This window comes from Ictalurus punctatus, chromosome 9 (genome assembly GCF_001660625.3).
Source record: "Ictalurus punctatus breed USDA103 chromosome 9, Coco_2.0, whole genome shotgun sequence".
Taxonomy (NCBI): Eukaryota; Metazoa; Chordata; class Actinopteri; order Siluriformes; family Ictaluridae; genus Ictalurus; species Ictalurus punctatus.
In genome coordinates, this window is record NC_030424.2 from 9,658,360 (window position 1) to 9,719,307 (window position 60,948).

Sequence of the window (60,948 nt, forward strand, 5' to 3'; positions counted from 1 at the left end):
GCCCCAACCCTGGAGGTGCGAGGCAAACGTGCTAACCACTAAGGCACTGTGCCCCCTTATTCAATTTCAGTAATACTCAAATAAAGTATAAATATGGCACAGTAATACTTGAGTACAGAAACAAAGTACAATTATGTAAGCATTTTCCACCCCTGGCCTAAATCATACATTTTTTTGTCATCTAAGTGACGCTAGCAATTTCCTGCACTCAATAACTTATCACTTATGACCACCTACTCACACAATTGCTTTTAAAAATGCCAAATGCCATAAATGTTAAAAACAGGACAACTTCCACAAAACAGGCAGGCTTCAACCATTTCATCTAAAATATTCAGTATAACTTGCATACTCCAGCCAAGTTGTGAGGATCAGCACAGGATTTAAAAAAAAAAAAAAAAAAGTTCCAGGACACTGTGTACACTTTGTCAAGACTTATATTAACTGCTTGTACTCTGCTGCATGTTCTATCCTCTTGTGGTACTTATTGAATAGATTTTTTTTTTATTCTTTTGTAGCATTTTAATAACACAAATGAAATGAAAATTGAAGCGTGCCAAGGCAACAGTGGGGGGGGGGACGCTCTAGGATGGAGACAGGAGGAAGAGGAGGAGGAGGAAGAAACCTTTGAGATGAATCAAGACTCAGCAGGGGGACCCTATACTCCTGTACTGTGAATCATGAATCATTCTTTTATCAGTCAGACTAAGAATTTCAGACTACTTCTGAGAGCATTTTCAACAGCAGTTAATCGAGGAAGTGGTAACAGGGGCTTGTGCTCCCCCAGGAGAAGAAAGGAGGTGGTCTACAGATGGCAAAAAGTATAACTGGGAAGAATAGGATCTATTTAGACAAACAGCAATGTATTTAATGGACACCAGAGTTTCTCCATCTACTTCAGCAGGCCAGCAGTCGGTTCACATTTTCTGTTCATTCCAGTTCCTAATATACTTGAAATGGATAATTAACTCTTGATTACCTGCCTCAGGTATGCTCAAAAGTGACAACTGTTGGAGTGACCGGACAGAGAATCTCTGGTATTTGTTAAAATCGAACATATTCAAAGACAATATGATGGAATACAGAAGGGCATAACAGACACTTATGGTTAAAGTGGTTTCAAATATATTTAGTAGATACCAACAAAGCGGCAAGGAATTTTTCCTACTGGAAGGTGTAAGGAAACAAGGCCAGCGCCCCGAAAAAAATCAGCCTTTCATCACGGATTTGGCCTTGAGACTCCATGCGTTCCCTTAGTGATTTGGGCCACAGTCTCCAATACACAATATCTGAAGCGTAATCATCATAACCACCACAGTTATTTCAGAGAGGAAAGAACTTCCCGTCACCTTTCATCAACTCCATCAGTACTGTTCCCATTAAAATAATAAAAAAAAAAAAAACCCATGTTTACTTCCTCCCATAGTTCCACTGTGTTCAGCACTGGACAAGAACAAGTTCTGAATCCAGAAATTCACCCCGGGAGACATGGTCCGCAGTTTCAGGCTGTGCGCCGGCTGATTGAAGCCATTCGCGGACTGCGTGCTTCCTTAGTGAAAATCTTTTCCTGCTAAGGCACACCCTCGGCCGAAAGCCGAGGAACACATTGAGTTACACAACCCTGACTGTCAGCATTTACCAAAAGAAAAAACTTTATTGATTTGTGAGGATTCAAATTGCGAGGGCAATAAACAAGCACAAAATAGTAATGAAGGGTTATATGTTTAAGTAAAGCTGATGAGTGTGTCCCCTCAGGTCTTTACTGTTTCTTCCTCTTCATCTTCCTGCTGCATTTGCTCGATGAGCTTCTGTCGCTCTGCCGCCTGCCTCATGCGCATTAACACCAGGCTCTCGTAATCTCGTTCAGTGCTCAGGGAGTTCTGAAAAATAAAAAAATGTAAAAACACCACCACCAAACACAAATATATCATGTAAATGTGCCTGTAAGGACTAGTAAAAGTTGTTATACACCGTATGTGAAATCTGAAGCTTTCAGAATACAACTTTCTGGCCACTTTATATTTGAACCGCTAAACACTCAAAATGCAATGCTCAGCTTCTGTTACTGAGTCAAAAAATGAATAAGCATACACTTCAACTGCTGTTATAATTATTACACAAGCAACTAATCACAATTACAGGTACATCTCAAAAAAATTTAATATAATGGAAAAGTACATTTTTTCCATAATTTAATTCAAAAAGTGTCATTTTCATACAACCCCAATGACAAAAAAGTTGGGATGATGTGTAAAATGTAAATAAAACAGAATGCGATGATTTGCAAATCTCATAAACCCATATGTTATTCACAGTAGAACATGTACCATTTTTTTAATTTGATGGCCGCAACGCATCTCAAAAAAGTTGGGTTGGAAAAGTAAGTGTTACTAAAAAGAAACAGCTGAAGGAACATTGGCAACAGGTCAATAACATGATTGGGTATAAAAAATAAATAAATAAATAAAAAGTTTCTTAGAGAGGCAGAGTCTTTCAGAAGTAAAGATGGGCAGAGGTTCACCAATCTGCGAAAAACTGTGTCTACAATTTGTGGAACAATTTTTATTCAAAAGCCTGCATCTCTGATGCATCTCTGCATCTTCTCTGATGGTATGGGGGTGCATTAGTGCCTATGGAATGGACAGCTTGCACATCTGGAAAGGCACCATCAATGCTGAAAGCTATATCCAGGTTTTAGAGCAACATATGTTTTCATCCAGATTCCATCCCATCTTTACTTCTGAGAGACTGTCTCTCTAAGACACTCTTTTTATACCCGGCCATGTTACTGACCCGTTGCCAATTAATCTAATTAGTTGCAAAATGTTCCTCCATTTGGGGTTTTATATTCTAGCTTCATTACACACAAAGTGAAATATTTCAAGCCTTTTTTTTTATTTGTTTGTTTTAATCTTGATGATTACGTCTTACAGCTCATGGAAATCAAAAATCCAGTATTTCAAAATATTAGAATAAAGAATAAAGTATGAAAAGTATGTTCATTTATGCACTCAATACTTGGTCAGGACTTTGGTAGCGGCCTTCGATAGCGGCCTTCAGCTCGTCTGTATCGTTGGGTCTGGTGTCTCTCAGAGATTCTCTATGGGTTCAGGTCAGGCGAGTTGGCTGGCCAATCAAGCAAGTCCTGCTAGAGAAGGAAATCCGCATCTCCATAAAGCTCATCAGCAGATGGAAGCATGAAGTGCTCTACAATCTCCTGGTAGATGCTGCATTGACTCAACTTGAGAAAACACAGTGGACCAACACCAGCAGATGACATGTCACCCCAAATCATCACTGACTGTGGAAACTGCATCTCCACTCTTCCTCCAGACTCTGGGACCTTGATTTCCAAATGAAATGCAAAATTTACTTTCATCTTCCCCATGATTGTGGTTGTGTGTACTGAACCAGACTGAGAGATTAAAAGCTCAGGAAACCTTTGCAGGTGTTTTCAGTTAATTAGCTGATTAGAGTTCTTCTCAGGTCGACATTTCTGTATTATAAATTCTTTATTCTAATATTCTGAGATACTGGATTTTTGATTTCCATGAGCGGTAACCCGTAGTCAAGATTAAAACAAAAAAAGGCTTGAAATATTTCACTTTATATGTAGTGAATCTAGAATATATGAAAGTTCCACTTTTGAATTAAATTACAGAAAAAAAAAAAAAAAAAAAACTTTTCCATGATATTACAATTTTTTGAGATGCACCTGTATTTGAGGTGATGGGGATATTAATTGGTTTTGACATGAAAGCAGTATTTTGTACATCATCATATGATATAATATGACTACTACCAACTAGTAAGAGTAAAAACTAATGTGTGCTTCCTCTGAGACATGAAGAATCCAACTGCCTCGTTACAATATACTGCACACGCTGCGCCACAGAGCAGCGTAACACACTCAGAGGAATCTGATGCTATCTTCCGAATACATGAACTCACTGGTGTCCATAATTTCTTAGTGTCCCTGTGATTGGCAGGTGAGAGACTTGGCTTGTAGCCATGGTAAGCAACAACATTCATTGAATCAGTTAGTTTGAAATCCCATCCATCCATTTTCCATACCACTCTCACACACACACACAATACGGACAATTTGGAAAATGCCAATCAGCCTACAACGCATGTCTTTGGACTGGGGAGGAAACTGAAGTATACGGAGAAAACCCCAGAAGCACAGAGAGAACATGCAAATTCCGCGCACACAGGACAGAGGAGAAATTCGAACCCCCAACCCTAGAGGTTTGAGGCAATCGTGCTAACCACTAAGCCACCATGCCCCCAATATAACCAAATCACTAACCAAATTTAAATATTATTCTCTGAGAGAGGCTATCTACAAGCCTCAAAATTGACAATTCTATTCATATTATTACAAAGAAGAAAATGTGAATTCTCATGTTTCCACTTTCAGTCTAAACTTATTACAAGCCAAAATCTCCTCATGCAGTGCCCTCTAAAATAATTGGCAATCTTCATGAAAACAACCTATAAAAAAAAGAATGTGCATAATAATAGTAATAATGTGTGCTTTTATATAAACACAACAGTTTTTCCACACACAAAATGCTTTCCTAAGTAGTATAATTGTTCAGCAAACTCAAAATTATTGGCACCCCTAGTCTTTGGTGACACCTCCCTTGGAGAGAACAACAATAGCCTCCTGTAATATTAATATTAAGTTTGTAATTTATTTTAAGGGCTCTTGGACTCTCCTTAATGCAGAACACTTCAAGTTCCTTTATGTTCATAGATTTGTGCATACAGATTGCCCTTTTTCAGTTCAGACCATTATTAATGTTTAAATTTGGAGACTAGTAAATGTTGTGTTGCAGCAGCCATTGTTGATTTGAATTAATGTTTAGGGTCATTATCTTCATTATCATCTATATCCCAGTTTCACCTCCTGGCAGACTGAACCAGGTTTTGGGCTGAAATATTGCAGTACTTACAAATTCATGAGGCAGTCAGTCTTCACAAAAGCCCCTGGATTACCAGCTACAAAACTCATAGCACCAGTGATCTACTGCTTGGAAGTGCTGGGATTTGAACTCACAACCTTCCAATCAGTAGTCTAAAGTCTTAACCACTAAGCTACACTGCTATTTTGAATAATTTTTTTTGTATCACTTGTGAAAATCAACAACAATCTCCTTTATGTTAAAAGCTCCCTGACCAGGATAAAGTGGTTACTAAAATACTTTGATTTTTTTTTTTTTTTTTTGAATGGAAATGATTGTGTGTAACGTTGTTTTTTTTTAATACAAAAAATACAAAAATTTTCCCCTTTTTAAAGAAAGTTACCAGTAATTCAGAAGGGCACTGCATCGTATCATGAAAGGGAGAGATAAAAAGAGAGAAAGCACAGAAGAGTTTCAAAATGTGTTTTAAAGTTATTGATGGAGAAAGACCAAAAATGTGTCCAGTATAAAATAAAATAAAAAAACAATTAAAAAAAAAAAGATAGTGAGGTTGTAGTGCATGGGTTTATCTTTGTGTGTGTGTGTGTGTGTGTGTGTGTGTGTGTGTTTAGAAAAGGGGAAAAGAGCATGACAGTAAGTGATATGTGTTGTAAGGTAAACCATCTGTAGGATGTGGTTGTGGTCACCAGTATTTACCCAAGTGATCTGCAAATGGAGGGAAGAAATAGAGGAAACAATAATGCTGTGAGTGCAGGCAGGAGAGACGTGCCATTAGCATTCCTCTTGTGTGAGCTCAAGCCTCATGTCCACCTCCTAACCACCAAACATCACGCAAGCTCAATTAAGTACATAAACAAAAGCTGCATCTTCAATTAAACCAAACAAAAACAACCCTGCCAGATTGGATTTTTCATCTCCAGTTCTTCAAACAAAAGCTCCACTGCGCCCTCTTATGTACAGAGACACGGCTGGACACAGCTGCAGCTTCCTAAGTAGTACAGTTTACTGTACGTACTGAAGGATTGTGTGTGGGGTGTGGATCGATTGGGGTGTTAGGCTTCAGGCTTCAGATATCTTCCTGTGTGCTGGCCAAACTTGAACAGACCACAATGAAGAACACGATAACACAAACTCCAGCAGTTACAGCAGAAAGATGCGAGAGCAGCAGAAACTGGAAAAAGACCAGGTGATGTTTTTCCAAATCTTCAACTGTCCAGTTTCAGTCAGCCTGTGCCCACTGTAGACTCACTGTAGATTCCAGTTCTTGTCTGACCAGAGTCGAACACGATGTGGTCTTCGGCTGTTGCAAACCACCATCTCCGGGTTTCATGTGCTGTGTGTTCTAAGATACTTTTCTGCTCACCATGGTTGTAAAAAGTAGTAATTTGAGTTCCCATAGCCTTCCTGTCAACTCGAACCAGTCTGGTCATTCTCCTCTGACTTCTCTCATCAACAAGGCGCTGCGGCTACTGGATGTTTCCCCCCCGCACCATTCTGTATAAATTCTACACTGTTGTGTGTTAAAATCCCAGGAGATCAGCGATTTCTAAAATACTCAACCCAGTCGGGGAACCGGGGAATCAGAACACAGAAGAAAAACACTCAGCAATAACAGACAGGTAAACGCTGAACAATACCTCGGCCAGGACAAAGACACACAGGTGTTTACATATAATAACGAATCAAAGGGGCAACTAAGAACAGGTGCAGGACAAAAGGACACGTGAGGGAAACAACCAATGATATTACAAGGGTGGAGACAGGACATAAATAAAAAAAAAATCACATATGGCAACATAAACAAAACATATGACAACACAGAAGTGAGCTTACTGAACACTTCATGCAGCGCTCGGCATGAGGGGGAAATTCCTGAAAGGGCGCCTACAAACTAAACTAGTTTGCACCATGCCACGGTCACTGAGATCACATTTTTGCCTTGTTCTGATGATTTATCTGAACATTGATGGAAGCTCTTCACCTGTATCTACATGATTTTATGCATTGTGCTGCTGCCACATGATTGATTGATTGGATAATTGCATTAATGAGCAGGTGTACAGGTGTTCCTAATAAAGTGGCCAGCATATATCAAGGTGCCATAAGAACTCTTCAGGAACAATTTGAGTTAACACTTGCGAATGGCATGGCTGACCTCATCGGCTCATGTGATCATGGGAGTTCTGAACAGCGGTGATGTCAGTAAACAACCCCTGGGCTTTCGCCGGTGATACACCAGATGGCTGGCTGATACAGGATGAGCTGGGAGACTGCTCTTACTCATAATAAGACACTGAGCGCTGTCACAGGTGTGAGGAGTGTGTTTGGCTCCGTGGTGTCTGTGCGTGTGTATGTCCTCACAGTTCAACGTGTGCATAAACTGAACAGTCTTGAGTTGCTCCATATGGGGAAGGTTGCGTCATAGGTTTTACGTCAGGGAAAACACCCACTAAGTGTGAAAACACTCTGCATTCAGACTCCCGTCTCTGGCTGGGTCACAGGTTGTTTAGATTAATGACAAAGCAGGGCATGACACCTTCTCACACAAAAACGCACACAAGCATAAGCTATTACCTCTGATTCTTATTTCCAGACAGCGGCACGAGTCATACTTGGATTAGGTGTTGCTCTCTATTAGAGAATGGACTGGAACTGATCAGTCCAGCCTTCTGCTGCCTTAAAAATGTTTGTAGTGTAGGCATGTTTTTATATCTTAATGTGGACAAAATGTCCCAAGAAGAATGGGAATATCTGACGGTTTGGACCTTGTGGGGACATTTGGCTGGTCTCAAAGAGGAAAACTGCCAATTTTATATAAACATTTTGATGTTTAAAGATGTAAAAGAACCAAAAGGTTCCTGAGGTTACTGAGGTTAAGGTTAGATTTAGGTGTAGGCATAGTATTAATGCTAATGGAATGCCCTTACAAGGCCGGTAAGACAAGTGTGTGTGTGTGAGCGAGAGAGAGATAGAGAGAAAAAGAGAGAGAGAGAGAGAGAGAGAGAGAGAGAGAGAGAGAGAGATTATATGCTAAAGGCCCCAGAAACCATGATTTCTGGTGACCGGGCAATGACACTTGCAACCGTTTAAACATAGTTCATCATGTTTGCATCAACTTCGTGAGAAAAAGTGGAATGCTCCACAGCGAAGTGGCTTATTTTGCTTCTTTCAAGTAACCACATAGTAACAGACAGTTTTCTAAACACTGTGCTCTCGATATAATGTCACTTAACATCATGGCTCTTTTGAAAGGTGAAATTATAGACATAACTTATTTCACTTACAAAACAAATATATTTTACTAAAACAACACAGAAATGAGGTGTATGCAAAGATTGTGTTGTGTGAGGAACCCATTTGATCAAACACAGCAGTAAAAACAGTCAGTCCTTTTTTTTTTCAGTTGTTTTTTTTTTTAAAAATTTAACTTCTCATTCTTATTGTGCCGGTGGGATGTCTGACTTGATTAATGACAGCAAAAGAACTTGATCATTAAGGGAGATTGATATGCATACACAAAATGTGTGCCTGTGCCTCTTCAATAAGTCAAACAAACACCAGATCCAGGCTGCCGCATGCCTGTGAATAGCACGTTCCCAGCAGAAATGAAGACTTTATAAAAGGAAAAATGGCTATAGTAAAGGGCCTAACAGCTTATATATAGTGGTGCTCATCACTAGTGTAAAAAAAAAAAAAAAAAAAAAAAATTAAAAATCAACTTCCTAATTTTGTTTGTTTTCTGTGTGTTTGCAGAAGGACAGCTTCCTCCACTTTGTTGAAGAACAAAGCCAGAAACCAAAGCAGAGAGGCAGGGCTTAACCATCAGCATGTCAACCATCTGGTGATTCGAATAAAAAGCCCAGGCTGAGAAAGCACCTCGAATGCTGTATGTATACAACAGACACTGAGATCAGTCAATGCTGAAGCTAAAATGTGTAATGGTAGAGCAGGTGTGTCTTATATTATCTGTAAAGGGTTGAATGTGGCTGCAGATTTTCATTCCAAACGAGCCAACTGATTAAACATGTTGATTTAGATGTTTTGGTAAATGTTAGCCATTTACCATTAAGATTGGACACCGATGTAGTGGAGACCCTCAAAAGATTTAAACACACATTTTCCACATCTTAAATGTTATAATGTGAATAAATCCTTTATTTTGCCATTAGAGGTACACAGATAACAGCCCCTCATTCCTAACACCCCTCCTTACTTTCAACAATAATCATATGTATTAAAGTAAATATATTAAAGCATCTTGCATAGTGCATAGACAAATCACATCACACTTACTGAATCCTCTGCTCTGTGTTTTACCTAGAAAGCTAATGAAACCAATTCACGACCCATGTATACAAATTCAAATTATTATACGTTTTTTCTTTCTCCTCCTTTATAAAATGCTGCATGCACAATGCCTTCTCATATGGCTAACTACACTGCAGCTATTGAATTACTATTCTCTAAAATGTGCCTAAATTATTCACATAGGTCTAGATAACTGAGGTTCATGTCCATGTGCACAGTCAATTTGTACAACACTTTTGTAATACTGAGAAGACTGCTGTCGAATAGAAAAATGCTAAACTAATATATTTCCAGCACTGTGTGCGCAACAATTCTACTGTGAGGCAATCCCAGACCAAACCGCAGTCGTGGGGACATTAAGGGTAACCAGTGAACAATACAAAAGGATGTAGCAGAAAGTTTCTAGTCAATCAATGAATGTGGTATTTGCCAGCAAAGTTGGAGGCATTATATTGCTGGCATATAGAGGAAATACGCTGTCCAAATCTGTCACAAAAAGTGCAAGCAGACTCTTAGCTCATCAATGTGATTAACAAATCCTGCTTGGAATGCAGATTCCGAAGCAATGTTTACTTCTGTCTCCCAAATCTCCAAGCAAGCTCAAGATGAGAAACGTCATCTAATAACGAGAACCGATTCTTTGCCAAGTGCCACAAGTTGGTAAATGCTTTCATTCAGTCAGATTTTGTGGCATGAACTTGCATTCAAGAGTTATAAGCATTCACAGGCTTTAGACTATCAAGTAAAAATCCAGTTTGAGCTGTCTGCTCTCAGGACTATATGGAAGTTTATAAAGGCTGTAAATTCTGCTTTATATCACACTGACATGCCTGGCAATGACATGTATATAGGAACTGTGTTAAATACAGTACAGTTCAATCTTTGTTGGGCCAGGTGTTATTTCTCAGTTTTATTTCCCAATTATAGGATGTGCAATGGCTCATATATTTGACATTCAACTGGACAAATATGCCAATAGACTAGACAATAATCCATATTACAGACGGCAAAAGAAATCCAAGATCCCTTCAAGCAAAATCATGAACAAATCCAAGGGAATGCAGAGAAGGCAGACTCACATAGACAAAGCAATAATTGTTTTACTTGTGTTTATGGACTAAACCATTAGAACCAAATCCACAAGAGGCACACAAATTAACATACACACAAAAAAGCCAGTCTTAACTCAAAGCCTGCCCAAAGATGGATCTGGAAATACTTTTCCCAAGCAACTAGGATTTCGCATCCCAGGGTTTGAGAAAAAGCTGTACCAAGCGCTAGAGAAACCAACAATGGCCTAAACTTGGCTAAAATCTCAATCAACAATCCATCCTACTCATAAGTAAAGGCCAGAATAATCAAGCCTGACTCCAAGAGACATACCAAGCAGAACATGAAAGCAGTTCTAACTTTACTTCTCATGAAACACCAAGCTTGGTATGTAACCAAGACTTTAGATAGCACAAAGCTTCATTAATGTCTTGATTATGCTGTTGCGTGAAACCTAAAGGGAAGGTAATGAAAGTGTGGACTCGTGCAGAAAGTGGAATGAGAGCTATTAAAATGTGCAGTTGCACTTGTGGTCGAAATGTTGTAGCGAGGGCCGATGTTGTTTGGGCTGCATGAGTGACTGCATCTGTGGAGAAAGACTTGATTCTTTTGATGGAGACAAGGGAAGAGTAAATGTTTATTGCATAAGTACGAAAGCACTTGTAAAATGAAAGACAACCCCTAAGACATTTCAGCTTTCACACTCCAGAAGGCGCCGGTCAAGAAAACTTGGAGCATGTCCTGGAACAGCATGTGTCCAACAGAAGGACTACTTCCTGTCAAGTTGAAGTCTTGACATGAACCACTTTGGTTTTCTCAACAATGCCGTATCTGTCCCAGGCACAGGTCATCCCAGAGTCATCCCAGAGTCTGGCTCAGTATTAATGATGGAACATGCTTCCCTAATAATAAGAACCATTGCTTATTTTCACTGGTTTTTATTCAATGTTTACAGGCATTTCATATTTCATAGTCAGTAATATCAACCAGAAGGTCCTCTAATGAATCAGGTTAAAATACCTGCAACCATTTCCTTAATTACATTGAATGAAATCAGGTTACATCTACAAGTAATGCACGAATCTTATTGGGTATGGTAGATTTCCAAGGCTGTGGTGCAGTGCAAAGTTATTAGTAAATTTATTTAGTGTTGACCTTTCAATTTGTGTCTGAATAAACTGTGCAAGGAAGATTAATGGAAAAAAACAAACTAGAATGAAGTACTCTGTCTAGAGTGGAGAAATTAACGCAGATGGTTCCAGACCAATGTACCACATAATTAAGCAACTAACATTGTATTATGCGCTACAGCATGTACAATGCTGAGCAGTGGTCCAAGTTAGTTTGAAAGTGGGTTCATTATTGGGGCACAGATGGCAGGAGTTTCCATGAAAGTCTGCTCAACTGGCAATGATGCTTGTGAATTTGTGCAATATGAAGAACAAGAAGAAGAAGAAGAAGATGATGATACGGTACTCCTGGAGCAGACAGGTTTAAGTGCCTTACTCAAGGGCTCAAAAGTGACAGCTTGCTGTCCTGGGGCCTGAACCCCCGACCTTTGTTGAGCCACCACTGTGCAAGGAATAATACAATGTCACCAATATTTAACAAAAAACAGAAGTGCAGCTGTTCTTCAGATAACTGTGAATGATGGGTTAGACCGAGCTCTTCACCACTATCATCAAAACATCAACTGAGGAGATATCTTCTGAAAGAATGGTTTTCATCCCTCCAGTACAATTCCAGAAGCTGTGTCATGAGCCGTTGAGCTGTTCTGGCAGCTTAGCCCAACACCTCACTAAGACGCTTTATGGTGGTTTGTCCTTGAATTTGTTGCCTGAACCATTTGCGACGCTGAGTATCTGTCTGTCTGTCGTTCTATCGATCTATAGTGTACTAATATGTTACTCTAAATTCTGCTTGGCCCACATCAGCATGTTTGTAAGCCCTTGAAGGGCCATAATCGAAGGACATTTATGTCTTTATCATTAACTATTCTATTGCTTATTATCAATAACCTAAGCCCTGAAACTTCCTGAATCATAATACGAGTTTCTGAATCATTTTTAGGTGCATTTCTGACTTTCATCAAGCATAGCAGATAGGCATCAACTTTAATCAGCACTGTAAGATGAAAAACCACATGTGCTGTACAGTGGCGGTCACTAAAATGTTTTGTAGTGGGTATTACGGGCTGTTTAGTTGTTAATTTTGAAACGAGGCCATGCGAAATGTTTGGCCTCCAAGCCTGGAGTTTGACACATGTACTCTATCTGATAAACGCTAAATAATGTCCTAGAAAACTGCACATTCCTAAAACAATAAATTAAAACCAAGGACCAAAGTGTTAGTTTTCATTCCACTATTGCTGTAATATGAGTCCACTGCAAGGAAAAGTACAGACAGTGATGTGAATGAATGTACAGTACGTGGGTGTGAGAGCTGAAACAGGTTCTTCTTTGGAAAAGCTGCTTGTGCAACTGTGGCCAGCCTATACATGTCCCAGACTATGAATTACTTTATTCCAAACATGTGTGCATACCTTCTAAATCATCCAGAAACCACTGAAACCTGGGACGAAGGGAGCTTTAGGAAAACAAACACAATACACGAAATCAACAAAGATGCACAATGACGGAGATATTACTAATCATTTAACTCATCTTTCCAGCTCAGCCAAATCGAGTGACTATAATACCCCAGGTTTTACAAGTATATGAACAGGAGCAGTGTAAATTACCAAAAAGCGAAGGGAGGAACGGAGCACAAAGTTAACAGCGAGAAGGGTACAATTTTTTAGGATTTACACTGTTTTACTTCAAGGTGATCTCAACAGAGAAGAAAACGATTCTGACATGGTGTTTCTGAAAAAAATCACTCCACCTGTTCAGACAGACACGCCTTCAGGCCTAACCTGTGTAACTGTAACACAATACTATCAACCGTCACACCTGACGTTGGACCTTAGTACTCGCAAACTAGAAAGGACTATGAACTGTGGAGTATCTCTTATCGGGTCTGAATTTCCGGCCAATGATATAAACACGTGTTATTGAAAAGATTTGGATCTAGGTAAGGAAATATGTTTTTTCTCTTCAAACACTCAGCGGCTGCTCTTTTACTTGCATTGGTGAGCTTGAACTAAGTGGTGTACATAAAAAGCAGAGTTATGTTAATGTTTTTTGATGGGTTGATGTGCATTTATGTCTTATAATGCTGTCAAAAAAGGAAAGAATTACACTTGATACAATAGGTAGAACAGGCATGTCAAAGTCAGTCCATAGACAATAGAATATATTTCTACCACAGAGAATTCATAATTCAATGCTACACGCCAGCTATAATAATAACAACAGGACTTGTTCTCCGTTTCCCAGAACTTTAGAGTTGAACAAGCCATCATTTAATCCAAAATGCCTCAAGTATGTGCCACATCCTGGTAAACTGACAGACAATCACGTGTGAGTAGGTGTTGGGGAAGGGAACCAGCTCAAGAAAACCTTTCAAAAGGGTCAGCACGAGTTATCGGCTGTAAACAGTGAGCTGGGCTGACTGAGATTCATGTGGCTAATTTAAAAAAAAAACATTTTAATAAAAATTTAAGCGTTTTTTTCTGAACTTGTATAATATAAAACAGTATTTCTCAAAACTGAATAATGAGAGGCTACAGGAAAGAAGTGGAAGAGCGGGAACAGGAGGTGTATTTTCATAGGGGTTGTGAGGTGTCTTGGCAAAGTTTTGTTGGTTCAGGCCCACATTAATTTTGTCTTGGCAGATAAACACTCTAAAGCTTCCTTAAAATGGGCCACTCCTCTCCCTCCCTCATTCTTACATGGTTAAAAAGGAATGCTGTTATGTCCACGTTCCCTCATCTCCAGCTGCTACTAAAGTGACGATAAAACCTTTATTGGACAAGAAAACATGTTTTCTCTAGTACTCCACACATTTATGAAGTGAGTGTTTTGAGTCACGAGAACGGATCTAAAGTGTGTGGATCTGCAGGAGGTCGTTAGTGTGTAAAATCTCAAGTCCACAGGACTGTCGTGCCAGTATTTGCCTGTGACTTAATTGAAGAGTCTTAATTTTGAGAGCTTCCTGAATAAAAAAACAAACAAAAACAAATTGCTTTTAAAACATGTTAGCAGCCATTTCTGTATGAGAATCGATTCATATTGTGAAGGATTTGATCTGAAGGCCAGAGTAGTAGCATCTGTCACAGATGAAGATGCGTAATTGGTCTAAACATATATACTCACATCACATTAAAATGCTTAGAAAGAGTGATGTTTAAGCATAAAGGGTGCAGGTTATCACAAATAATGGATAATACATGCATGTGCTCATCACTGACTGCTTTATATTTCCTTATTATAGTACTGGATAAATGTGTTTAGAACTATGCTATTATCCTATCAAATATTATGGCCTTGTTAAAGGCAAAGCTCATGTTTGTTGGTAGCAAATATACATTTAGGAGAATAATTGGCCACCATCAGGTAAATGTGCCAAAATTCACTGACATGACTATGCTGAATTTGTCTTTGCTGTACACAGCTTTTCTTTTAGAAAAGTGTTCCATGATGTGCCATCCGTAAAGAGCCCTTACACTGACCTTCAAGAAGGAACCCATATTTTTTGCGCTAGACCAAATTCAGTGGGATGTCATTAAGGACAACATTACAAGGTAAGCCTCCTTCAGGGAGGTGGCCAAGGATATCGTCAAAGCGCAAAGTTCTGTCCGTCAATATGATCAGTCTTCCACTGGCAGATTTCCGACATCTCACCCACGTTGACTCGGATGCAAACGGGGACAGCTTTGGAGACCTTTCTTTCCTGAAGCAGGGCCACAGGTTGTTGCTGCAAAGCTCTCAGAGTGAGCAGAACCTGCTCCAGGCCTGTATGCCTCCTCCAAAGCCTCCTCGCCTCAACCTAAATGAACCAGAGCTGTGCCAGGACAGTGCCGACTGGGAGTTCCAAAACCAGCCTTTAGCTGAAAGACGCAAAAAATGTAACTCGCTTCCACTTCTGGACACTGACGACGGGGAGGAAGAAGCTTATGAACTGCATCGAAAAGAGGAATCGATCAGTAAAAGCCCTGGCAGGGGGAGCCTCAGCTCAGGTAGGGATTCAACACAGACTACTCCTGAGGAATTCCAGCCAGAAGAAAGTGACACAACTTTCACTTTTACTGTAGACTTGGGGCCCTCTATATTGGATGATGTACTGCAGGTTATGGACAAACTCAACCAGTAAAGGAAAAATTGTGCCATGTGATGTTATATATTAATGGAAAACCAATGTATGGACTTCCTGACGTTACTGGAAGAATACCAGATACTGAGTGGTGAGGACATCTCCAATTTGGACAATAATAAACAACGCTTGTTAATGGCTTTGTGGTTCAAATAGACTTTGAGCACTGACAGGATAATCGAGATTATTAACAAACAAAGTATGTTAAATATATTAAACACATGACTGATAAATTGGCACTGAAATGTAAAAATCTTGTGAAAATACACTGATATATATTGGTTTTAAAACCTTTTAAAACAACTTTTTTTTCAGAAGACTGACATGATATCTCAAATACACATGTTCTATCAAGCAACTTAGCACTTATATATTTTAATTATCATCATATATAATTATTATATTATAAATCAATTGCATAAGACATAAAACATGACATCCTCATTCTGAAGTTCCATAAGAAGACTGAATCTCTTTTAGGCATATTATTCATGGTTAATGTTTGATTTCCTGATTTCATTATTTACATTCAAAGGATGCTGAATCTATTTGTTTTCAATAATTAGATGTTTATTGATGTGTTATAAAAAAATGTGTTTAATGTGTTTCAGTGTTTTAGAGAAGCAGTCCCAGTAATCCCACCAAAGTCAATAGCGCAGACTGCAAGTAAAATCTCTTGTCAATGGGAAATTGCATCCATGTGATCCAGAATTAAAGTTATATCACCTAAACACAGCAGGCATCTAAGTGATGTTATTTTCCCCAAAACTAGTTGTGTAGTTTGCTCCTTTTGTAGCTAACACATTTACCAAGTAGGTCTGGCTAAAGTACAACAGCACAGCTATTAAGCAATTACACCACACATTACTTATCCCAAAAAAAAAAAAAAAAAAAAAAAAAAGGCAAGCAAACTCATTTTTCAAACCCTTTAAAAATCTCAGGTCTCTCAATCACTGAAAGGTCACAGTTGCTTCCCTCTTTCTCAATCGTATTTCTTCCCTTACATTCCTAATTTTCTTACTCTAATTAATCATGGGGACAACAGTAGAACCATTGCATCCATAAATTAGGTCCAATAAATCTAAACTAAAGTCTACCATATTGTTAGACTTAGTGCTTCGTTGTTGGATGTTCACTTTACCTGTCCGTATTGAGATACTTGACGATTTTTAACTGCTGTAAGGGCTTTTCCCCCCATCAAGAACACTCTGATCTTTACATTCTGATTCCACTATCACTATCACTATGTTTTATATTTATTAATATGAATCTCTGTATTAATACATGTCTCTGTGATTCTCCTGGGGTCTATAATCAGCAACTAAATTTCAACACATTAAGTACACTTGGGGGTTTAGAGGTTAGCACGTTTGCCTCGCACCTCCAGGGATGAGGGATTGATTCCCGCCTCCGCCCTGTGTGCACAAAGCTTGCATGTTCTTCCCGTGCTTCTGGGGTTTCCTCCGGCTACGCCAGTATCCTCCCCCAATCCAAAGACACGCGTTGAGGGTTGACTGGCATCTCTAAATTGTCCATAGTACGTGAATGGGTGTGTGATTTTGCCCTCTGATGGGTTGGCACCCCGTCCAGGGTGTCCCCACAGTGTGCCCCAAGTCCCCTGGGATAGGCTCGAGGATCGCCGCAACCATGTGTAGGATAAGTGGTACAGAAAATGGATGGATGGATTCTGTAAGCTAGCAGTATATGCAAGAGGTAGACTACAAATGAGCAGGAGTCACAGGGACATTTATTAATACACAGTTTTAATAAATACAAAACTTTGCTTAGCAATACCAGTATGTAAAGCTCAGAGTGTTCTTAAGAAAAAAAAATAACCCTTATTAACACTTAAAAGTAATTTTAAGTGGTTCATCTCAATCCTATATCTCATCATGATTTCACTATTTGAGAGGTACTATTTGTTCAACAAAACACTCAAAAATTGATCCAATGATTCTCCAGCTGCCTCATTCAATGGCACTCCTTCACTTACAATAGCTGATAAACCTTAGTATTAAGGTGCTAATACGTGTGTACGGCAATGCGCAGACAGACCGGCCCGTCCTCCATTAATACAGCGCCATTTCTTTTGTCATAATTGAATGTCTTAATTTTGTACTGTGTTTGGGTTTGTATTGGCTTCACATTCTTTAATGAATGTCAATGATATAAAATGACTGGTTTTCACACAATGTTCTCGACGATATTTTTAGTCCCTGTCCTTTTGAACGAGCATGAGTGTGTGTTTTTGATAGAGACTCATTTTTATATGTTGCTCTGGATAAGGGCATCTGCTAAATGCTGTAAATGTAATCAAAAATAAGCAATTTAAACTGGTCAGTATATTCCATATATAAATGTAAAGCAATCCATGCTAATTATATGATATGAAGTCGATCAAGTCAAGGTTTACATTAGTCAAGTCTTCTTATGTGTAAATTTACACACAGTCAGGAGCACGAGTAGGATACGAACATTTTTCAAACACCCCGCTTTGAGTATTACATATATGACGTGAAGTGATGCTGTTTCAGCAAAACCATTGTACAACTGAGAACAAACATTTTTTCTAAAGCCTTTAAGGTACAGGCGCTATGCTTAGAATGATGTCTTGGCTCATAATAAAGTAAAATCCATAAATGTGCATAAAGTGTAAGAAAACAGCTGAAAAACAGGGACCTCAATATACATATATGTTTTGAATATAAAAAAAAAAACTGAACCATAATATGAGAATTACCTTTAGAGAAAGCAGATATAATCACACCCATAATATGTAACAGGACCATATAATAATGAAAAAGAAAAAAAAAAAACCTCATCTGATTGTGAACTTGCATGAAGCCCAAGTGCCCAAATCTCACACGGCTGGTGTAAAAAGAAAGGGACAATAATTAGAAGACAAATTACCTTGGGGCTGCAGAACAAGCCAAATGTCTGCAACGTACCCTGACAACATCTGGTACCACTTTCCTTTCCAAATTCCACTCCACTATCACCCGGAATACCAGAAACCGGCCATCACACAGCATAATGAAAAAATATACACTTCTTCCCTTGCACAAAACAATTTGCACAAAACAATGCCCATAATATTGTTTTGATAACCGAGGCATTCCGTTCTTTGTTGTTACTGCGCCTGGCAGCCTCAAACAATGCTCCTGAAAGCATGCAACTGTTTCACTGGGGGGGTTTTTCTACGTAAATAATCCTTTCTGAACCTGCTACCATTTAGGCAGAGGTAAACTATGACCTTCACCGTAATCTATTTGATCCTGATAATGAAGATAACACCAATTTCAATATTACGACCGAATTGATCACTACATCAGAGGAAAACCACAGCCATAAATTACATGATTAACTCGTGCTAATATCAATGTCAAAGCTACTACACTAGACGTTTCTCAGAAACCTGATTCCTTTCAGATGTCTGTCTAGGCAAAGTCGGCCTAACTAGTGCTGCCAACACAAGTCCCAAACCGGACAAATTTATCAACAGGATAATGTACTTCTTTCAGTCAAGGCTTATAGACACAGCTGGGCGAGTGAAGGAAAAGTCAGAGTAGTAGACACATCTGGTTAATGTTGTGTCTGGATGGGAACTAGAATACCTCTGACAGGAAAGAGTGAAAAAAAAAAAACAGTTCCAAAATGTTCCAAGCTAGAACTTATAGCAGTGACAGACACAGCAGTGAGATGATTTAGCTGAATGAATCATTTCAGTGGGATTTTATTTCCTTTTTAATCAGCAGAAACCTTGTAAAGATTTCATAAAAAAAGCTTAGTTCCTACATACAGTATTGCTCATATGACACTGTAGTTACTCATTCCAAAAGCATCACTACAGATGTCTGGAGTTTGACATTAGGAGGCTACTAGAAATTAATGGCGCTCTTTTGAAGGGAGGAAAACAATGTATGCCAGACCAACTAGGAACCGAGCCCTTCATTAATACAAGCAATTTTCCTCTTAGAGTAAAGACACGCAATCATATTTACAACCACAATGATTGAAAGCATAACTCTTAAAAAATAAAAATAGGCACAAACTTCATGGGCTGTCTAATATCAACACTTTCACTTCTAATGAAGTGGCTGTGGCATATTCCAAAAAGCTGAAAATGAAAGAAACATTCTATATAAGGAGTACTTGACCAGCTCTGGAGAGCAGGCCTCGTATTGAATCACTGCTCTTGCAACACTACAAACTCAAGAAAATGAGTCTTGTGAAATTTTTGTGGAACTAAAAAAATTTGTAAGAGGCTACCTCATGTAGCACATTGGAGACATAGTAAAATAGTATTAAGTAGAGGTTGATGCCGATTATTGGATTGCTGGAGCTATCAGTCTGGGGCAAAAATCCATTTTTTCCGGGTTGCGTCTGTTGCGTGAGCGGCTGACCTGCCCGAGGGCCTGCTCGAGAACAGCCCTATCAGAGGTGAAATAGAAACCATCACTGACAAATTTTGACAAATTTTTATTTGTTGTTTGGAGTGTTACTGTTTAGATATCTTTTATTTACTTTAATGTATATTAATAGTTAATATAAATTAATACTTATTTAATTTTTTTTTTAAGTACAGTACAGTTTCAAGGTACAGTCAGTACTGTTTATTTTTGCATCAAAGTTCAGCAATATTTTACTTTGAGTGTTATGTTCTCATTCAGTATCTATTTTAAAAACTATCGGTTGATTAATATTTTAAAATATTAAAATAATAATAATAATGTTTTTAATAATTAAAAACATTAATCAGCATGTACTGCTCAGGATAGTTATAGGTAAAATCCACTGTCGGTCGACGTCTAGTATTAAGTGTACAGATTAGTACATATCCATATTATAGGTCAGTGTTGCCCTGCTGCCAAACTAGACTGTACCAGCCTACAATAGAGCTAAAACTTATTTTTAATAATAAAACATAAAAAACAGCACCTTATAGTCCATAAAAGAGTACAAACTTGGGTACCAACACCAGAAAAGGGCTTAAAAAATTAAATAAATAAAACACTCCAAGGTCTCCGTGCACTAATGGGAAATTCATGAGGTTAAAAAAAACATACATCTCAAAACCTCTCCTCTGCAATTACAGCTGGCGTGAGGAGGCGAGGGAACACAGGCATTGTGGGATACGCAGCAGCTCCGGCAAATCTCCAAGACTGTCAAGGGTAACCTTGACCCAGATGCTTGACAGCATTAGTAATGTTCACCTCCTCAACTGCAGATTAGCATGAAAATTGCTGCATTATAATGATGGTGGGTTTTTTTTTATACTAGCGTCCGGGAACCCAGCATTGGTGAAGTAATTGGCTTTCAATGTTGTTATCGTAATAACAATATTGAATATTTTTCCTGCAAAAAAACCCATGAAGAAAATTCCACAAATACATTTGAGGTTCACGAGAAGTAATACGAAGCTGTGGCACATTCCAAAAAGTGACAAAGGTGAGAATTGTTTGTGTAATGTTTTACAGGAAGTAAGTTCATCACTTCTTTATAACATAACGTACATAGACAAGTCACGAGGGGACTATAGTAGGAAGAATAGATAGTAGAAAATGTAAATGATGGATAGAGGAACTTTAAAAGCAGGAAACTTAGAGGAATGTTTAGGGTTAACCCTCCCCTTGAGGGGGGTAGGAGTAAAGCAGCCTCTCGTGCCAGTCGTCTATTACATATACAGCTAGCTGGTCCTGTGCTTCTCACGTTCCACCTGCTGGGTCAGGCCTTAACGAGGGACAGCCCAGGGGGCCGCCAAAGCTGCTAGACGTGCACAGAGTGCGGCTTCCAAAGGAAACAAACCCAAACCCCCTTTCTCTAAACACATTGTCCGGGAGCCTCACGATGAGCACGCGAGTGCGGCAAATATGTTTCCCGCTGATGCAAATATAGAATGTCAAGCGTTTACATATTTCTCTTCAAGAAGTGGAAACAGCGCTTAGAACACGTTATTTGGATTGGAGGCCGAACCAGCAGCATGTGCATTTTGAGTTTTTAGGAATGGTAATTTCTATGGAGCATATGGAAGCAGAAGCATTGAATCAGGAAAAAGCAGAGAAGCATGCAATACACTGCTTATAGCTAGTATACCTGTGAAGAGTTATTGGGTGCCGTTGGATCAGTGTTCGCAGGTTGTCCCTCCAGCCATGTAATTTTTAAAGGGGTTCCTGTCAAACCACTCTCATTTTTGCAGGCAAGTTCCTGAATGGGAGTACAAAATGAGTACATTAACAGCTTCATCATAAAGGAGTTTTAAAAGATCATTTGTGGTTGGAAGAGGGGGAAAAAAATAAGCCGAGAGTGAGTTTCCAGGACTGGACATGAGCACCCGAACATTTTATAATGAACACACATTCATGTTTAAAATTACTGCAGAATGTTGTGTGTATATATGCTCTTTCTTTTTTTCCTTCCTAGCACCAATTGTAAAAATCTCAGATAATAATGGTGTCCAATATTTATTTGTAATGAAATTCTGAGGGTTTTTTTTTTTTTTTTTTTTTTGCTTTTCTTTGGCATGGTGGTCTGTTTCCTATATTACTCACAGTATTCTTTGGTATGTTCGGTTCTCTCGCCACCTCGTCTGTACACTCCGCTCAATAAGGTCTAAAGCCTCACCACCCACTCTAATACCGCTGTCAAGGACATTGTGCTCCTCATCTTGTAAATCATAAGTAGCCGAGGCGAGTCTCTGCCGTAACTCATTGTAACAGTGTCATAAAGCACCAAAATTACCAAGAAATATTTCAATATAAATCATACTTCATGTGTTGCCTTAAAACCTTAAACATACGTTAAAGAAAACACAATAGAGTTACTTTCATCACTGTCGAAGTAAACATAAGCGAAAGAAGAAAAAAAAAAAACCTACTGCATTTTGTATTGTCATCACAATCACAGCACAGTGATTTAATCTATATGTGCACGTTACAGAAACTGTGTGTGTGTGTGTGTGTGTGTGTGTGTTGAACTTGAGCTAGCCCCAGGCCTCCAGTCTGCCCTGGGACCATTAAACGCCACACACAAAGAGTCAGTTCTTAAAGCATGGCGGCCATGTTCTCTGGGGAAGCAACCACACAAGCAGGCAGAGCCCACAACAGTCCAAGTCCCAGCATGCAGCCAGACAGATCCTGACAATAAGTAAAGCTCTGGTCTCCATTAAACATGCTAGACTAACTCCTTTACAGCATCAGTCACATAATCTATACACATGAACTATAAATCCATAAAGCCATAAATGTCACCTTCAGGCACACAAATGTGCATTGGAGACTTTGGTATACGTTTCAAATAAACCCTGCGATTACGCAATTAATATTAATGATGAAATGGGTAACTAACAATAAATCTTTCTAACAATGTTTTGCTGTTAAGCAACAATTTACTTGCCTTGCGTTGTGAGGGACCACATACTGGAACATGTTTAAAAAGATTTGAATTTTCTCTCTTGCTTATTTCACTTAGATGATGCCCAAGAGTGTCAGAGGTCCAAGTATGTGACGCACAGGTTTTCACTATTTAGCCAATTGACAATTAATATGTACGCACACAGTGTAAAAGTAAACCAAACTGACCTAATAGGATCGACATTAACATTATAAGGTTATAAACAGTAAGCAAAGTGAATTTAATGTCATTAATACATCACTCCTATTCAATTTCTATTCAGTTTTATTTATATAACACTTTTAACAGTTGACTCTGTCACAAAGCAGCTTTACAGAAATCCAGATTCAGATTTGTCCCTAATGAGCAAGCAAGAGGCGACGGTGGCAGGGGAAAACACCCTGAGACGACATGAGGAAGAAACCTTGAGAGGAACCAGACTCAAAAGGTAACCCATTTTCTTCTGGGTGAGACCAGATAGTGCGATTATAAATAATTTCTCTTCTATAACTGTATACTTCACTGGTCAACCTGGTCTTGGCCATACCAAAATACTTCTGGAACTACGAGTCAGTGTGAAAGTACTCACCGCTGCTCTTACGGTCGCAAACTCAACCACAGCGCTGCCTTTCTTCTTACTCGATACTATAATGTTCAAGATGTCACCATACTGCAAACAGAAAATGAGAATTCAAATTAAAAATATGCCACATCAATCTAACTATGTGTAAACTGTTAAAGGTTATAAGTGACAGGTTGGCTTTATGCTAACAGTAAAAAAAAATAATGAATACATAGCAAGTTTAGACAGGATATGTTTCTTAATTTCACACCCTGGCTCAGTAGTCCTTATTAGAGCTTACATATTTCAGCTGGACACCATTAATCACTATAGCATTATCTATTTGTGTTCTGTCCATGAGAAATGGTAAAGATCCATCTTCTGAGAAACAATTTATCTTTACCCCATTTGGAACCTTTCTGCTTTGCTAATGGTACTACGTTTTTTTGGGACGCGGGGGCTGAAATGAACATGGCTCAGCTCCCAAGGCCTGCCAGTAAGATTTAGACTGGGGAGCAATGGGAGGTTTGGCTTGATTCACTCCATAACCTCTGACCCTTACAGAGGAGTGAAGGATTGGTTTGGATGGAGTATTAGCTTTGTCTGAGGTCCATGTTCACTTACAGTCATTAAAGAGGCTCCACTACTCATTACTGAAGGAAAGAACAAGCACTCAAATAGCGCTGCGTCAGCAGGTCACCTGTCATGGACAAGAGCTTATTGAGTTATTAACAGAGACTTTATGTTGAGCAAGGAGAAATGGTTTCTGAGAATCTAAGACTGCTGGGAATCGATGTTCATTCGCTGGGAAAAGGGAAGTCAGGATCGCAATTGGACACTACGGACCAGAACCTTGCCAACAGTGACAAAGGAGAAGGCTCCCAAAGGATTCATATTTCATATATGTAACTTTTCCAAAGCTTTTTTTGGGAGGGAGGTAGAGCTGGTGTGATTGCAGCTAGAATGTCCAGTTCCAAAATATACACAGACGCTTGCCAAATGAAGACTAGAGTCCGTCACTTTTTTTGCCAGTAATACCTGGCTGTAATCCTATCAAAACTCATTACTTAATTCCTTTTGCTTTCAGAATACTAATAATCCTTCAAGACAGCCTTGGATTGTGACTTCTGTAAAAGATGTCAAAGGAAAGCAATCATCTGTAATCTGGGATCTCTCCAACTTTTTTAGTTAACACTGCTCCATTGAAACGGGAGGACACTTTTGGAGGGTACAGAATTGAGGGGGTTGAAATTAACGTGAAGTAATCAGTATGAGCTCTAATCCTGACTCTAATCCGGAATGCTAACAAACCTGCATCTCTCCCAGAAGGTCTCAAACAATCAGTTATGTGCTTCACCGGGGTGGTACGCATGCTGCTGTGAGCTTGCATGAGAAGAGCACATTTGCCAGCAACTCCCCTGATAGCACTAAACATACCAGCAGAGACGGCTAGCGAGAGTGGCGTGCAGCTCTTTAAGAGGGCACTTGAAGTGCCCTCGGCACTTTTCGCTGCTACAAAAATTTAATGGCGCTCGCGTAAGGGGAAGAAGTAAAAGTATTTAAACAGTTGATGTCATGCAGGACTGAAAACCTGGGGCGCAGGACACCAGACCTGGCTCATTAGGAAGAGAAACAGCTTGTTCGTGTGTGAGGACACTTTCTCACACTTGTTAAAATATGGTGAGCAGTCGAACCAGACTGTAGTGTTTGTTTTAGTCGCTTGGGTCGATACCGAATAGTGAAATGTATATAGATTTAAAGGCAAGGTCATTTTCTGACGCAAGTGTGTTGGATTTGGAGATAAATCAGTGTGTCACCTTCTGAAGGAGGCCTTGAAGAACTTCCTGGGAATATCCACCATTGGTGTCGTCATCTTTTTTACACTTCCACTTCAGCTGAGACAGAGAGATGCAAAAAAAATGTTTTAAGTGCTTCAAATCTAATTTAACATTTAATTACAGTGTGATATTCATTTCAAATTTTCAAAAGAAGAACAGCTATTTATTTATAATGGCTCTGGGTAATGAGGTTAAATGTGACTATGCATAAAAATCTGCTGGAAAGGGGATTAATGGTCTCACTCTGATGCTCCATAGACAGTACGTTTACATGGACAACAATAATCCAATATTAACCCAATTAAGACAATACTCTGATTAAGAAATTATCATGTAAACAGCTATTTTTAATGACCTTAATCCGATTAAAGTCATACTCGAAGTAAACAGAAATGGAATTAAGACGTGTGGAGTACTCCTCTTTTAGTCACATTATCGACGTGAATTACAGAGATGTACATACCTTAATCACACTATTAACATCGTGTGATGGTTTTCACCGCATTTTGCGACAGGACATGTACACACACAGCAGTGCTCAACCGTTTTCCAGCAAACAAGAGAGCACGGCTGCGTCCGAAACCACGTACTTACTTACTTAAGTACTTACGTACTTACTATATAGTAGGCGAAATACACGTATACAGTAGGCGAAATATCTCGAAGTATCTCGGCTACTATACAGTATGTAAGTACGTGGTTTCGGACGCAGCCGTGCTCTCGTTTGCCGGAAAACGGTTGAGCACTGCTGTGTGTTTATTTGCACGTACAAAAATTTATTTGCACGTACAGCATGACAAGTAGTTAACTGCACTTGAAGCGTTCGTAAAAATGTAAAATAAAAACAACCAAAACTGTATACGGTACTATAACGAAGACGAACTGTATGTCGATACGTGAAATTCTGGAGGGACGTCGGACGGTGTGGCGTGGGGACGTAATGACATGTGCCGTTAATCGATCTATGTTCTATAACATGTAAAACGGGAACATGAAAGGAGTATTACAAAAGCAACTCATGTAAACACCTTAATCACAATATTGTCTTATTCAGAATAAGGTCAATAATTAGATTACTGCTGTCCATGTAAACGTAGTCAGAGATGAGAACATGAAGGTCAAGGAGCAGGGTTTTTTGTTTTTTTTAAAGAAATCAGACTTTTTTTTTTTTTTTTTTATTAGACCTGAAGCTCAACAGGCCCTAGCATTCACAATAAACAGTTACTCTCATTTTGTAATGAAGAGAAAGGAAGGAATTGATTAAACTAACATGGAAGCCTGGGGTACTCACAACAGTGACTCACCTGCTAACCACTGGATATTTTAACGAAGCGCTAACAGTCACCAGACTCATTTACAGATGTTAGTGGTGCCAGTGAGAATTTTTTCGAAAGGCAGTGTGGATAGCAGCTAGAGAAATCCTTCATAGAGAGTCATGCTAGTAACTGTGTTGAAGTGTAGGAATGTAGATGGGTCATTCAGAGTCTTTGTGGCAACTCTGTATTTTATGTGCCAACATTCATTTCAAGCTCCACATTTTCATGGTTCTAATTAGTCAGCCATTAGAGATAGTCTAAAATATGTCTTACTATTTACATGTATACACTTGTAGAACAGATCTTCAATGCTTCCACAAGGTGTAATTTCTCCTAATGACGAGTCAGAGCATTCGCAATTGCCTTCATTTCATTTCATTAAGAAACTGCTTCTGCGAATCACATGGTTATGCTGTCATGATCAGAGTTTTCTTCTAAGAGCTTTATAACCTATTCCTATTCAAAAAGAGGCAGCAGATTTTACATGATGCTTCAATTTTGAAAAGAGGACATTTTCCAGGTTAAACAACACTCCAAGCATTTTTCGTAGTCACATGCTAGGATTCTCTGGCAACTTCTTCGGTACATTTCAGACAATCCAACCATATAGCTACAAATAAGAGCAATATTTTTTTTTCCTTCCAGAACAAAAGCAAACGCCCTCACATGAAAAATAACACTACCTCACGCGAGATGGTTGGGCTCTGGGGTTTTTTTAGCTCATTTTTCTGAGTCTTGGGTGAACGATGGTTTTCATCAGAATTGCCCACAACACACCAGAAAGGGTCTAACTCGTGAAGCTCCCATGCAAACTGTGTAAAGCATATAAGGATTCCTGGCTCCATATAAAAGACATATACAGTGGATACTTAAAAAATCTACACGAGAAAAATTATGTAAAATCCTTTTATGATCCTTTAATGTGATACAGCAACCAACAAAATTCAACTGAAAAACAAACACGCTTTAGGGGGAAAAAATAAAAGGTCATACAGCACTCAGTCCTTTTGAGTCCCCCCATCTACTGCTGTCTAAAAGCAGTGTGCAGATTTTATGCTAAAATACATTGGTATTTGGAGCTATCCACAATTCTCTCGATATCGACTAGAGATCCAGTCCCAGCAGGATGATAGCATGATGCTGCCACCACCAGGCATCACCATGGGTATGGTGTTCTTTGGGTGATAACCGGTCTTGTTTTTGCACAAAACATATCTTTCAGAATTATCCCCAAAAGGTTCTACCTTGGTCTTCTCAGGCCATCACATTTTACCAAATTGTTTGGGGTGAATTACCTGGGCTTTCATGTATTTTTGGTGAGAAATGGCTTTTGTTTAACCACCCTACCCAAGATGCGAAGAATACCAGATTGTTGTCACATGCAAAGAGTGACCAGCACTTTAATGTTGCCATAGATCTCTTAGCAGCCTCCCTGATAAGTTTTCTTCTTGTCCTATTTCATTTATTTTGGAGGGACGTCCTGTTCTTGGCAAGGTTACTATGATGCCCCATTTTCTCCACTTGTTGGTGATGGCCTTCACAGTGTTCCATGGAAAATCTGATGTTTTGGAAATTCTTTTGTATGCCTCTTCCAATCGATTCCTTTCGACAGTGAGATCTCATACATGTGTTGTCTTTGAGGCTCATGGCTGCTGCAGTTGGATGAAACCAAGATGAAAATGCTCTAGATTCATCCTTCGATGAATCCTCTAGCTGATCTTTATTTGGGGTTAATCAGAACCACTTCACTGATGACAACTGTATGATAATTACTTTTAAACATGGTCTATTCTGAGTCACAGTCACATTATGAAAGGGTATGCACACTTGTCCAACCAGGTAATTGCAATTTTTCCTTTTTCTTATTTTTCCACCCCCAATAAAACGTTATTTTGTTGGATGCTATATCACATCAAAGATATTAAAAGATCTGGCATGATTTATCTTGGTTTCTGTAACTTTAACAGGGGTGTGTAGATGTTTTATATCCACTTTAATATTATGTGTATATTATTATATTATTAATAATGTTATCATAGCATGAATATGCTGATATTCATGTCACGTCTTTAAATAAACTCTGAACTTCTGAGTGATTCCTTACAAGAAATTCTTCATAACAACAACTTCATACATAAATACGTCAATGGCAATAACAAGTAAACACATCCCTTCTCAGGCAGAGATCCTCACGTTGAAGATAACTAGGAATTATATTTAGCACAAATGAAATGTAATTTAACTTCTGGTGTACATTTGCTAAATGAACATATACATATCACTTAATTCATTAGAGGATAGAGCCAGGACGAGTAAGAAGTGAACTGATGTGATTAATAACACAAAGGTATTAGCTAAACCAGAATGCAAATAAGACAAGCTGAAGCCTTTCCAAAGGCAACAGAATGGCGCTCACTTTACGTAGTTTTAATTCTTCTGACGACCTGCCTGGAGTATTGGATGCATGGTGAAGCTTCATTTGAAGGGAAATTGGAATAAATAGAAAAGGGTTATAGGGTCATGTACAGCCTGGCTAAGAAAGTTTGCTTTCCATAATAAACACATGAACTATTTCAAACATTCTGCCTTATGCTTTCATCCCCTGAATAGCATTCATCCTGTATAAAACATACTGAAAGAGCATTTTGCCTGGCTCTAGCATGAGTTAAATTAATAAGATTCTTTTAATAACTTTAATTAAGGAATGTGAATGTCAAGTGTTCGCAAAAAGACAGGTCAAATATCGAACAATGGCAATGGAATAAAAGTACCTTTAATTTAGGGGTGACCTTTCTGTAGTCTTGCGGCGCTGATGAAAAATCTGGAGAAAGCATTCACGTTAAGAACAAAGTCGGGTTCGTGTATCACACTGCAATTCATCACTATAACACTATAAAGGCTCTTTTCTGTGAGTGCTGCTGTGTGTTTTACCCTCAGTTCTGCGACAAGACACAGTATCACACCTCATCTACATAACCCAGTCTGTATTTCCGTTCTATTTGCTGTGTTTAGGCCTTTGCGTTGTCCTAATTCTATCATCATGCTTATATTTAATACTCTTAGTTGAATAGAACAATCTTTTTTTATTTAATTTCATCAAATAACACCTTTTATGATGCAAAATGTATAATAGGCTCTGTATCAAGATTACAATAACTCAGTGCAATTATTATTTTTATTTTTTTATGGTAAATTGGTTTGGGTTATCGATAGCATGTGTACAAAATGTTTTGCATGTGAGTTGGATATTACATAAGCTCCAAGTAATAATAGCACGTAAGTACCTGCATGTGTGGACTGAGCATTGAGCCTCCACTCCCTCTCTTTCTGGATCTGCTCCTGAATCAGTCTCTGCTCTTCTTGCAGCTGTCTGGAGCCTTCTTCTCTCAAGCGGGTAATCTACACAGGCGCGCACACACACACCAGAACCAGGTCAACAGACTTGGTTTACTGCAAAGACATATGCCATGTTAGCATGCACCAGCACACAAATCATGCTTACATAACACATCAATGCATACACAGTGCTATAGGAATTTCTTAAATCTGACCAAAACCGCAGTGCACTATGTACTATGCAAAATCATATGAACTACAGTGACCCTAAACCTAGTCTCTTAATATGGAACACTGCCACCTACTGTCTGTCAACAAATTAGGCTTCCACATATCTAAATTCAAACCATGCTGGAACCACAGGAGAAACAATCAAAATTTCACTCTGCAGGCATGCGAAGAATTCCATTCATTACTCCCTTTATGAGTATAAGGCAAATTATTTCGCAGTTTAACCACAGTTAGTGTACATAAAAGATTAGTCAGAGAAGAGTGGATACCATGTGGCACCCATGGTTTTCATTCAGCCATCAGGAGAAATCAAACTAAATAAATAAATAAATAAGGATTGGAGCCAAGAGACAGAGACTGAATGAGTATAAAGGTAGAGAAAGAAACAAGGTAACTGAATTCGTTGTTTAGCAAATGGTGGGGCAATTTAGAGGGAATCAGATACACTGATCTGCAGCAGTGACTTACTCCTTTTGCCTGAAACCAGCTTTATTGTTAGGAAAAACATGAGGCATTAGTCTCATTCCATTCTAATGATTTTAAACAGTATCAGAGCTAATGAAAGAAAGAATTCATTCATTAGTTGAACAATGATACTACTATGAAGTTGATTTGGCAGGAGTTCTATTTTATCCATCAATTAAATGAATACAGCTGAATGACAGAGGTGCCATATCATATCACAATATATAACCCAATTCCAATAATAGTTGGGACGCTGTGTAAAATGTAAATAAAAACAAACTCTCATAAACTCATATTATTCACAATAGAACATAGAAAATATATCAAATGTTTAAACTGAGTAAATGTAGCATTTTAAGGAAAACATAAGGTAATTTTGAAATTCATGGCCACAATATGTCTCAAGAAAGTTGGGATGGGGCAACAAAAGGCTGTAAAGTGTTATAAAAAGAAACAGCTGGAGGAAGATTTTTCAACTAATTCGGTTAATTGGCAACACGTCACTAACATGACTGGGTATAAAAAGAGTATCTTAGAGAGGCAGAGTCTCTCAGAAGTAAAGATGGGATGGAATCTGGATGGAAGCATATGTTGCTCTAAAACCTGCATATACTTTTCAGCATTGTTGGTGCCTTTCCAGATGTGCAAGCTGCCCAGTCCATAGGCACTAATGCACTGCCATACCATCAGAGATGCAGGCTTTTGAACTGAGCACTGAAAAAAAAAAAAACAATTGGTACCTCTCCTCTTTAGTTTAGAGGATGCGTGGTCCATGGTTTCCAAATAAAATTTTACATTTCAATTCATCTGACCACAGAACAGTTTTCCACTTCGCTTCAGTCCATTTTAAATGAGCTTTGGCCCAGAGAAGACAGCGGCATTTCTGGATCATGTTCACATATGGCTTCTTCTTTGTATTATAGAGCTTTAACCAGCATTTGTGGATGGTATGGTGAACTGTGTTCACAGACAATGAGTTCTGGAGGTGTTTGAGCTCATGCAGTGATTTCCATTACAGAATCAGGCGTGTTTTTAATGCAGTGCAGCCTGAGGGCCCAAAGATCACGGTCATGCAATATTAATTTTCACCCATGTCCCATGCACACAGAGATTTCTAGATATTCTCGGAATCTTTTGATGATATTACGTACTGTAGATGATGAGATATTCATAGTCATTGCAATTTTACGTTGAGGAACATTAATACTGAAATTGTTCCACAAATTCTAGACACAGTTATTTTTTTGCAGATCTTCTGAAAGACTCTGCCTCTCGAAGATACTCTTTTTATACCCAATCTTTTCCAGCCTTTTGTGGCACCCGTCCCAACTTTTATGACACCTGTTGCGGCAATGAAATTCAAAATTACCTTATTTTTTTTGTTAAAATGGTACATTTACTCAGTTTAAACATTTGTTAGGTTTTCTATGTTCTATTGTGAATAACACGGGTTTATGAGATTTACAAATCAGTGCATCTGTTTTATTTACATTTTACACAGCATCCCAACTTTTTTGGAATTGGGGTTGTAATTCTGTAATACACAATATGCATCATGATGTATAGGTTTGCTAAGCCAGCAAAAGAGTAGTTTTAAAACAGTCTCATTAAAAAAAATTTTTTTAAAAACCTCAGTTTGATGATACTTTAATACTTATCATAATATAAGTGTTATATAAGTATTGCTACTCTATTTATGATTTTTTTAATACTAAAAAGGATGGGAAAACATCTGTAGAATTTCAACAAATTTTACAATTTTAAGATTCACTACAGAATTTTATCAGCCCCTGATTATTTAAAAGTATTTTTAAGCACACACACACACACACACACACAGGTGCATCTCAAAAAATTTTAATATTGTGGAAAATTTCTGAAAAGTATGTTCATTTATGCACTCAATACTTGGTCAGGGCTCCTTATGCACGAAATACTGCATCAATGCGGTGTGACATGGAGGCAATCAGCCTGTGGCACTGCTGAATAGAATATCCACGATATAAAAAATTTTTGAGATGCACCTGTATATGTATGTATAAGTGTTTGTGTGTGTGTGTGGGGGGGGGGGGGGGGGGGGTCGGTGAAAGCACTTATTTAAAAAAAAAATTGTAACAAAAAAAACCGCACGTTTTTTTTTGTTTTAAAACTGAGTTCTTACTTCTTCTTCTAATGTTCGGGTGATATTGAATTCCTCTCTTTTCTGAGCTTCTGCCTCTGCTTGCCGTTCACGAGCCTCTAAATCTGCAGGCCAATATACAAAATAAACAAAGAAAACACCAGACGATTTAAGACGCCCCGAAAGCATCCAGACAGCAGAGCACAAAATCATCAAACTCTGCAAGGCACTCTTGGCTAATTGTGTTTTATAACAGATTCAGAAGAAAAATAAAGGGTGAAGAAGGTTGAGAAGTTTGTCCACACTGAAGAAACAAAGATGTGGCACCTAATTTGATCTTTTTTCTCTTGTCATCTAGTCTCCTGTTTCGCTCCTCGGCTTGTTTCTTGGCAGCACGGACCTTGTCATAGGCAGCCTGTATAGAATACATTCAGTGATGGAGAAACATCATCAAAGTTGGGATAAAATAAAACCTGAAAACTTTCTGCATTATGCTCAGGTAATTTTCATGCACTCGGAAGCAGTCCTCATAACACAACTGTTTTCAATTATTGGTAAACAATACACTTAAAAACATAACCATGACTATTAACGCTGCAGTTCCTACATGTTTAAGAAGAAAAAAAAGCATATGGAATAATGCTGCCTTGTATACAGTGTAGGTGTTGGATGAGCAGAAGTTAATTTTATGTTGTTTAGGCAATTTCCTTACCCTTGCCGCTGCATCAGTCAGCACCTCGAGGGCCTGGGAGAGCTGGTGGAAGAGCTCAGCTGTGTACGACAGACAACAATGAACAATAAAGTACAATTAAACACAGGCCCAGTTTACGGTTAAGTTTAAGGACAGTTGTGCCTGTGTGTCTTCTTCGCACGAAAGACAAAACCATGAAATCACCATTCAAAACATATGTTTGACTGACGGTTACCCTGGTGGAAAGGAGAAAAAAGAAAGAAAAAAAAAAAGGGAGAGAGAGAGACTGAACAGAGAAATGCTGAAAAAAAAAAGAGAACATAAATGGAAACATTCTGTGTGGTGAGAATATGGTAACATGACCACGGTTCACACGTGCATGTTCACAGCTAAATGAGGGATCTTAAATAATTATAATGATCGGGTGGGCAATTTGCGAGTGGCTTGTGTTAACCCACATTTGCAGCATTAAAAGAGAGCACTCAGTCTCACGAAAGCCGTTTCCTCTAATGATGGCCTGCCGCTTTTCTCACGTAAACCTGGAGGCCCCCTGCCGCAACTCCTATTAAACCCTGTGGAGGGGCAGACAAGAAAGGGGTTCCACACAAAGACACCCCCCCTCCTTCCTCCATCCCAGAGCCCACTCTCCTGCAGTACTTTAATGACTCTTTTCTGGCATGACTGCCTTTCTGTTTCTCACTAACAAGTGATGGAGATGGAGCACGCACATAAGCCAAAGCCCTCTCAAAAAGCACATCTTAGGCCTGTAGGCTAACCCGAGCATTAAACTGACTGTTTAAACGTCCTTTAAATCCCCAAATCATACACCTCTAAGTAGATGTGCTACCTTCAATTGGGTTGAGGAAAATAAAATAAATAATTTTTTAAAACTGCTAAATTTACTACTATTGAGCAGGTACTTTTGTTAACTTCCTGAAGCAAGGTCATGACAGAGCTGCATCGAGTTGTTTATATTGAAAATTCTCCTCCATGTCGGACAAAGTGTTCTGTCCTCTGAGTCAAATTATGCTGTTTAAACTCAGATTAGTATTGTTGTAAAATGCGCCAGACACTTGGCTATGTATCATTTTCTTCCTTCATCACTGGAGAACGTCTGAGACACCAATCACTTACGTTATAACAGCTATAAACAGCCATTCTCTCACCAGCCTCTTTTTTAAATTCTCTCTAGAAGTTAATAAGGCAAAAAAATGCAGCCAGTTACAGCAAAAAAAAAAAAAAAAAAAAAAAAAAAAAAAAAAAAAAAAAAAAAAAAAACCTCTATCCTGAAGACTTCCTCATGTCAGGAAACTTAAAGGAATGTCCTTACTGCTAAATAAATGTCTCAATACGACGTGAGCCAACTTTGGTGAAGATTTGGAAGACGAGTAGCAAAAATGGCGCGTACCTGTAGATGGAAGCATTTTCAACATGTTATTGTAACTTTTGCCCAGTAAATGGCGCCATCATGAAATTTGTTGCATAACCTCAAGTCATGGTCCTGAAGATACAGCCTCGCGTCCTGTTTGTCGGCTTCGCCATCAGAGTTGTTGGCGCATTACAGACGAACCATTTGGAAAATCAACATTCTTTTGATAACTTTTTTGACCAGGATGGTCTGAAGATGGTGTATGCCAAATTTGGTGCTGATTGGATGTAATTTGTAGGAGGAGTAGCGAAAAAACAGTTTTTGACAAAATTCAAGATGGTCGACAGGAAGTTGGTGTCGTTCACTTCAGCATACTCCAGGAAATTATAGGAAAACAGATCTGAATTTAGCACAAATTCTTCAAATGATATAAGGGGGGGTGGGAAAAGTTGCTACAGTTCTTGAGTGCAAAGTAGCGCAGTCATGAAATTTCTTGGGTACATTCAGGGTGTGATCCTGAAGGTATGTATCAAGTTTCGTGATGATATGTAGATGCATTGTTGAGATGGCCCGCTACTTAAATATTTCCACATAAAATATACCATACAGACCAATAAACTGTAATAAACTACACAAAGTCAATGTGTGGCATGACAAGCCTTTGCTTTTTTTTTTAAATGCCTCAATAGTCTCACTTATGTCGTTTTAAAAGGAAATTAGTTGGTAAGTTTTGCTGATCAGCTTGGAGCATGTGCCACATGTGTCACACTTGCTTCTGTTTATGGAAGTAAAACCTGACAGCCTTCCTTATGTGTTTTGTCTGAGAAGTGATTTATTATGTAATATGTTACTTTCTTTACTGACATACAAGCATTTAATTTTCTGTTGAAAAGTAATCTTTACAAATCTAAAATGTTTTTGTACTGATTCAGTGATGCAAAAGTCATAAAATAAACAACTATAACAAAATATTTTACTTTTTTTTTTATTTTAGTGCAAGTGCAAACTTAATTGCTCTAAATCCTTTTATATTTTGCCATATCATTTTAAAAGTGCTTTTGCATTGCTGACCAAAACTGTAAAAGCATTTGCATTGATAGCTCTTTCCTAATTCACTAACAAACGTAGTCCGAAGTTGTTACAAAATATTATCTGGTCAATGATCCTTAGAAACATCTAGAAGATTTGTAAGATTTTGCTAAAATTTGGAAAACTTTCACCTGTGTTTCCAGACTTTACATGTTTCTCATCATTTTGGTGTGACCACCCATCATGTGGCGTAACCAGTTATTGCATTTACAGTATTAAACAGAGAAACGAAACATGTGGCTGAAATATTATTCACTAATACAGTATATTAGTCTTGCTTTCTTTATCAGTTTTATCGATTTCAATAAACAAGCATGCATGTTTTTCTACAAATGTTACTGTACTTGAAATACTTTGTCAAAATTATAAGCAGATTAAGGAAATATTTGGAGAGTAAATCACCATCATGTTACATGATCATTTTTAAGACAATGGCCAATTACTGTTGATGAAAAACTGCTACATTCACATAACTGTATTTTTTTAATACAACTATACAGTACTGTGCCAACATCTTAGGCACTCTATTTAATTGGTTAGTACAGATTTTGCTATAGATGTTTATTTTATGACTGCATTACTGAGTCAGTACAAAAACATTTTGTATTTTTCCAAGCATTACTTTTCCAACAAAAGTTAAATGTATCTGGAAAACAATATATTTGCATGTCAGTAAAGAAAGCAACATATTACATTACATATTACCCTCATACAAAAAATAAATAAATGAATAAAAAAAAAAGACATAATGAAGGCTGCTTGGTTTTGCTGCACCAAAAAAAAGAAGCAAGTGTGATAGTCAAAGTCTCCAGAAGAACTGTGGCAGATTCTCGAAGATGCTCAGTAATACTTGCCAGACAATTTCCTTATAAAATTGTAAATGTGCAAAGTATGTTTATTATGGTTTAGTACTCTTTATAGTATTTCTTCATGTAGAAAAAGGCAGCTTTGCTTTACAGCATTTCAGTGCATGTGCCCTTTGCACAGTACTATACAGTCTGTGTACACCACGTTTTCCATTTTAATATTTGCCCTTATCATCAATGACCCGTCTCTAATTTTAATCATGTCCGAGTTTAGACGGTTCAGACTGTGACATAGTCATGAGCTAGGGGCAGGGCTAATTTGTTTGGACGAGCTGTCAAAACACATTATCGTTCTCTTCTATCTGACACTAACCCAGTCTCGAACACAAGTTAAAAAACTGTGAAAACGGCATTCTACCTGTTTGCAGTGATTCCTTTGTATATTTCAGTAATAGGCTTTGGCTATTTATCATCTATATCATAAATAGACTGAACAATTTGCTTGCAGTATCTAAAAGGCATACAGAAATATTTTTGTATATGCTCCAATTTTCAATTTATCTAAGTGTTCAATCGACCACACAGTTCGCTGTGTTGTGCGTATGTAATAACTGACTGTTCCTAACCAGAAATGAGTAGAAAGGGACCACCATAGGACCAACATGGAGCAGATGTTACAGTATTAGCATGGTGAATTGTTCTTAGCACAGCAAAGACATAGAAATGGAATGGTAGGAATGGTGTGTGTGTTGTGTGCATGAGTATATCAAGAGCAGCAGTGTTACAGGGATTTTTACATTTAGTGTCCACTTATCCACACACCACCACCATGTCAGTGTCAATGTTGTGTTAAGGATAGTCCCTTATAACCCAAATATCCGGTCAGCAGCAGAAGTGTTCCTGTGGTGAATACTCTCCACTGATGGATGGAGTAGATGTAGCTGACAAAATATACAGAGCAATAGATGTGCTATATTTGGTAAAAGCACACCAATTTAGCCTTCAAGATGAGAGACCCTATTAGTAAGATGGTACTAGAATAGTATAATTTTTTTCTTTTTAATTATTAATTGAAATTATTTTGTATGACAAACTTTGTCATATTGTCCAAGTGAATTTTGAGACTCAGTCCACAAGAGAACCTAATCTCTCCCTCCTTTTCTGATCCCCTTCGTGGCTTCCCCTTGTCGTGTGAGAGCGTAAATGACATGCATCTGAGGCCGCCTTCTCTGCAGCCTTCTCGGTTTTCGTTTCTGGGAAAGCCAGCCCCATCTCGTTGGGCTCTGAACCCCCATTACCCCCTCGTTTGCTGACTTAATCAGGATTCAGCCGCGGCGTCCAGAGACCGCACGAGCCTCAATAGAAACCATGCCGCACAGCTTCCTTGTCCAAGGTGCAGATTCACGTTTTCGAACACTGAATTACAATTCCAGGCCTGTTGAGTTATGTTCTCGAGACTGTCCCAAGGGACCCGTGGTATGGAGATATGAGAGAAACTGCCTGGATTTGTCTGAACCACTAACCGCATTAGCCACAGGCCTTTGTGAGTATGATGCCTGGGTTAAAGGCAGATTTAACTCAAACTAAATATATTGGAATGGCTCCATATGCTTTAAAATAGTACAATGCTGAAAACACAAGGCTTTTAAAAGAGCCACACATCTGTTGTACGTGATCAAACATTGCTTCTAGTTTGGGTTGCCAACTAGCTTAATTGCTATCTAGCGGGTCCATACAGGATTTCACAGAGGTTTTTTGTGATTGTTGCGGCCAACAATGTTTGATTTTGCTGCGGCTTTTTTTCCCAAATTTGCGATGCAACTTGCAGAGTTTCTTGTGCTTTTTTTTTGTTGCAGAAAACTACTTTAATTGGCGAAATTACAATTGCACAAAATTGCTTTGCATGGATTGCTTTCGCAGTGATGTTTGATGGTAAATGAGACCTTTTTAGCTGTACTCATGTTCGACGCACGTGAATCGAAGAGGGCTTTGGCTGAATGCGCATTGTGTTTGACTGTATGAACGTACATGACGCATTAATTTCTGTGATCGCAAAATCATGGAGGGACAAGTCTAGCCTGTAGTTCTGATTTACTGGTTTATGAGTTTGAATCTCAGTACTGCCAAGCTGGATAAAAGCGTCTCCCAAATAAAAAATGGAAATGTGAAAAGGGTACATAACGGATTGTTCTCCCATCATCCTCGAGGACCCTATCCCGATACAATCTACTGATTATCAGATGCATTAGCTAAGAACAACCCTTAATCATTCCTCCATTTTATGTACATTTTATTATCATCATCCCATCCATATACTCTTTTACAGTGGTGATTATCATGTGACAGTATCAGACAAGCATAAATGCAAGATAGTATAAATAAGCACACAGTAAACAATAGCTACAATAAGCAGCATTAGAATTAAAATAGCATCAGTCACAACACAAATTCGGTTCTGTGACCTTACAGACACTTCAGATTTTTTTGAGTCACTTTGTATTGACAGGGAAAGAAGAACTAAAGTCTTTCTGCTCTCAGTGATCGGTAACCAAGGGTAGCTGTGATATTGATCATGGCAAAAAAGGAAATCCATTGAATATTGTCCAATTTAGCTAGTATTTCCTAATAAAAGAGTACAATAAACCAAATAAAATTTGATAACGCCTAGCTCTAGCCATTTTTTTTTTTACTAATTGCAAGTTTGAAATAATCGTCTTCCTATACCTCCAAAAACCATGTTGTGAAAATCAGACTTTTATATATCTTTAAATAAAATAGGGATCTCACTCACACATCTCATCCCATTGCTCAAAAACACCTGACTCTAATATCACCTTCAAATTAACTGCTAATGCTACTATTGTACTATACTACTATAATAATACCTTTTCCACTCTGAGATATGTAATATTGGATCATTAACATCAATAAATAAAGGACTAAGTATAATATTTTTGTCTCATTTGTTTAATTGGGTTCTCTTTGTCTACTTTTAGGACAAGTCATTCTACCAAAGAATGTTTAAAGAAGAATACAGTTAATGTTTGGGAATGGCCAAGTCAAAGTCCTGACCTTAATCCAGTAGAAATGTTGTGGAAGGACCTGAAGCAAACAGTTCATGTGAGGAAACCCACCAACACCCCAGAATTGAAGCTGTTCTGTACTGAGGAAGGGCTAAAATTCCTCCAAGTCGGTTTGCAGGACTGATCAACAGTTACCGGGTACTTTTGCAATTATTTCTGCACAACGGGGTCACACCAGATACTGAAAGCAAACTTTTTTCACATACTTTTGCCACTCACAGATATGTAATATTGGATCATTTTCCTCAATAAATAAATGACCAAGTATAATATTTTTGTCTCATTTGTTTAACTGGGTTCACTTTATCGACTTTCAGGACTTGTAAGAAAATCTTATGATGTTTTCGGTCATATTTATGCAGAAATATTAAAAAAAAAAAAAAAAAAAAAAAAAAAAAAAAAAAAAAAAAAACTTCAAGCACCACTGTAACTTGTTCAGCCTGTCTACCAATTTGACAAGTAGTTGCCACACTAAGATGACATTTAAAACTATGCTCATACATAATAATAATAATCTACATTCCTTCATGTGAAATATCTTATTAAAACCTTAAGCCTGTTGTTTACATCTTGTTCCAGGTTCCAATAGACTTAAGGCAGATAAACAAGCTCTGTAATTCGTGCACTGACCTAGAAACATCTGGCCTAGGCATGTTCCTGCTACTTTCTGCCTGTAGAATGCATCCAAAGCATTTCTCCCATGAACATAGCAAACGCATCATGCTAAATGAGATCATGATAAGATATTAAGCTGTTGTTAGTCATGCTGTTGCTGGCAAGAAAAGCACAAAATTAAAATGGTACAGCTGAGTGTTTCTATAAACATTGTACAACAGAAACGTAAGCTTCCTGTTAAATCTAAACTTCCTGCTACAAAGGCATTTCTGTTTAAAATGTATATAAACTATGTAGTGGTTCTGATCCCACAAGCAGCAGAGAGCCACTGTTGGGCCACAGAGCAACCTCATTAACCCTTAAAGTGCATGGTTTTGTACAACAATTGGATTCTTCCTCATATGACTTTGGGTAAAAGAATCTGCCAAATGCAGAAATGTTTAAAAATATATACACTCACTGGCCACTTTAATAGGAATTCCTGGTCATTCATGCAATTATCCAAATCAGCCAATCAATGCATAAAATCATGCAGATACAAGTCAAGAGCTTCAGTTAATGTTTTCATCAAACATCAGAAGGGGGTGTCAGGTGTGTAAATCTCTGTGACTTTGATCGCAGCATGGATATTGGTGCCGGACTGATGAGATTTTCACGCACAACAGTCTCGAGAGATTTATTTCTTTTTTGAGAAATACACTGTAATATTTCCTATAGTTGGCACACTTTTTCACCTACAGTGCTGTGAAAAAGTATTTGACCCATACTGATTTCTTCTGTTTTTGTCTTCCGCAGTAACACACTATGCCAAAATTGAAAGAAATTCCAGAAATTATGAGGAAGAAGGTGATTGAAATACATCAGTCTGGGAAGGGTTAGAGAGCTATTTCAAACACTCTGGGACTCCAAAGGACCACAGTGAGAGCCATTATCTCCAAATGGAAAATCTCGGCACAGTAGTGAACCTTCCCAGAAGTAGATGACCTTCCAAAATTCCTCCAAGAGCACAGCAACGACTCATCCTGCAAGTCACTAAAGATCCAAGGACAACATCAAAAGGACCTACAGACCTCTCTTGCGTCAGCAAAGGTCACTGTTCATGACTCCACTATCAGAAAGACACTGGGCAAAAATGGCATCCATGGAAGAGTGGTGAGGTGAAAACCACTGTTAACCCAGAAGATCATTAAGGCTCGTCTGAATTTTGCCAAAACACACCTTGATGATCCTCAAACCTTTTGGGAGAATGTTCTGTGGACTGAAGAGTAGAAACTGGAACTGTTTGGAAGAAAGTGGTCCCGTTACATGTGACGTAAACCAAACACAGAATTCTACAAAAAGATCATCTTACCTACGGTCAAGCATGGTGATGGCAGTGTGATGGTGTGGGGATACTTTGCTGCTTCAGGGTCTGGGCAACTTGCATGAATTGAGGGAAATGTGAATTCTCCTTTCTACCAGAAAATCCTAAAGGAGAATGTCTGCTCCTCAGTCTATAAGTTGAAACTCAAGTGCAACTGGATTATGCAGCAAGACAATGATCCAAAGCATTAGAGTAAGTCCTAGTAGTAAGTGAAAGACTGATCTGCAGTTATCAGGAGTGTTTGGCTGCAGTTATTGCTGCTAAAGCTGGCACAACCAGTTTAAGATTAAAAGGGCAATTAGATTTTCACATGGGTGATAGGTCTTGGATAACTTTTTTAATAATAAAAACTGCATTATGTGTTCATTCAGGTTGCCTTTGTTTATGTTGTATTTCATTTAAGATCTAAAACTATTTAGTATGAGATATACACAAAAACAGAAGAAATCAGGATGGGACAAATACCGTCATGTCCAGAAAGCTTATTTTACACTATACAACACATCACCTGGACTATTTCCATCAGTCTCGCTGATCCTGTGTCCACTTTAGCCTCAGATTCCTGTTCTTGGCAGACCATCTACCTCAAGGTTCGATGTGTTGAGTGTTCTGAGATGCTTTTCTGTTTACCACAGCTGTAGAGTGCTTATTTCAGTGCTTATACTCGAAACAGTATGCCAATTCTCCTCTGACTTCTTACATCAACAAGGTTCTTGTTGTTTTTCCACACTATTCTGTGTAAACTCTAATGACTGTGGAGCGTGCAAATCCCATTAGATCAGCACTTTTTGAAATATTCAAACCAGACCATTTAGCACCACCAACCACGACATGGTCAAAATGACTAAAACGCTGAATCAGTTTCATATTCATTTTTTTGTTTGTTTTTTTTGTTTTTATGTGAACATTGGCAGAAGCTCTTAAGCTGTGTTTGCAGGATTTTTGGCACTGCACGGCTGCCACATGGTTCAATGACTGGATAATTGCATGAAAGCAGGTGTCTAGCTGTTCCTATTAAAGTGGCTGGTGAGCGTATGTATAAATGCAAAACAAACTCACCAGCCTTAGGATTATCTGGGTTCTTGTCTGGATGGCAGGTTAAAGCTTTCTGTCTGTATGCTTTCTTGACCTAAAAAAAAAAAAAAAAAAAGATTTAAAAAAAAGATGATTAAATAAAAGAATAATTTCGCAGGCCACAACTGTGGTTACAAAAATACACTGTACTATGCGTGATTCAAACATAACACACTCCTTCAAGAAACACAAATTTCACTCCACATCCTTCAACTTTGAATAGTATGTTCATGTCTTACTACGTTTCAGAAAACTAAAAGGACTGCTTTTCTTGGGACCCGTCCAAGCCACTGTATGCTTCTTGGCAAACAAGATCATGATAAAATTTCAGACTCTATTGTTATTCATGCCGTTATTGGCAGGAACAGCACAGAAATAAAATGAATAAGGGGAGGAATCACGGAAAGGGGTGACAGTCCCAGGAAAACACCATATGAAATATTCTAGAAATAAAGGGGGGAAAAAAAGGTGGTAATAACGGTTCACCACAAGTTTATAATGGCATCAGCCTGCTGAATGTTACTACTGAGTGTTTTATGCACTTCATATTAACCTCAAAGGATGCAAGTTAAAGTGGGTTTGGCAAAACACATTATTATACTCACACAAGCATGTTTGTCTAATTGTTCTTGTGAAGACCTTGCATTATCATAATTATTAATGCAGCTAATTAGTGCTACGACTACTCCAGTTTTTGTAAGCATTAAGCACAATTGTCTCCTTATGGGGACCAGTCAAATGTCCATGCAAGGTCAAAACTCGGATATTTCTATCCTTGTGGGGACATTTGGTCCTGAACCAGATATAAACACGCATACACACAAATATAAGCCATTCATAACTTGCGCGTTTTGCCAAGATTTTAAAAACAAACCAGACCGAGTATTAAGAATATTGGCACTTGTGGAAAACTCCTCTTCGCATGCACATGATAAGAACCTCTGGATACACATTATGAATGTGAACCTGCAATCAAGCTTTTAAAGTCAAAAAGCTGTTATGCTAAATAGCGTCTCAAACGCTGCACCTCCAGTAGGTTTAAACAATTTAGACTGCACATATTATCCAATTGTTTGTGACGCTAATGACAATGTGCTTTTGATTAAACTGCTGCTAGGGAGAAAAGGGCAAAGCCAACTAAGAACAAATTCAGTCGAGGAAAGTAGGATTCAGAATGATGCTAAAGTTCAGAAAGGTTCTTATGACCGAAAGGCGTGCCGGACGAAAGATGCACAGCACTAAGAAATCAAACAAAATCCAAAAACACCATGACATTATCCGAAGAAAAAACAAAAACAAACAAATCTGACAACCAAACAAAAAAAGTAACAGGCTTGTCACGTTCTCGAATCACATTTCCATTGTTGTTTCGCTAAATGTTGTTTGATTTGGTTTTTTGGTTGCGATAATGTTGGATATGCATGTTTGGAGCTGTGGTATTCATCTCTCAGCCTTCGTAAACAAGGGAGAAGTAATGATAGTGTGTGAGGAGATTCAAAGGGTTCAGTGTTATAATGATTTGAACAGTAAAGAATGAGCTAAATAAAATGGTGTTTTCTATACAACAATCATCCACTTGTATTTTCTGATTATGCACATACATGCCCCCAGTGCTGCAGTGTGATTTCACCCTTTTTCATTCAGATGAATGAATGCTCTCTCTTCCAGGTTTGTATTTTTGCCTTAGTCCCCTCTGAAAGTATTGGAACTGCAATGCCACTTCATATTTAAATCTATGATGTATTATAAAACTAAGAACATGGCACCTTTGGTAGCAGACCACCCAATTTTACAAATAGTCTTAAAGTAAATAACACTTTTTATTTGGTTGCATTTCCCTTGCTGCCAATAACTGCATCAAGCTGGAGACATCACTGTCATCACTAAACTGCTGTATGTTTCTTTTGTGGTGCTTTTTCAGGCTTGTTTCAAAGCTTCTTTCAGTTATTGCTTGTTTTGAGGGGGTTTCTCCCTTCAGTCTCCTCTACAGGAGGTGTGAATTGCATGATCAGTTGGGTTAAGGTCTGGTGACCTGTAAACCTTCCACTTTTTTCTCCTGATGAAGTCCTCTGTTGTGTTGGCAGTGTGTTTTGGATCACTGTCTTGCTGCAAGTTCATCCCAATTAACATGGATGCATTTTTCCGTAAATTGGAAGACAGGTTGTTTCTGTAGACTTCTGAAATACTTCTGCTGCTACTATTATGAGTTACATCAAAAAAGATTAGTGGGCAGTGATGGCTCAACGGTTCAGGCTCTGGGTTACTGATCAGAAGGTTTGGTGGTTCTTGACACAGCACTGCCACTGTTGGGCACCATTGTTGAGCAAGGCCCTTAACCCTATCTACTCCAGGGGCGCCGTGTCATGGCTGACACTGCGCTCTGACCCCGTCTTCCTAACAAGCTGGGATATGTGAAAAAAAAAAATTCACTGTGCTGTAATGTATATGTGACAAATATAGGCTTCTTCTTCTGAGCATGTTCCAGAAGCAGCCGTGCAAGCACAAGCCACGACGCTACCTCCACCATGTTTCACAGATGAGCTTGCATATTTTGGGTCATGAGCAGAGTCTTTCTTTCTCCACACTTTGGCCTCTCCATCACTTTGGTAACAGTTTATTTTGTGGCTCTATGTAGATCTTTGTGAATTCCAATCTGGCTTTCTGATTCTTACTGCTGATGAGTGATATGGCCTCTATATTTCTGCTCTCAAAGTCTTCTTCAAACGGTGGATTGCGATACCATCACCCATGCCCTGTGGAGATTGTTGGTGATGTCACTGTCTGTTGTTTTTGGGGTTTGTCTTCACAGCTCGCGTAATGTTTCTGTCATCGGCTGATGTAGTTTTCCTTGGCTGACCTGTTCCATGTCTGGTTGTTAGTACAGGACAGTCTAAATTTTTGTATTGGCTATGCCCAATGCTTGTGAAAGGCTCTGATCAGTTTTCCGTCTTTTCTCAGCTTCAAAAAGGCTTGCTTTTCTCCCGTAGACCACTCATAGACCACTCTCTGCTCTTCATGTTGGTTTATACATTTTAACAAGTCTTCACAGGCAAAACCCAGGGCTCAAAGAAAAGAGATGTTCAGAGCTATTAATTGTTTGAACAATCGATCTAACAGGGCACACCTGTCGGTCACAATTTTCTTGATCCCTTGAAAAATCGGTGGTTTCAAATGAAGGATGCCATGTTATAAGTTGTTTAACACATCACAGATTTAAATATCATGGAATGAAAGCTGAAATTCTGATCTTTCGTCTCAAATTCATCTTTTGATCTCAAAAACCCAAATGTCTTCAGTGTATAGCAAAAACAAAAGCACTGGCCTTGCATTCCATTATTTTCGGAGGGGACTGTACAGTATATGAAGAATGTCGAAAAAAAGTGAATTGCATTAAAATATTTTCGAGTTAGTGATAATAGAGATGCACCAATCTCATACTGAGAATCCTTATTGAACTAATATTTGCCTTAAATGCTGAATGAGTACCATATTCAACATATTTTCATCCAGGGGCATGATTTGTAAGTCTGCGACCATCATCCTAACCTAACAGTGGTATTTTGAAGTGGTCATGTGTGCATATTAATGTAGATCATAAACTGATTATCAGCACATACCTAAAGCCTTTATGTTATGTGTTGTCCTTTCTGTGTTACTCTGAAACTTTCTGGAAGGAAAGACAACTATGTTGGAGAGCTGAGACCCCTCCTGAGTCTGGCAAGCACAACCACACACGTGCCTTTATCCTAATAATCCAACAAATCATGATTCAGTTGGTTGGCTTTCTGAACCTAAACATCATTACCGTTTGCTGGCCTTGACCTGGCAATTTAGACGCTTCCAGCACAGGCACATCGAGACACACTTCCCTTTCTTTTATGCCTACACTCTTTTCCTAGTCTCTAATCCATCATGTTGTTGTGCTCTCCTGGGGGGAAAAATTAGCCAAGGGAAAAATCACAGCTTTGGTATGATCCATATCTGAGTTTAAGCTCTTTAACTTTTTAGATAAGGTTCAGAAAGAGTACAGCTGATATATGTTTACCCTGGGTTCAAATTAAAAACCCATAAGATGGAAGGGCTAATTTGATTTCCTGTCAGATCAAGCCTCCAGAGCTGAGCTTTCTGAGCATTTGTTAAGGGATAGGCACGCTGCTCGAGTGAAAAGAAGATGCAATGCGTGCAAATGTCTTCGAGCATGTTGCCAAGATGGAAGTTACACATATACAAGATCATTCTTCTTGTATAGAGCTCAAAATTCCAGAAATACTCGTGATTCACAATTTGTAAACTGATTAATTCAGTAACATATCCATACTAATCTGTAAGATGTGTTAGTTCTTGCACTGATGAACAAGCTGACATGCTAACCAATGCTAGTTAGTAATAATACCTGAGAAGCAACTCAACTTGCACCATATTCCTCAGTATTATCTAAATCTAGCATAACGGTATTTAAAAATATCCATAAAAAGTACTGTTCAATATTCAATATGAACCAGTCCCTCCACGATTTCACAATTTTGCGATTGCAGAAAATCCAGCAAAACTCTGCAACATTCAGGGAGAAAGTGCAATTTTTCAAAATTAAAAGATTTGGGCCAAAATGCGTCATGTGACGTCATTACAACCCACATTCAGCTAAAGTCCTCTTTAATTCATATTCATCAAACATGAGTACAGTTAAAAGGTCTCAATACCAACAAACTTCACTGTTAAAGACAGCAATTTCACTAATTTAAGTAGTTTTCCGCAAAAAACGCACAAAAAATACACTGCAAATTGCATCGCAAATTTTGAAAAAAGCCGCAGCGAAATCAAGCATTTTGGCTGCAACAATCACAAAAAACCTCCTGTGCAATACAGACCAAGTGCGCTTATACCATGGCACTGTTGTTGATTCTGATTGGTCAGATGGTTTGGATGAATTTTCCAGAACAACACAGCTCTGACAAGTGCTGGTTGCAACCCACTTATTTTAATACATTAGCATTCTATAACTTTCTAACTCACAGGGAATTGTTTAGCAAATACATTTAAGGTAGCCTCAAAACTAAATTTCTGAAATAAATATGTTGTTGGTTATAATGCATAGGCTTAATTGTTAAAACATGTTTGTTTAACATTTACTCAGTGTTTTGTACGAAATATAATGCTTTTTCGTTTGACAAAATGAAAAAACGAGAGAGATGAACTAGTTATATTTGTTATATTGTACAAATGGGTGAACGTAAAGGAAAAACCTAGATCAAAATATCAACATGAAGTGTCTTAGTAGGCCTGTCACAATAACTACTTTTGTTGGATGTTTGCCTCACACCTTAAGGGTTGAGGGTTCGATTCCTACCTCGGCCCTGTGTGTGTGCGCGAGGAGTTTGCATGTTCTCACTGTGCTTTGGGGGTTTCCTCCAGGTACCCAAGTACCCCCCGAGTCCAAAGACATGCATGGTAGGCTGATTGCCATTTCCAAAATGTCCGTAGTGTATGAATGGGTGTGTGAATGTGTGCACGATTGTGCCCTGCAATGGATTGGCACTCATTTTGCCCCATGCTCCCTGGTATAGGCTCCAGGTTCCCAGTGTAGGATAAGTGGTACAGAAAATGAATGGATGGATGGATATTATTGTCATTTTAAGACCATTTCATGCCACTGATGTACAGATAATATAATAGCATAATAATACAAAGTACACCTTTTCAAAGAGCAATAAACTTTTAATTCTTAATAATATTCGTACTTTATATATATATATAATATATATATATATATATATATATATATATATACACACACACACACACACATATTTTGTCTTCTGACAAAAATATACTTTAAATTTAGTCAATATTTCATCCAGTCATGTTTATTACATAATTCCAGACAATTTTACAATTTTAGTGAATATTACTCAGTGGCATTTTGATTGATGAGAAATCTCGAAAATTAAACGAAATATACACACATTTTATATATATTAACTTAAACATGTATCAACAAAAACATGAGAAATCTCCTGAAATAATATCATAATGATTAGACTGCTGTAACACAATACTGTGAATTCTTTATGCTTTAGTTACTCATTGTTCATGTTTTATATATATATTGTCGCGACGGACCGACAGCCGGCACGCAGGAGAAGAAAGGCGCTCCTTCCCCAACTGCCACACCGGCACGAAGCGGACAGCCTCGTGCCAAACACACCAGCGGCCGGAAGGACCGGCACGGCGGGGCGGGACCGCTGACACTACGCCGGCCGGCGATTGGGGAGTCAGGCAGGAAAAGTCCACCAATCAGGCGACAGAGGAGGAGGATAAAAGGGCGCGCTTCCGGCCATACGGGGAGAGGAAGACCGACGGCGAACGAACAGAATCCGTGCGTGCTCTTCAGCAGCCTACAGACGCGCCAGCGCGGAGCACACCGGTACTATTGACTCACGCCGACTACTAATCTCTCTCTCTTTCTCTCTCTCTCTCTTTCTCTTTCTCTTTCTCTCTCTCTCTCTCTCTCTCTCTCTCTCTCTCTCTCTCTCTCTCTCTCTCTTTCTCTCTCTCTCTCTCTCTCCCCCCTCTTCTCCCCGAAGGTGTGAGCGCGGACGAGGCCACCGGGTGGTGAAAACGCACGCACCGGTGGATGACGGCACGGGAGACCCACGCCCTCGCCTCGGGAACCCCGACACGCCCTCAAGAAGGTCACGCGACAGCCACACCCCCCATGCATTCACACACACTCGCACTAAGCTGAAATAAAAACACCCTTAATAACTGCAACCTGTCTCTTGTCTCTTGTTGTTGAAATAAAAACACCCTTAATAACTGCAACCTGTCTCAAAACAAAAAAAGGGGGGGGGCCCTGAGAGAGAAAAAAAAAAGAGAGAGGAAAAAGGTGAAGACAACCATGGATCCCACACTGAAGCACTGAAGCACTGAAGCAAGCAGTGACCCAGCAGCTCGCCGAGAGCCTTCAGCTCGCCACCCAGGCGCTGACTGACCTGAGGATGGAGACCCCCGCAGCCGCCGTGCCCCTCCCCAACCCGGGCCGCAAGATCCGCCACCTGCTTCCCCCCTCGGCCCCGAAGAAGATCTTGAGGCGTACTTTGAGACCTTCGAGGGTACTGCCCGCCGGGAAGGATGGGATCGCGACGACTGGCCTCGCGCCCTCGGCCCCCTGCTCACGGGAGAGGCGCGGAAGGCCTACTACGCCCTCGAGCCAGAGGAGGCTGCCGACTACGCCACCATGAAGGAGGGGGTCCTGGCATGGTGTGAGTGAACCCCCTACCAGGCGGTGACAGACTTCCATCGCTGGACTTACCGACCGGGGGCCCGACCACGCGGCCAGCTGAACACCCTCCTCCGGATCACCAAGAGATGGCTCCGGCCGGATCAGCATACCGCCGCGGAGGTGACAGAGAAAGTGGTGGTCGACCGCTTTCTGAGGGCGCTACCCCGGACAGAGCGCCTTGCAGTGGGGGCACAAGCCCCGACCACGCCCCAGGAGCTCCTGACGGCCCTCGAACGAACCATGGCCACCCTGGAGCTCGGCCAAGCTGAGCAGCCGCCCCACGGTCGACCCCGCGGTGCCCCTGGCCTCCGACCCGACCGCCAGTCCCGTCCTCGCGCCTGGAGGGCTCGCCAGAGGTCGCCCGTTCCTGGAACCCCCCCGGACGAGCCCATGCCTACGGAGACGGAGAGGAAACCTGCCCGGCCGTTTTCGAAGCCATGGCTGGCGGCCTGCGCCCTCCACCTACAGCAGCCACGGCGACGCACGAAGCGGAGCCGGGCCCGGCAGGCCTACCTGACCCAGGACGGCGGAGAGACCTCCACGGAAGGTAAGACCCCCCCAACCCACTAACCCTCTGTGGTCTGTCTTTTCCCAGGTGAATCGGGAGGGGAAGTTCGGACGGGAGCAGAAGGAGGACGACCGTCTGAAGCACTGCTGGGCCCAGGTGCGACTGATAGAGGGGGTCGACCAGAGCCCCGACCTGAGACTCCCCGCTTCGTACTTCCTCGTCCGGAACGGGCTCCTCTACCAACGGACCTGCCGCCGCGGGGAGCAGGTGGACCTACTGGTGGTCCCCAAACCCAGGACACCCACCGTCATGCATCTGGTCCATACACATCCACTTGGCGGCCACCTGGGGCCACGAAACACCCTGGAGAAGCTGAGGGATCGCTTTGTGTGGCCCGGGATGGACGCGGATGTCCGGGCCTTCTGCCAGCAATGCCCGCAGTGCCAGCACACGGCCCCACGGCCGCCCCCCCCGGCTCCCCTTATCCCTCTACCCATCATCAGCATCCCCTTCGAGCGTGTGGGCATGGACCTCGTGGGCCCCCTACCCAAGTCTGCCCGGGGCCACGAGTACATCCTGGTCATTGTGGACTACGCCACTCGGTACCCCGAGGCTGTGCCACTGCGCAAGGCCACCTCCCAGAACATCGCCAGGGAGCTGGTACTCCTGTTCAGTCGGGTGGGGATTCCAAAGGACGTGTTGACCGACCAAGGTACGCCTTTTGTATCTAATTTAATGGCCGACTTGTGTCGATTGTTGCAGGTGAAGCACCTCAAGACGTCGGTCTACCACCCACAAACCGACGGGCTAGTCGAGAGGTTTAACCAGACTCTCAAACGGATGCTGCGCCGGGTGGTGGACGAGGAGGGGAGGAACTGGGACCTCCTCCTCCCCTACGTGCTTTTCGCCGTCCGAGAGTGCCCCCAGGCGTCCACAGGCTTCACCCCCTTTGAGCTCCTGTTCGGCCAGCGCCCGCGGGGACTGTTGGACGTGGCACGCGAAGCTTGGGAGGAGCAACCGTCCCCCTTCCGCTCGGTCGTCGAATACGTGCAGGAGATGCAAGCGAGGATCGACTGGGTAGCTCCCATAGTCCGGGAGCACATGCACGCTGCGCAGGAGGAGCAAAGAAAAGTGTACAACCGCCCAGCACAGCCCCGAGAATTCCAGCCGGGGGAACCGGGTCCTCCTGTTAGTGCCCAGCAGCGCCTGCAAGTTCCTGGCCCGGTGGCAAGGCCCATATACAGTCCTCGAGCGCCGGGGCCCGGTCAACTACCGCCTGCAACAGCCCGGTAAGCGTGCAGAGGAGAAGCTCTACCACGTGAACCTCCTGAAGAAGTGGATAGAACCGGCCCCAGTAGTGTCGGCGTACGCAACCCGGGACTCGGACCATGGCAAGCGTACCTTGGTAGGGTTAGGGGAGGACCTCACCCCCACCCAGAGACAGGAGCTCACTGAGCTGATCGACCAGTTCTCGGATGTGTTCTCGGCCTCCCCGGGGATGACCCAGCTGGTCCAGCACGAGATCAAAACTCCCCCCGGCGTAGTGGTGAGACAACGGCCCTACCGTGTCCCAGAGGCCCGACGCAAAGCCATTGAGGAGGAAATCAGTCGGGTGCTACGGGACCACGTCATAGAGGAGTCCAGCAGCCCCTGGTCCAGCCCCATCGTCGTCGTGCCAAAGCCGGACGGGAGCATGAGGCTGTGCAACGACTTCCGGAGACTGAACCAGGTGTCCGAGTTCGAAAGCTACCCCCTCCCCAGAGTGGACGACCTCGTCGAAAGGCTGGGGAGGGCCCGGTTCATTTCCACCTTGGACCTGACCAAGGGCTACTGGCAAGTTGCGCTGGCGCCGGAGGCCAGACCCAAGACGGCCTTCAGCACGGCCACCGGGCCCCGCCGCACATTTGCCGCTGCCTACCTGGACGACGTAGTCATCCACTCCTCCACATGGATCGACCACCTGTTCCATCTTAGGGAGGTCCTGAAGGCGCTCCGGGAGGCCAGCCTGACGGCCAACCCCAAGAAGTGCCACCTAGGGCTGACTGAGGCCCAGTACCTGGGGTACCGCATCGGCCGGGGGATGCTGAAACCACAGGCGAAGAAAATCGAGGCCGTAAAGGACTACCCTCGTCCCACTTCAAAGAAACAGGTACGGGCCTTCTTGGGGTTGGCGGACTTCGACCTCCCATTCACCGTGCACACTGATGCGTCCGAGACCGGGCTTGGCGCCGTCCTCTCGCAAATCTTTGACGGGGAAGAACATCCGGTCCTCTACATCAGCCGGAAGTTATCCCCTGCAGAGAAGAAATACGCAGCCGTCGAGCGAGAGGCCCTGGCGATAAAGTGGGCCATCGAGGAGCTGCGGTACTACCTGGCTGGCCGGCACTTCGTCCTCGTAACTGACCACGCCCCCCTGCAGTGGATGGCCAAAGCCAAGGACACAAACGCCCGGGTAACACGCTGGTTTCTCGCCTTGAAAGATTTCTCGTTCCAGGTTAAGCACCGGGCGGGGGCCCAGCATGGCAACGCAGATGGGCTCTCTCAACGAGACGCACTCTGGGCCCACCACCGAGCGGCAGTAGGCTCGGAGCTGAGGGGGGGGTACTGTCGCGACGGACCGACAGCCGGCACGCAGGAGAAGAAAGGCGCTCCTTCCCCAACTGCCGCAACGGCACGAAGCGGACAGCCTCGTGCCAAACACACCAGCGGCCGGAAGGACCGGCACGGCGGGGCGGGACCGCTGACACTACGCCGGCCAGCGACTGGGGAGTCAGGCGGGAAAAGTCCACCATCAGGCGACAGAGGAGGAGGATAAAAGGGCGCGTTTCCGGCCATACGGGGAGAGGAAGACCGACGGCGAACGAACAGAATCCGTGCGTGCTCTTCAACAGCCTACAGACGCGCCAGCGCGGAGCACACAGGTAATATTGACTCACGCCGACTACTAATCTCTCTCTCTCTCTCTCTCTCTCCCCTCTTCTCCCCGAAGGTGTGAGCGCGGACGAGGCCACCGGGCGGTGAAAACGCACGCACCGGTGGATGACGGCACGGGAGACCCACGCCCTCGCCTCGGGAACCCCGACACGCCCTCAAGAAGGTCACGCGACAGCCACACCCCCCACGCATTCACACACACTCGCACTAAGCTGAAATAAAAACACCCTTAATAACTGCAACCTGTCTCTTGTGGGTCTGTGCTCTGCCCTTCCCCCGAGCTAACTCCCTACAAAATATATATATTATATATATTTTATATATATATATATATATATATATATATATATATATATATATATATATATAATATATATATATATATATATATATATATATATATATTTTATATATATATATATATATATTATATATATATTATATATATATATATATATATATATATATATATATATATATATATATATACACACACACACACACACACACATCGTACGATAAGTCCATAACGTAATTATCATGACAGGCCTATGTCTTAGCAAGGTGTTGGGCTACTGCACACCACAAGAGGAGCTTCACTACACCTTGGCATAGATGCCACAAGATATTAGCGTTTTGGTGATGGTGGTAGAAAGCGTTGTAAGAAAATGTCCATAGGTGCTCAATTGGGTTGAGATCTGGTGACTGTGGTCATAATATAGGATTTACATCATTTTCATACAAATCAAACCATTCAGTGAGCCCTTGTGTCCTCTGGATACGGACACAGACATCCTGGAAGAGACCACTCCATTCATGATAAATCATAATAGGGTAAAGGTCCAGAAGTCCAGAAAGGTCGTGTGTTATTTCTTTTTTTGTTGTTTTCTTGTGATCTCAAAATAGCAAAAGTTACTTTTGCGAGATCACATCAAAATTTTTCCCCCTCATGTCAAAATGCATTATTGGGCATACATACAATATACATCAGGGAGCTCCTTAACAGAAACAAGTGGATACAGTGGAAGAGTTACGGCCTTACAGACCTACGGTTGTGGGTTCGAGCCAACCTGAGCTCAGGTGACCATCTGGTGTTCGACTATATTTTTCCCAAATTTCCCGTCTGGGATCAAAAAGTGCATCAAGTAAATTCCATTCTAATGCCCAGTTTTTCTTTTGTTATATGCTGATAAGAGTCTGAATGAATCAAATACTGTCATAATTAAGTCTTAAATTATTGCACTTTTATAATATAGAATGTTTTAATCAACTGAAAATAGAAACCCAAGGCATATGTTCAAGCAAGGCTAATTTTTGATGTATTGAAAATTCATCATATAGAGACATCACTGTAGCAAATTTGAATTTTGTGTATTGTTTGCATGCATCGTTATTTTTATCCATTGTACAGACCATTACATAACAAATGAGCAGAGTCGGATAGGGCACTCTGAAAAAACAAACGGTCTATCATTACCATATCAAGCTATGTAAGGGTGTATTACATTATTTTAATAGACAACGTGGAGGCAAACAACCACCTGACATTAAAAATGTGTAATGCACACCTAGCCCTGGATTATCCCACTTATCCCATTGTCAAATGCCAGCATTGACACGTTAAAGCTGTTATTGATGTTTGCAGTACAAAATTCGACTGAACAGATAAAAATAACAATGGTTCATTTTCTATAGTTATTTTATATATCGGGTCGTTAGATCTAGAATTCTGCCCGCTCTAAATCACAGAAAGAGATAACGTAGTGCAATAAGATTATATTTATTTGAATGAATTAGGATAAATAGTTTTTAGAGAGAGAGAGAGAGATTGTGGGTTTGTGTGAATTACCTGCGTCTGTGCCGCTTCTCTACTAATAACGAAGCTGCTAGTTTAACTACTGTATGCTACTGTAACTGTATGTTACTATGGTTACAGTTGTTTATAGGCAGCGCATTCATTTAGAATGGTGATTAAACTGACTGGAACTACCCGTGCATTCAACTGTTTGAGCGCTCACCTTCCAGCCAATCAGAATCGTATATGGTATAAATGATGATACAGCACAGGTGATCTTGGCATTGGATGGGCTACATCGGCGTTTCTCAAATGGAGCTACTACAAAGAGGATCTAACAGAAAATGAAAACTGTCCCTTCTATATGACAATATGACTACAAATGGATTTAACAAGTGATTAGTGACGAACTTCTGAGCAGCAGAAACCAGCTGTATTTTGTTCCCATAGGGTTGAAACTAATCATTAAAGTTGTGTGGTGTGACAAAGCAAAATGGACAAAGCAGCAATACAGGACCACTTACACGGTTTTCAAAATGGAAATACATGAAATGGGATTTACATCAAACTGTCTCACTATCTACTATATATCTACAGAGTGTGATCTGGGGGGCATTAGTGGTTAGCACACTTGCCTCGCATCTCCGGGGTTAGGGGTTCGAAGCCCACCTACGTCTGGTATGTGCATGTTCTCATTTTCCTCTGGGTACTCCGGTTTCCTCCCCCAGTCCCTCCCTGATTGTGCCCTGTGATCGGTAGGCACCCCGTCCAGGGTGTCCCCTGCCTTGTGCCCCACGATCACTAAGACAGACTCCACGTTTCCCCACAGCCCTGTGTAAGATAAGCGGTACAGAAAATGTATCGACGCATATTATGATCTACAATATATGGTTACTTACTACAAATAATGCTCTTTTTATAGCGGCAGATATATTTATAGTAAAGTAAAGTGCTTCTTGGCTTAAAAGGTCATTGAAAAGGGTACTGTAGCCAAGAAACATTTGAGAGCAGTGCAAATGTGGACTTTCCATAGTAAGAGTTATACTGGTACAAGAGCGCCACCTGTCGACATAGCACTAAACAAGCACCGATCTGACCGCCTGTGTATTTTAGGCAGGGAACACGGCTGATCTTGACTGTCGACACAGTTCTTGCTTTGAACATTGAACACTCTTAGAGCCCACCTACATCCCACCTCTAATGTTTCATCCACCAAGCTCTTGGCTACTTCAGTTACTAATTGGATCAGTATCAGGTACTGTTCTTGAAAAAGTGAAACGTGTGATTGGTACATCTCTATTTAAGATTTTTAACAAGGCTCTACATTGAATTAAAAGCTTACATACAGGTAATACAGCCATACAGGTATTTCAGAACCATCTCCTTTATTAGTAAGCATGTCTTCTTCATATAAACTAATAACCTGAGACATGGACAGGTCTAATTGCTATTTATGTGTAGGCCCAATAACCTAAATCAGTCCATACAGGATTTCGCCGAGTTTTTTGTTGTGGCCAAAAATCCTTGATTTTTGCTGTGGATACTTTCAAAATTTGAGATGCAACTGGGAGTTTTTATGTTTTTGTTTTTTTTTACACAGATAACTCCTTGAGTTAACGAAACCGTGATTGCACAAAATTGTTTTGCACGGTCTTTCCCGGTGATGTTTGTTGGTTAATGAGACCTTTTAGCTGTACTCATGTTCGACGCACGTGAATCGTAGAAGGCTTTTGGCTAAATGCGCATTGTGATGATGTCACATGACACGTCTTGGCCCAAATCTGAGAAACATCTGCGGTAATTCTGAAAAATTGCAAGCTCCTCCGAATGTTGCAGAGTGTGCTTGATTGTGTGTTCATTTCTGCGATCGAAAAATCCTGGAGAGACTGCTAAATACATACATCATGTCTGTGAAAAATATATAAATAAATAAATACTTTTTTTTTTTTTAAAACGGTATTCGCAGGATAAGAACTGACGGATGACACAATTAAGTTAATAATATACTTTGACACTTTAAATGGTGTGAAATGTGGAAAGGTTTTAGGTCCTGCCTACCTTTCTGCAAAGATTATGATGGGAAGGAGCCAATTTAACAAACACAGTCTGAAAAGCAGTCAGGCTGCCTAAAGATAAACCAGTAAAACCTCACTAGTGACGTGATTTCCTCAAACAGTGAATATCACACTTCACTGAAACAGTTGGATGGTTACCTGCCACAGTGAAATGGACATAAGTCTAATCAGTTTAGTTCGTGATCTGATACCAGCTGTCAAACATCTGCGGAAAAAGTTTTAAAATGGTTAAATGGCCTAATGGAAATATGTAAGTTTAGCAAACAGAACTGAATATTGAACTAATCAGCGATAAGATCGAAAGATGAATGCGAGTTAGATCAGAGGTTCAGCTTTTGCTTCCTGATATTTACATCTAGATAGATATGTTAAACATCTTAGAACATGGCACCTGTCGTTTGAACCCACCCAAATGATCAAAAATATTGGAACACATAACTGACCGGTGTTTCTTCTTGATACAAAATGTACTAACAGTGTTGGGTTGTGTGAGATCCAATGAATATGCACACAACCCAACACTGGTGATACACTTTGTGTCAAAAAGAAACACCTGTCAGTTACGTGTTCCGATATTTTTGATCAGTTAGGTGGGAAAAATAGGTGGGCTCAAACCACAGGTGCCATGTTCTACAGTAAGTTGTTTAACATATTTAGATGTAAATATCAGGAAATGAAAGCAGAAGCTCTGATCTAATATCATCTAAATAAATAAAAAAAGAAAATGTGCCTTATTTGTGAATAGCTGGGTCACACAAATTTATTTATCCTCTGGTTTGGCCTTAGGGTTTGTTTCTTTGTTTGTTTATATCAAACATAAAGGAGTCCCTAGCTGCCAAAACTTTAAGAGCCACTGCACTCTCAGACACCAAAGAGTACTGTCCCAACAAATAAATCATAACCTATTTGTAAAGAAATACTAGGTCAAAGATACACCGATCAACCATAGCATTAAAACCACCTGTCTAGTATTGTTTAGGTCCCCTTTGTGCCACCAAAACAGCTCATGGACTCCACAAGACCTCTGAAGGTGTGCTGTGGTATCTGGCACCAAGACATTAGCAGTAGATCCTTTAAGTCGTGTAAGCTGCGAGGTGAAGCTTCCATAGATCAGACTTGTTTGTCCAGCACATCTCTCAGATGCTCGATCAGATTGAGATCTGGGGAATTTGGAGGTCAAGTCAACACCTTGAACTCTTTGTCAAGTGAACACCTTTGAACTCTTTCAGCAGGTTCACCTTGAACCTGCTGAAAGAGGCCACTGCCCTTAAGGAATACCAGTGCCATGAAGGAGTGTACTTGGTCTGCTACAATCTTTAGATATGTTGTACATGTCAAAATAACATCCACATGAATGCCAGGACCCAAGGTTTCCCAGCAGAACGTTGCCCAGAGCATCACACTGCCTCTGCCGGTTTGTCTTCTTCCCATAGTGCATCCTGGTGCCATCTCTTCCCCAGGTAAGCGACACACATGCACCCGGCCATCCACATGATGTAAAAGAAAACAACGTGATTCATCAAACCAGGCCACCTTCTTCCATTGTCCATGATCCAGTTCTGATACTCACGTACCCATTGTAGGTGCTTTCAGTGGTGGACAGGGGTCAGCATGGGCACTCTGACAGGTCTGCTTCTACTCAACCCTATACACAGCAAGCTATGATGCAAAACACTGTGTGTTCTGACTCCTTTCTATCCAACCAGCATGAACTTTTTCTGCAATCTGTGCTACAGTAGCTCCTCTGTGGGATCGGACCACACGGGTAAGCCTTCGCCATAACATTATTATTGATCGGTGTATATGCTAAAGGTACGGAACATGTGCCTTTGACAATACTACATCTTTTGTACCTATAGTACACAGATCAAGGAAATGTACTTTGGTACCTTTATTTCTGAGAGTGCGCTGTAACTGGCTATAATTACTATTCATTTGCAGCTCATAGTATAAAAGTAATAACTATGCACTATTTTAAAAAGTAGAAACAAATCAGGAGCCTTGCTTTCAGGTTATTGGGGGGGGGGGGGGGGGGGGTTTAAGCTAAAATTATGTCCATCATTGGTCATCATCTACTTACATTGTGTCATGTTTGAAGACATAAACATATAAGTAAATGCATGAAAGTTGAAGAATCTTTCAGCCACAGTGACAGAGTGTGTAACAGCCCTGAGCTCCACACCCAACACAGCATCTGCTCTAGTTTCTGTGAGGTGTTGATTTATTAACTCTCTTTCACAGTGTTACAGTCATTTCACACATCAGCTCCATCAGAAACACCAGCCGCTCAGGACACTGCTAGTTAACTCACTAACACGAGTCTTAATTATCATTTCAGACTTTTTTTTTTTTTTTTTTTACTGCACCTCTTTCTCTGTCGCTGTTCCTTCAACTCCGAGTAAAGCGTACAGGTCCATCTGTAATAATTCTTTTGTAGAAGCCATTTTTTAAAATTAAATAGCGCAACTGAACCGTTAATATATATGAATCTATTTTGAAAATATATCAGACTAAACACTTCCGGGTTACGAGCAGTCTTCTTCTGCTGCTGCTGCTGCTAGAAGCGTCAGGGCGTATTGCTGCCCTCTTCAGTTCATTCGAAGACCTCCGCATAAAGCGCACCTGTTACAGTTTTGAAACCTGCCTAATTTTGTTTTAAAAGGTCTCATACAATAGATTTACATGCATCCAAGGTCAAAAAACACTTTAATGTGCTCATAATGCAGCATTACTTTTCCCTCCAGTGTCACAAACGACTCGTTCAATGATCCGTTCTAAATGATTCATTCTAAACTCCTCCTTTCAGAGAGCATACTCTGCTCTGATTGGTCAGATGTCCCAGGCTGTTGTGATTGGTCTACAGCTGTCAGCGTGTGTCAAAAGGAAATGCCCACTATCATCCGTCTGTCAGCGAGCAGCCCATGAAGACCAGAGGTGGGGCTTTTTGTTACAAACCTACGTAGGTTAGTGCACGAAGTAAAGTCTGGAGTCACTAATGACTCGTTTCAGCAGTTCAAAATCGCTTCCTTCTTTTCGGGGACAATAACCCAGTCTGTCCTGCGCTTTGATATTTGAAACTTTTCAGACGTTTTTACATTTGCAAAAAGCTATATATACACACTACATGAAAGGTAATATTTGAAAAACCATAATAAGTACACGATTATATTTAATTGATTATATCCTTATATAAAGTCCAAAAAGTTGATGACCACTTGATTTTAAGGAATAATTTGAAACTCCAGCTTCCAAAAGAGAGTTCTTTCTTTACAATGAAAGCCACAGTCCATTAATACATGGCACACAGTTTCTGCTTCTAGATGTATGCACCTGCCATCTGGATGCTTTCCAACCATTGCCAGCCGGTAATTCAATGCACAGTGCCCCCAAGCTTAGTCTAGTGATAGCCACACTACCCTTCCTTCCTAAACCTATATTTATTGAAAGTTTCACTGTTGGCTGAAAA

General features: G+C 40.4%; 2 protein-coding genes and 1 long non-coding RNA gene across 4 annotated transcripts; 2 read left to right on the forward strand and 1 right to left on the reverse strand.

The window, feature by feature from the left end:
- Positions 1 to 1,628: 1,628 nt before the first annotated feature.
- On the reverse strand, positions 1,629 to 60,048 carry dnajc17 (DnaJ (Hsp40) homolog, subfamily C, member 17). Its single transcript, XM_053682872.1, has 11 exons — positions 59,849 to 60,048; positions 42,874 to 42,943; positions 33,511 to 33,569; positions 33,126 to 33,213; positions 32,841 to 32,923; positions 29,932 to 30,046; positions 29,419 to 29,468; positions 25,311 to 25,388; positions 23,521 to 23,601; positions 21,636 to 21,746; positions 1,629 to 1,880 (listed from the first exon to the last, which is right to left on the reverse strand). The coding sequence occupies exons 1-11, from the start codon at positions 59,924 to 59,926 to the stop codon at positions 1,752 to 1,754; spliced, it is 942 nt and encodes a 313-aa protein (XP_053538847.1). The 5' UTR covers positions 59,927 to 60,048; the 3' UTR covers positions 1,629 to 1,751.
- LOC108269960 (cdc42 effector protein 2) lies at positions 12,850 to 16,277 on the forward strand. Its single transcript, XM_017476143.3, has 2 exons — positions 12,850 to 13,361; positions 14,844 to 16,277. The coding sequence occupies exon 2, from the start codon at positions 14,949 to 14,951 to the stop codon at positions 15,540 to 15,542; it is 594 nt and encodes a 197-aa protein (XP_017331632.1). The 5' UTR covers positions 12,850 to 13,361; positions 14,844 to 14,948; the 3' UTR covers positions 15,543 to 16,277.
- LOC128633599 (uncharacterized) lies at positions 32,930 to 42,863 on the forward strand. 2 transcript variants are annotated; one of them, XR_008397033.1, is made up of 3 exons: positions 32,930 to 33,297; positions 39,750 to 39,974; positions 41,247 to 42,863. It is a non-coding gene; the product is annotated as an uncharacterized LOC128633599 (long non-coding RNA). The 2 variants fall into 2 exon arrangements; XR_008397032.1 differs by lacking the exon at positions 32,930 to 33,297 and adding an exon at positions 36,926 to 38,296.
- Positions 60,049 to 60,948: the final 900 nt, after the last annotated feature.

What these genes read in the sequence shown, in the direction of transcription:
- LOC108269960 (XM_017476143.3), top strand. Translation starts at nt 14,949, where the DNA reads ATGTCATTAAGGACAACATTACAAGGTAAGCCTCCTTCAGGGAGGTGG.
- dnajc17 (XM_053682872.1), bottom strand. Translation starts at nt 59,926, where the DNA reads ATGGCTTCTACAAAAGAATTATTACAGATGGACCTGTACGCTTTACTC. An exon ending in CCCAGATAATCCTAAGGCTG is followed by an intron (nt 33,570 to 42,873) that starts GTGAGTTTGTTT and finishes TGTCGTACACAG; the next exon opens with CTGAGCTCTTCCACCAGCTC. An exon ending in TGACTGATGCAGCGGCAAGG is followed by an intron (nt 33,214 to 33,510) that starts GTAAGGAAATTG and finishes TATTCTATACAG; the next exon opens with GCTGCCTATGACAAGGTCCG.